This window comes from Lathamus discolor, unplaced genomic scaffold (genome assembly GCF_037157495.1).
Source record: "Lathamus discolor isolate bLatDis1 unplaced genomic scaffold, bLatDis1.hap1 Scaffold_78, whole genome shotgun sequence".
Taxonomy (NCBI): domain Eukaryota; kingdom Metazoa; phylum Chordata; class Aves; order Psittaciformes; family Psittacidae; genus Lathamus; species Lathamus discolor.
The window spans coordinates 318,817-388,159 of record NW_027069390.1 but is presented as its reverse complement, the minus strand read 5'-3'; the positions used below and the strand labels follow the sequence as shown (position 1 = coordinate 388,159).

The following is a 69,343-nucleotide window of genomic DNA, read 5'->3' as shown; positions in this document are numbered from 1 at the left end:
ATATATTAAATGATGGTCGCGGTCAGGTCACTACGCCGAACCGGTGTCAACACCCAATCCACTGTAATCTGGCAAATAGTGGGTGAGTTGATCATTCCTTGAGGTAGCACTTTCCATTGAAAACGTAAGTTAGGATGCTGGCTATTTGGAAATACAACAGAAAAAGCAAACCGGTCTTTGTCTTCCTCATGCAGAGGTATTGAAAAGACACAGTCCTTAATACCAAGGACAGCACAAGGTTGTCCTGGTATCATAGAGTTCATAGGCAACAACATTTGAACAGGACCCATTGGCTCAATTCTCTTATTTACTTCACGCAAATCATGGAGAAGACGAAATCCCTTACCATTTCGCTTGGGTGTAACAAAAACCGGAGTGTTCCATAGGCTCGTGGAAGGTTTATTATGACCTTGTTGTATTTCGCGGTCAACTAGCTCAAGAACAGCATCAATTCGAGGCTTAGATATGGGCCACTGCTCAACCCACACTGGATCAGACGATTTCCATGACAATTTAATTGGTGGAAACGGGTGTGTGGCAGTGGCCCTTACTATAAATTTGTCACCTTAGCTTTTAATAGGGCTAAAGCGTCCCTCCCCAGCAGGGGTGGGACTCATGACATAACATATGGAAAAAGGGTAATTGTTTTCTCCGGTCCTTTTTCAGTATGAAGCGTAATTGCTACCAGTTGGACACTCTTCCGAGCTCGAGATAATCCCCCCACTCCACCCACCCTAGGGGCATCTTTCAATTTCCAACACGGGGGCCAATTCGTCTCAAGGTTAACGGTAACATCTGCTCCAGTATCGATCAAAAAAGGAACAATAATGGTAATACCATGTAAGTCATTATGGAGGGATCAAATCCCCCACACCACTGGCGGGTTATCACAATTCACGGCCAGGGCCACCCTGGGGTACCGCCCCCAGGGGTTGGTCCTTGCTGACCCTGAGACAGGGACAGATTCGACTGAATCATCGGTTGGACCATAAAACTTGTCGCTTCTCGAGGGGGTAGTGAGTTTAAGAGTGCCTCGCCCCATCTGGGGTTGGCATAGTTGGGCCGCCTCATTTCCCAAAAGGGAGAGGAATGTGTGCGGCCCAAGTGTCCTCTTCCCCCCCCCCCCCCCGTTTCCCTGGATTTTAGATCTGCATTCCCGCAGGTCCAACACGGTCCTCTGGGTTGGTTCCGAGGCAGGGGAGGCATTACTAGTGACTTTTCCAACTGAGGACAGCTTGATGCAATGTAGCCCACCTGGCCACACTTAAAACATGTCATCATATTAACTATGGCAGTGCTGACAGCCACCTGAATCGGGGCAAGTTGCTCTTCTTTTGTGACATGCTTAATCATATCCGCAATACTTGATCCCACTGGCAATGATCGTAAAATTTCTTTGGTTGTCGAATTACATTGCTGACCTAAGCATTCTGCAACAACCACACCTTTCGCTTCCACAGGCAGGGACGAAGACTCGATTGTCGCCTGGACGCCATCTACAAATTGTGTAAAACACTCACTTTCATTTTGTTTTATTGTAGACCATGACAATGGCTTGACAATGACTCTAGAAGCTTCACGAGTAGCTTTTCCAGCTGCACGGGTAGTTGTCATTACTTCATAAGGCCGCAGGCCCGGGGCCTGCACCTGAAGGGTCATCATTGCTGGATATGTACCCATTAATCGCTGCAGGCTAGAGCCCTGTAGCGGATGATCCACCCAAGTTACTTGAGCTAATTGCCCTATACAATTATATTCCCATTCTTTTTTAAAAACAATCATCCCTGCCCCGTCAAAAATCATTCGACAATTTTGTTTTATATCGAACGGGAGCATATCATCTCCCCCAAAAACACCATCTATGAAGGCGGAAACCATGGCAGAATTAAGTCTGCTCAGCAGAGAGCAGGCACCGGAGATGATGGATTCAAATGTATTTTGAGGTAGGAAATTGAGGAGAGACAGTACTGTGTGTGTCACCCTTGCAAAGCTCACTGTGTGTTCACCATGCCCAGGAACAACATTCAAACCTGGCTCTTTTCCTGTGGGATCAGAGTTCAAACGTTCGTACTTTGCTGTGCTCAGGCGAGAGCAGGAACCAGCAATGATGAATTCTAATGCACTTTGAGGTAGGAAACTGAGGAGGGAAAGCACTGAGTGTGTCACGGTTGCAAAGCTCACTGTGTGCTGAAGACATACAGAACATCATTCACTCCTGAATCTTCAGCTCTGGGAGTAGAGTCCAAACTTTTGTAATCTACTCTGCTGTGCTCAGCAGAGAGCAGACACCGGAGATGTCGGATTCAAATGCACTTTGAGGTAGGAAAGTGAGGTGAGACAGCAGTGAGTGTGCCACCCTTGCAAAGCTCAATGCGTGCTGAAGATGACCAGCATCAACTTTCAAATCCGGCTCTTTTCCTGTGGGAGCAGAGTTCAAATGTTCGTGCTTTACTCTGCTGTTCTCAGCCAGCACCAGGCACCGGATATGGTGGATTCAAATGCACTTTGAGGTAGGAAAGTGAGGAGCGACAGCAATGTATGCGTCACCCTTGCAAAGCTCACTGTGTGCTGAAGATGCCCAGCAACAACTTTCAAATCTGGCTCTTTGCCTGTGGGATCAGAGTTCAGACGTTCGTGCTTTACTCTGCTGTGCTCAGCCGAGAGCAGGCACCGGAGATGCTGCATTCAAATGTACTTTGAGGTAGGATAGTGAGGAGAGACAGCAATGTATGTGTCACCCTTGCAAAGTTCACTGGGTGTTGAAGTGGGCAAGAGATATCTTTCACTCCTGGCTCTTTTCCTGTGGAAGCAGAACAGAAACGTTCGTGCTTTATTCTGCTGCGCTCAGCAGAGACCAGGCACCGGAGATGTTGTATGCTAATGCACTTTGAGGTAGGAAAGTGAGGAGAGACAGCAATGTGTGTGTCACCCTTGCAAAGCTCACTGGGTGCTGAAGATGCCCAGGAACAACTTTCAAACCTGTCTCTTTTCCTGTGGGAGCAGAGTTCAAACCTTCGTGATCTACTCTGCTGTGCTCAGCCAGCACCAGGCACCGGAGATGTTGGGTTAAAATGTTCTTTGAGGTAGGAAAGTGAGGAGCGACAGCACTGTGTGAGTCACCCTTGCAAAGCTCACTGTGTGCTGAAGATGGCGAGAGAGATCTTTCACTCCTGGCTCTTTTCCTGTGGGAGCAGAGTTCAAATGTTCATGCTTTACTCTGCTGTGCTCAGCCGAGAGCAGGCAGCGGAGATTCTGGATTCAAATGCGCATTGAGGTAAGAAAGTGAGGAGAGACAGCAATGTGTGTGTCACCGTTGCAAATCTCACTCTCTGCTGAGCATGCCCAGCAGCATCTTTTACTCCTGCCTCTTTGGCTCTGGGAGCAGAGTTCAAAAGTTCGTGCTTTACTCTGCTGTGCTTAGCCGGCGCCAGGCACCGTAGATGTTGGATTCAAATGCACTTTGTTGTAGGAAAGTGAGGAGAGATAGCAATGTGAGTGTCACCCTTGCAAAGCTCACTGGGTGCTGTAGATTGCGAGAGATATCTTTCACTCCAGACTCTTTGGCTCTTGGAGCAGAGTTCAGACGTTCGTGATTTACTCTGCTGTGCTCAGCCGAGAGCAGGCACGGGAGAATTTGGATTCAAATGCACTCTGAGGTAGGAAAGTGAGGAGAGACAGCAATGTGTTTGTCACCGTTGCAAATCTCACTCTCTGCTGAGGATGCCCAGCAGCATCTTTCACTCCTGTGGAGAAGTGGCTAACAGTTAAAGGTCACGTTCCCATCAAGGAGCTGAAATAGAACCTTTGTTTAGAGAATGGTGCAGACTTACTAGCACCAGATAATGAGGAACTGAGGGACATCTGGAGGGAAGCGCCATGGTCTGGCCAATTACAGACAAGGACACTAAATAATAAACAAGATAAGCACATAAAAATAAAGAATATAAGAGTACACAGTTTAACTGTAAAAATAATGAGCATACGCAATGCCTTATTTGTGCCAGAACTAATCAAGTGCCTAGTATTTGCATATTCACTGTTATATTAACAGAAGGTAGAAGCCCAATAAACGAATCGTGCTTATTGATCACAATGGTCGTGTTGATTCCTCCCTGCTGCAACAAATTGGCGCCCGAACAGGGACCCTCTTGCTGTTGCTTGACTGAGCGAAGAAGACAGCTGGAATAGGAGGGGAGTGGACCGATTGGAACAGGAACCCAGGTACCTTTAAAGGCTGGGAAGACAGCAGGGATTGGGAAAGCTCCAAAGAATGCAGCCTTCGGAAGGCAAAGAACGCTTCGCTGCTGGCAGCGTCGGTTTCGAGAGCCTGAGCAACATTTTACTTGGCTCGCCGCCCGCATTTCTTCTGCCTCCTGGTGAGCTGCACTGGCGCCAACGTCTTATGAGTTGAGAAAAAGTTGAGTAATAATTCAGTAATAATGGGTAGAGAGAAAGCCTATGATTTATTTATATGCTTCTTAGAGAAGCAGGGAGTGGATAATCATAGAATCATAGAATCATAGAAGAGTTAGTGTTGGAAAGGACCTCAAGATCATCTAGTTCCAACCCCCCTGCCATGGGCAGGGACATCTCACATAACACCATCCCACCCAAGGCTTCATCCAACCTGGCCTTGAACACCGCCAGTGATGGAGCACTCACAACCTGCCTGGGCAACCGATTCCAGTGTTTCACCACCCTAACAGGAAAGACTTTCTTCCTTATATCCAATTTAATCTTCCCCCGTTTAAGTTTTAACCCGTTACCCCTTGACCTGTCACTACAGTCCCTGACGAAGAGTCCATCCCCAGCATCCCTATAGGCCCCCTTCAGATACTGGAAGGCTGCTATGAGGTCCCCACGCAGCCTTCTCAAAGGAATTGGAATAATTAAGGAATAATAAGGAATTGGACTTAACAAAGGGAATAAAGGCTCTGACAGAATACGCGAGAGAGTTAGGTTGTTTCCGAGATCCTAACGATGTATTTGATCTAAACGAAAGGAGGAAGTTTGGGGATGAGCTTTGGAATAGAGTGATTGATGATAAAAAGCAAGGGGGGGGGGAAATGTGCTAAAGCCTGGAGGACAGTTATTAATTGCCTACATAATTATGCAGTACTTCAACTCTTCCGACATATCCTCTCTGCAAGAAGGATATCGTATGATGAAGCTATGCTGAAAAGATTGTTGCTCTGGATTAAGGAGAAGGACTTAATCCTGTGGGTTGGAGAAGCCTTTGAGCTTGATACTTTGGAAAAATCGCTAAGGTAGAAGTCTTTGTTTTTTGGATGTTTTCAGTTCTTAAGGTGAAGGGAGCAACCTTTAAAGAGACAGATTTAAATTTAATGTTGAAATGGTCGAAGACACATTATCCAGAGGCTGATGAGTCTACTGTATCTGAGGTCTCTTTGTGGAATGGTGCACGAGTTAAGTTGTGGGATGCAGCCACAAAAGGCAGTGACACTGTGAAACATTCGTTAGTCATTTGGAGAACTATTTTAGAGACGTTAAAGTAAAAAAGTGAGATCGTAGAACCCAGTGTCCCCCCTCACCCCTGGCCACCCCTGAGCCTCTGTCAGTTGCCGCCGCAGCTGCAAAGCCTGAGGACAGAGATGAAGACAGTCTTTTTGACCTGGGCCCTATTGACCCCAAGAAGGAGCCTGTGTGAGCTCATCAGGCTGCTGTTGCTGCTCCTGACGTTCTGACCCCTGTTAATTCTGATGCTGACCTGGATGATCCTTTTGACATGGAGCCGGAAAAGAAGCCTAATTTATATCCTCCAGATCCTCATGATAAATGGGCAGCTGTAAAGGGAGAAGCGAGATGGGTATGGGATGCAGATGTATTGTGTGCTTTCCCTATGATGTATGTGCTGGATCAAGACCCGCTGTGGGAAGGTCTCTCGTATGCCCTTATCAGGGGTATCGGGGGGACTGTGGCTGACAGTGGACTTGGGGTCCCATATACAACTCATTTGATACAGTCTGCCTGTGATACTCATGTACTAGAAGTTGGCAAATATGTCTATGATTCTATTGATGCTTGGAAACCTTTGTAGATATTGCTGGCCACTTCTTCTGACGTAGGCTGGCCACCTGTGTCAGAATGAGTGTGCATTTTGATCAGTATAAAAGCCCAAGCCTCATGCGATGTGAGGGAGGCAGAGACTCTGCGGGGACGCTTGCTAGGGCTGAGCCTGCCACCTCACACTGCGATGATGCTTGTTGGAGCTGATAACCTTCACAGAGTCCTTGTGCCACGTTCTGTACGTGGGACTTTGTAGTGCGAGTAATGATTGTCTGGATTTTGTGTTTCAAATATTGTTCCAAAAGATGTGTGAAGTGTGCTTGTGGGATCCCGTATGCATACGTATGTGTGTGTGTGAGATGAGGGCAGATGGTGTTCTATGTATTTTTTTTGTTATTGTGTTCATGTAGAAGTTTTTAACAGGTAGCGGTTTAACATTTCAGGCAAGAAAGGGTTAATGCAAAAGTGAGGCTGCTGGAAGGTATTTATGGTTGCTGCTGAAGCAGGCCGGCAGCTGTAGCTACTGCTGAGCAGGCTGCTGTTTGTAGCCGTGCAAAGCAGGGTGAACAACAGAAAAAAAAAGAAAAAAAAAGGTAAAGTTGCCGAGCATGGGTAGACAAATGTGAATCCAGGTGATAGACTGGAAATCTATTCAGAGAGAGGCTCTGTCAAACAATGATTTTGATTGTTTGCAGGCGTTGCAGGAAAAGATTCTCCCCTTTCCTGTTAAGTACCAGTTTAACCCTCAAGGTCAGGCAGTAAATGCTGAAATATATCCCTTAAATTGGAAATTGCTATCTCAGTTAAGGCAAACGGTTTCTTCTACAGGCATTCAGTCTGAACCCACTAGGCAAATGTTGTCATATATTTGGGGAACAGATTTGCTGTTAACCGAGGATATTGAAAGTATTGTGAAATTAATCCTCACCACTTCGCAGTTGTTGTTATGGAACATGTATCCGTAGGAACCTTGTCAAGAGGCAGTTGCAGTTCAGCGAGGCCAGCGAGATCCCCTGGTTGGGGTGCAATTACAACACCTGATGGGAATTGGGCAGTTCTCCACTAAGGAGGCTCAAATCCAGCTAGATTCAGAATTGTTAAAAGAATCTATGAGACTAGCCTTGCGAGCTCTATCACAGATTAAAGATACTACTGCAGCTCCTGCCTACAAGAAAGTGACACAGAAAAAGGACGAGCCCTTCAGTACCTTTGTGGATAGGGTAGCTGATGCTATAAAGAAGTTAGGTACTCCAGAATAAATGCATGGTATTTTACTGCGTCAGTGTGCAATACGGAACTGTAATGATGCTGTAAGGCAGATACTTGTTCAGTTACTTGCAAATGCCACTGTAGAAGAGATGTTAGAACATATGACATGGGTACCTATGGGGCATCAGGCAAAAAAAAAAAAAGAAGAAAGTCAGTCGCAAGTATTAGCGGCCTTGGCAACTTTGCAAGCCACCGGTATGGTCAAGGATCCTCGATGTTTTAGATGTGGTCAAAATGGGCACATGAGAAAAGATTGCCACCACTCGGTTTGGTGCCCTAATTGTCAAATGGATAACCATTGTGCTGCTACCTGTCGACGCAAACAGAACCGGTTGGGAAACAGGCAGTGGAGCGCTAAGACCCGTCGCACGATGATTCCAAGTATGGGTCCTACAGCCCCCGCGCCTCAACGTGTGTACGCAGCAAATCAAACTCCATTGCCCTGCAACCAGCCACCACCGGCAGCCTCGGAATGGACTTGGCAACCGCAGCAGATACTACCTTATATGATAAGACCGTGTCATTGCTCTCTACCGGAATGTATGGTCCTCTGACTTTAAATAATAAGCCCATAGGAGCCTTGCTACTGGGGAGATCATCATCTGCGTTGAAAGGACTATTCATTTTTCCAGGTGTCATCGATGCTGATTATATGGGTGAATTTACGTTAAATTATTTATGCATCTTTGGTGATGAACAAACTCCAGCGGTTGTTAAGCACTTTGTACAAACAGAAGCGCAGAAGATAAAGCCTTCTTTTAAGGCGTACTATCGAGAACCTGACACAGGTTTGTGGCACGGACCGGCAGATATAATATGTCTGGGCCGTGGTTACGCCTGTGTTTCTGCTCCCGCAGGACCCTTGTGGTTACCATCCAAGTGACTAAGAACGGCTGCTGCAGAAACTCCAGTGATGGCGTCTCCGAGCTAGTGTATGGACCCTGACTCGCAGGCCCGGGAGGAGCGTTGCTTGCGCCGAGCGCTACAGCCACTAATAGAAGAACTTAACTCCTTAATCAACACAGAGATTTCGTTGAGCACGGTCGCCCTCCTAGATCCGGTCCATGGCCACAGGCATATAGTGGTACAACTGAGATTGGTGATACAACAAGTGCTTCGGTAACTCTGTAGTTTTTGTCATCAGCGTGACCCTACAGTAGAATTATATTGTGGTGGTTGCCAGTCTATAAGGCATCTTCTCCAGAGTTGGCTGAAACAAAGACTTTTTGTATAGTCTGTCAAAATAACTTTTATGTAACCCGCTTATAGCGCTTCTGAAATATTTAGCTAATTTTAGAAGTACAGATTTTGAATTACTCGAGTTATTTGAAAATCGAGGTTCACTTCATAGAGTTGCATATACGTTTGCTTTACAAGATTCTTCGCCATTAGAGGGCTCATAATTATAGGGAGCTTGTAGCTTTGTTGTGCTTTGCAATGATGTTCTGCTTGTTTACAATGACTACTGACTCAGTCCTTATTCCTTCATAAAGAAAAAGGGGGAATTGTGGAGAAGTGGCTAACACAGAAAGGTCACGTTCCCATCAACGAGCTGAAATAGAACATTTGTTTAGAGGATGATGCAGACTTACTAGCACCAGATAATGAAGAACTGAGGGACATCTGGAGGGAAGCGCCATGGTCTGGCCAATTATAGACAAGGACACTAAATACTAAACAAGATAAGCATGTAAAAATACAGACGATAAGAGTACACAGTTTAACTGTAAAAATAAGAAGCATACGCAATACCTTACTTGTGCCAGAACCAATGAAGTGCCTAATATTTTCATATTCAGTGTTATATTAACCGAAGGTAGAAGCCCAATAAACGAATCGTGGTTATTGATCAGAATGGTCGTGTTGATTCCTCCCTGCTGCAACACACTCCTGTCTCTTTGGCTCTGGGAGCGGAGTTCAAACGCTCGTGGTTTACTCTGCTGTGCTCAGCCGGCACGATGCACCGGAGATGTGGGATTGAAATGCACCTTGAGGTAGGAAAGTGAGGAGAGACAGCAGTGTCTGTCACCTTTGCAAAGATTACTTTGTGCTGAAGATGGCGAGAGAGATCTTTCACTCCTGGCTCTTTTCCTGTAGGAGCAGAATTCAAATGTTCGTGTTTTGCTCTGCTCTGCTCAGCCGAGAGCAGGCACAGGAATATTTGGATTCAAATGCACTTTGAGGTAGGAAAGTGAGGAGAGACAGCAATGTGTGTGTCACCCTTGCAAAGCTCACTGTGTGCTGAAGATACACACCAACAACTTTCAAACCTTGCTCTTTCCCTGTGGGAGCAGAGTTCAAACATTCGTTCTTTACTCTGCTGCGCTCAGCCGAGACCAGGCACCTGAGATGTTGGATTCAAATGCACTTTGATGTAGGAAAGTGAGGAGAGACAGCAGTGTGTGTCACCCTTGCAAAGATTACTGAAGATGGTGAGAGAGATCTTTCAAGGGCTGAGGCTCTGCAGTCTCTCCTTTCCCCTGCACCACCCTTGGCTTTCAGCCCCACAGCAGAGCCCTTCTGCAGCCGCTTCTCAGCTCCTGTTTTTCGCTGGCAGCTTCCAAAGGCACTTGTGCCTTTGCCGGAGCCAGAGCAATGGCCCAGCCCGTGCTGCGGCTTGTGGGGCGCTCTGATGGCACCATCAAGTGAGTGCAGGGCTCGGCAGCGCTGGCAGGGGCAGAGCTGTGGGGCCTGACCCTGCTCCCGGGGTAGACGTGGGTGAGCTCCAGCGCTTGGGGTTTCGGGGCGGGAACCTTCGCCTTCGAGAAAAGGAAAGGGCGGGGTGGAGCCGGGATGGAGCCGGGATGGAGCGGGGTGAGCGGGACGAGCAGGGCTGTGGCAGGGATTGAGTGGGAAAGGCAGGGGTTGGGCTGGGCTGCAGCCGGGGGGCAGGGGGTCGGGAGCAGGGATGCAGTGGGGGGGTCAGGGCAGTGGGGCGGCGTGGAGCGGGGTGGGCAGGGGGCACAGCAGGGGTGCAGTGGGGTGAGGTGGGCTGGGTTGTGCCAAGGGCGCACGGGAAGCGGGGCCTGACCCAGCAGGGGAAGTGCAGGAAGGGCTGGAGCCCACGCTGCGCATGCTGGGGATGGCGGCGGGCCCATTGTGTCCCAGCAAGGCTGGGCTAAGGAGCCCCCGTCGTCCTGGAGCAGGGCTGTCTGCGGAGGTGAGCAGTGTAAAAGATGTGCGTGGAGGATTAAAGGGTTGGTGACAGAAGGAAACAGTTGCGGTGCAGACTAGTTTCCTGGCCCAGAGGTTCCGTTCCCGAGTTGTGGAGTACATCTTTGTGCGTTGTAAAATGTTGTATCCAAATGCAAGTCGTCATTCTTGAACTGTGTGACACGAAAATGACTATGGAAATGATGGAAAGTCAAGTTTAAGCGATGGCTGTCTTGCTTTAGCCCTTTGCAGGACATCTTGCATCTATTCCGATGGCTGCAATGAAACAAGAGGCTGGCTGCAATGTGCCATTCGGGTGGAGAGGCTTTCCTGCGACTGCCTCGTACCACGAAGCATTGATGTGTGATGCTAAAGCTGTTTCCGTGGAGAACATGGGAGCCAGAGGTAAGTGAGGAAGGTCAAAGTGTTATGAAAGCAGCAGTGCTCATCTCAAGCTTTGTTCACAGTTGTGCAACAGGAGCATAAGTTGGAATTGGGATGGTTGTTAGGATCTTGATCATTTCCAATGTGAAAACCATGCCATGACGAATAACACTTTAAAGAATCTGGTGTTCTCTCTTGTAAGAGAAACAAATGAAGACAGGAATACCATTCAAAGACCTTACGTCTCAATGCATTCTTCTGTTCAGAAACATTTTTGCTTTTCTTCTTTCCAGAGCACAGTGGAGAAAGTGGTGGCTGGCTCTGTCCCAGTTGCTCAGGTGATCGATCCCCTTTGGAATCCCTCTTCCAGGCAAGGATAAGCATGAAGCAGCCACAAATACTCTTATAGAAATGAACGCAGGTCTGAGTAAGAGCATTGAATCCAGGTGAAAAATTCACTTATGTGTTCATGTGGAATATTAAGCCTCGAGACTGCAAAAAGCAGTGTAAGTGTAGTATATTTTATTAATTTCTCATTCACATCCTCTGTGGATCATTGACCTTCACCCCCAGTCCAGGAGATAAACATCTGAGGCTGAGCGAGCTGAGCTTGTTCAGGCTGGAGAAGAGAAGGCTTCTTAAGGGGAGAGCTTAGAGCAGCTCCCAGGGCCTAGAGATGCGATGAGAAACCTGGAGAGGGTCTTTGGACAAGGGCCTGTAGGGACAGGACAAAGGGAATGTCTTTAATCTATGAGAGGGGAGATTGAGACGAGCTCTTAGGCAGAAGTTCTTCCATTTGAGGATGCTGAGGCGCTGGCACAGGGAACCCAGAGAAGCTGTGGCTGCCCCATCCCTAGCAGTGTTGAAAGCCAGTTTGGACACAGGGGCTTGGAGCAAGCTGCTCTAGTGGAAGGTGTCCCTGCCCGTGGCAAGGGTTGGAACTGGATAAGCTTTAAGGTCCTTTCCAACACAAACTAGTCTGGGATTCTGTGATTTTGTTCAATACCTTTAGCACTGAATGTAATTCTTAAATGATGGGCAAAATGAACCAAAAAACCCTTCAGCTGCCATATATGTTAGTAAGGGTAAGACTGGAAAACTGAGTTGTGTTTTCTTCTCCAGTGTCAGGAAACATGACCAAATTCAGGTCCCTCTTTGACCTGCAAAAACAACCACTGCATGTTTAGGATCTGCGCACGCATCTTGTTCCAGTGCTAATTAGTGCAGTTAGGAGCTACTGCTTGTGTCATAGGTGTAGAAGGTCCATCATGCCTCAAACCTTGCACGGTGACAGGTGTGGGCATATATGTAAGAGCTCCAAGTTTTTCCAGTGATGCCTGTAACTGTCTTCTCTCTGGCTTTTTCATTTTCCTGAAAACTAATTTAGTACCTTTCTGGCCTAGTTTAGTTGTCAGTAAAGTCACTCTTCCCAGTTGTTTTCCTATTTTCTCAATGACCTTTGAGCTGTAAGGATCAGTACCAGCAGCTACAACTATCAGCTGCTGTGTCTCAGTTTTGTGACTTTGCTGCTGCAGACTCTAACCAGGAAAATACTGAAAACCTCTTGTTAGCCTTAATGACATGGTGTGATGTGGTTTTTTCTTCAGATGGCACCATGTCTTGAATGCAGACATCTGCTACCAGTAAATACACCCATTGCAGTGGATGCAGTCACCAACAGCTGCACAGATGCATCCCCAAACCAACATCTGCTTAAAGGTAATTGAGAATAAATCTAACAAAAGAGCAGTTTACCTCCTGGCATGCATGTTTCTAAAAAGTGACTTCGTTAAAACTAGTTTGATCCAGCTTGTGTTTCTCTGATTACATTGTGAGAGCTTTAAGGGTTAGTAGAATTCAAACCACGTTGACTAGAAATAAGCATTAAAGGTAAACCACATAAGCTCAGGAAGGCATCTTGAAAATCACAGGAGGTAGCAGTCTGAAAGGCAGGACATGCACTTGTATTCAGTATGGAGGTATTCTGTGATTTTATCATTATGGTCTTACAATTATTGAGCATTATAGGTTTATTAAATAGGTCCTCATTACTCTGCTTCCCTCCGTTGATTGTGCGTGCTTCGCATAGATGGGCTGGCAAGACTGGGGCAGTGGGGAGATGCACAGAATGCTCAAACACAGCATTAGTCAGCGATCCAAAAGAGCTGGTGGGCTTAAGTAGCCAAAATCTACCCTCCAGAATACTCCCTACTTAAGGGCATGGGGAATCACATAGGGGCTGTCCTCCACCCTTCCAATCAGGGGAAGAGGTGTGAGAAGGTGCGAACTGACACTGCATGTCCACAGTTGGAAGATTACAGACACTGCCCCGAACTGGGTGTTTCCTGGCATTCCTGAAGCTGGTGCAAAGGCAGCCCTGAATTATTTGGTGGCAAACATCAAAAGAGCAGACTCGTGATTCTCAGCTGTGGTGAGATCTCGCTTGTGAGTTACAGTGACTGTGCTCGGGTACATTCAGGGCAATGAGAACCATTTTCCTTGCTGATACCTGACTTGCATTTTTGTGTGAGTGCAGTGAGTAAGCAAACTGACGCTAGTCTATAGAAGCATCTGCAGGTATTGATGCTGGATCTGCTGAGGGAGGTGTACCATAGTTGAAAATTAATTGGCACCAATATCCATGGATTTGTGATGGGCAAGCACTATGGCCTAATGTCCTGAGTTCAGCTGTAGCAGTCATTTTTCTCCTTCTTAGTAGCTAGTGAAGCACTGTGTTTTGATGTTTTGGACTGGGAACGTTGTTGATAACGCCCATGTTTTTAGTTGCTGCTCAAATGTTTGGTCTGGCCAAGGACTTTCTGAGCCTCATGCTCTGCCAGGGAAGAGGGGAGGCTGGGAGGAAGCAGAGACAGGACACCTTACCCAAACTAGCCAAAGAGGTATTCCATACCACAGCACGGCATGCCCAGGATGTAACGGGGAGTTACCTGGAAGGGCTTGGACTGCAGGGTTGGAGGAGTTATCGGTGGGTGCTTGGCTGGGGGGAGTGGGGTGAGTTATTGGTTGGCTGCTGTTGAGGTGTTGTATTCTTTCTTCTTGTTATTTCCTTTATCATTGTTATTATTGGTGGTAGCAGTAGTGATTTGTGTTATAACTTAGTTACTAAACTGTTCTTATCTCAACCCGTGGGAGCTGCATTCTTTTCTATTCTCCTCTCTGTCCCTCTGGGAGCAGGGGGAGGGCAAGAAGAGGGGGGAGTGAGAGAGCGACTGTATGATTTATGGGTGACTTTGTTTAAACCACATGTGTGATCATTTTGTGGAGTAGCCTGCCTGTCAGCTGAACACTTGTGTACCCAGCAAGTTCCCTGGGACTCTTACAGACAACAGGTCCTGCTGCATTCCCCAAGGTGGAACTGGACGTATGCAATAAAGGAGCTCCCATGTACAGGGTGGAACCAAAAGCAGCCTTGGAGTAGACAAAACAGGGAAGCCAGGGCCAGCAGACTAGCGCCCAGGAAAGGTAAGGCAGCCTGCCCACCTATCCTCCTCTGCTTTGCAACTACCAGCCTTTCTGTTTTCCATCTGTTTTTCCTTTCAGTTCTACCACCCTCCCTGCTTTCTGTTGGGGCATAACCCCAGTTTGGCTGCTATGACCCCTAAAGCACCCCCAGAACATCCTTAGGAGCCCCGGAGCATCCTGGGGATACCCCTAGAGAATCCCAGAAAAAGCCTGCAGCACCTCCAGAGCACCCGACGGACCCAGTCAGAGCTCATGCATCACAATGACCTTGGAGACATGGGACCACAGGGGTGGCTGATTCTGGAACGCTCCGTGTTCAGGCGTGCATGGCCACAGAACCCCATGGAACCCTTTAGCAGAGGCACTGGGAGAAGATAGCTGTCCCATGGAGCACAAGCTACCGGTGGAAGAGGCAAGAGCAGATCCTCTGGTGGTTCCCATCTTGGTGTCTTGGAGCCACCAAGATGCACGTTGTGGGTGAGTGATGAGATAGAAACCTTCCTCCTCCACAGCCAGAGAGCTTGAAGGTGCTCTTGGTCTGACACCTGGGGAGCTTTGAACGCTTTGAACTCCATGTCTCCCAGAACCACTTTCCAAGCCAAAAAACTGAGTGCAACTCCTCCGTGAAGGTAGCTTTTTGCTTGGAGGGTGTTTGGGGGAGTTAAATTCAGTCTGGGTGCAGACACTGTGGATTCTTTTCTGCAGAGATGCAGCAAATGTGGTGCTGCACATGATGCTGACAAGCATTGCCGTGGGCTCTCTGGCAGGTGAGTGTTTGGCCTGGCTCTTGCCCTGGCTTTTTGGTCACTGCAGTGAGTGCTGAATGCGAGGAGGGATGTGGGAAGAGGCTCTGTGCTGACTGAGGTGACATGGTCACGCTGGGACTTGGGTTTCCCCCCCGGGAACCCTGTGGGCATGGACTGGGGCTTTGCCACTGCTGTCCTTGCAAAGCAGGGCATCCCCTGTCCAAGGAGGTTGTGTTGTTCTCTGCTCCTTTCCAACTTCTGCCTAGGACAGGCCTTAGCTGCAGCCCAGCAGTGCTGCTCTGCCTTCTCTTTTGCTGCAGGGACTCAGTCCAGCGTTTCCTATATTCCAGACTGGGAAATGCTCTGTGTGCTCTGGGAAAGCCTGAGAGTCCCCTTTCAATCCTCCTTTCGAGGTCATCATGATTCTACAAAATCTCGATTTTTAGATCAAACTCTGTCTCTCAGCTGAGAAATGACGCTGCAGGAAGGCAGTGTGTCTCCTAGCTGAAGGATGGAACATCGGTGCTTTTTAAGGCATGAAAGCATGATTACAGTTCTTAGTGAAAAGCAGAAAAGATTTATTAATTATGCTGGCACCTATTGGATAAGCTTTTCTGAATGAGCATCTATACTCCCTGCTGTGAAGGGTGAAACCTAGACAGATAAGAAAAAGGCAGTAATCAGCGTAGTTTGGCCCAGTTCCAGAGCTAGGAACCACAGCCAAAACACAGTAAAACAAAACTGCCAGCTTAGCCTTACAGTAATTCTAGCAATGTAAGAGAGTCTTCAGCAGAGGTGCACTGACACTGAGGAGGTTACTAAATTTTAATTTCTTTCTTTAATCAAATGTATCTAAAGTCATCATCCCCGAATAGCAAAACATATAAATAGCCAACCAGAAGATCATGCACAAAAGACAAAAGGTCACACTCCTCAAAGTCTGAGAGGCTTTATACATGCTCATGCCACATTCCTCAATCTTCAAAGGGGGTCGTTCATATCAAGCGCAAGGGTAAGCACAGGGCACATGGGGAAGGACCGATGGACGCTGCAGCTCTCCTGGCTCTGCCCTGAGCTACAAAGAGCTGAGAACTTCTCCCTGCCTCTATACTCTTCAGGTTTTCGGTCATACAAAGAATTGTTTACACCCCAAATAAAAACCCTCAGCAGTGTTATGCCGGTAAATAAATAACACAGTCAAAATGATTCTGAGGCCATACTGAGCATGTCTTGTGCCGCCCAGACTCATCCGAGTCATGAGCGCCAGTACTGAACTTTACGATCAAGTGGGATTTCATCTGACGTCCCTTCTGACCATCAGAGCTGGGCAAAGCACTGCTTCAGAGCAAAGCTGACGCCAGGGCAGCACATGGACAGAGGTCCTGCTCTTCACAGCACACTCAGCCAGCACAAACCAGAGAAAGGAAATGCATTTCAGCTGGGGGGATTTCTATGAGAAATGCAGTGGATATCCTCGGAGGAGCCTGTCATAATTTTTCCCTGCCCTTTCCTTCTTTGAACAGGCTCCATGCCCACAGGCAGCACTGTCTCCCAGCACGGCAATAAAGAATAGCTGCTTGCCAATTCCAACTTTTTTGGCGAGTTTGTTCCTGGAATTTTCTCCGAATCAACCCCAATGACTCCGCAAATCCACAACTGCCCCACAGTGACCCCATGTGACACCCCAGACCAACAACTGCCCCCTCAAATGACCCCCGTGTGACTCCACAGACCCACAAGTGCCCCCAAAGTGACCCAAATCTACACCCCAAGTGACACCCATAGAGACAGAACTGCCGCCCAAATGACACCGGACACCTACAACTGCCCCCCAGTCACCCCCAGTCCCAGAACTGCCTCCAAAGTGACCTGAACGGAAGCAGAACTGCCCCCAAATGCCCACAAGTGAAACCCCCACACCCATTACTGACCCCCCAAGTGACACCCAAGTGACCCCCAGCCCCACATCTGCCCCCCCAGGTGACCTTCATGTGACCACCCAGACCCACACTTGCCAATGTGTTCTCCACAGAGCGAAAACTGCCCCCCAAGTTACTCTCCAGTTACTCCACAATCACAGATGCCCCACAAATGACCCAAGGCCCACAATCGCCCTCCAAGTGACCCTCAAGTGATCCCCAGATGCAGAACTGCTCCCCAAGTGACCACCAAATGACTCTTCAGTCCCACAACTGCCCCACAAGTGAACCCACACTGACTCCCGAGACCCACAACTGAGTGTCAGGTGGTCCCCAACTGACCCCCAAACCCAGAACTGCCTCCCAAGTGACCCCCAAGTAACTTCCTAGACAAAAAACTGCCCCACAAGTGAAGCTCCAGACCCACAAATGCCCCCCAACTGACCCGCAAGTGACTCTCCGGACCCAGAACTGCCCCCCAAGTGACGCCCAATTGAAGCCCCACACCACAACTGTCCCCTAAGTGAACCCCAAGCGAAGCCCAAGTTAATCCCAGACCCAGAACTGCCTGCCTATTCTACTATGCTAAAGTTATGCTACTGTTCTAACTGACTAACGTGTAGAGAGAAAGGAACGTTTGGCTGATGGGGGAAGGAACATCATGGGACTGATAAGAGCTAAGGAGACAGTAAATAAGAGCAAGGATGCCAGCCTTCAAGACAGCAGAGTGGAGCCCAGCGTGGAGCAGTTGGTATTTCCTTGCTTCTGCTCTGCTCCAGTCTCGCTCCACTGCTGTTAGTTTAAGGTTCCACCACAGTGACCACAGGGACGCGCTGGGGACACGGCGACGTGGTGAACATAATGACATGGTGGGTCATATGGGAAACATGGGGACACAGATATCACAATGACCATGGGGACCCGGGGACCACAGGGGTGGCTGATTGTGGAACACCCCATGTTCAGCTTTGTAAGGCCATGGAATCCCATGGAACCCTTCAGCGGAGGCACTGGGAGACAACAGCTGCCCCACGGAAAGCAAGCTACCGGTGGAGGAGGGAAGAGCAGATCCTCTGGTGGTTCCCGTCTCGGTATCTGGGTGCCTGGCCAGGCAGCGGGGCTGCTGTGACACACTGGGAGTGACATCACCTACCATGGACTATGACATCAGTGCTCCCACCGCTTATATTGCATGCAGCGAGTGCCCACGGCAGTCACTCTGGGGAGATGACAGAGAACTTCCCAGGGCAGCACCTGCAGCATCATGGGGCAGCACCCAAGAGGAGGGAACTTCAGCATTTGCAGCGCCAGCTTCACCCAGGTGCATCAATCCAGCACGATGGTCCAAGGGTTCGTGGGGAGCTTCCAACCTCTGCCTGGGAGTCCCCGTTCCAGTGCTCTGCATTTGAAGAGGGGCACAAGAAGCCGGGAGGAAGCAGACAGGACACCTGACCCAAACTAGCCAAAGGGGTATTCCATCCCACAGCATATCATGTCCAGTACAGAAACTACAGGGAGTCACTCTCAAGGGATATCATTGGGTCAGGCACGGTATGGCTCTGTGGGTACTGCGCATTGGTCATCACTGCTGGTTAGCAGTTTCCTTTCCCCTGTCTAGTTCTATACTCTGTCCCTTTTAAACCACAACAGTTCTACAGGAGAAAAGTTTGCTGTGCAGCTCTTAAGAGTGATTTTCGTGATAGAAGATATTACCTTTTCTGTTGTTGCTCCAGGTTTGGTTTTTCACTTCTTTTCATGACTTAGTTCTTGCTTTTTTGAAGAGCTCTGGCTGGTGGGTGAGTGATTTCTCTCTTTATAATTGCTGTGTGTTTCCGACGCGCGCCTTGCTCCTTCAGGTACTGATTGCCAGGTTTTCCATGTGGGTCCTTCTCTCCGTGTGTGTCCCGTGCACGCCCCGGGTCCGTCGCGTTCCCGTCAGCAGCCTGGCTGGGGTGCGGAGCGTCTGATGCTCCCCAGTTCCCTGTTGCCGTAGTTGTGGTCGCTGCCGTTTCCCTGCCACGGGCAGATTCTCAGTCTACAGCTGAGGGTTTCTTTTCCTCACGGCTATCTTGTCTGGGGCTGGGGCGGGGGGGGGAAGCTTGCCCCGGCGGTCTGCGCTGTCGGGTCTGGTCGTTGGACAGCATGATGAGTTGGTGGGATTTGTGCTCACAGTTAATAGTGCACAGTGTAGGGAGCGCAGGAATCTGTTTTGTTTTCCATGAGGACTGAAATAGAAGGAAGCACTTGATGGAATGGAGCCATACATTTATTGCGGGGTTGCGGGATGAAGGATGCTGCGAGAGTGTGAGGTGGAGGGGAGCACAGCGCGGCTGCTGCTGGTCGTGGAGGTTCGTCTCCCACTGAGACTGCCTGGGGCTCTAGCAGCAGGGTCAGAGGCTGGTTCCCCACGCGGCGACTCCTGCAGTACCCCTGGGTGCCCAGTGGCCATGGGCACGGTGCTGCTGCCCTGACAAAGCCGTGGCGGTCTCTGTGGATTTGCCCATTGTGACCGGGTCCCCACGGTGAGCGTGGGCTATTTAAGGAGCGAGAGCCCTGCAGTAACCAGTGCAGGGGAGACCCCTCCCTCGGGAGGCTGCATCTCCCGTGGCTGCCCTGTTCTGCTGGTTTCTACTTGGTTTCTGACATTGCTCATGTGGATCTTTGACATCATGTAGTGCTTCCCACGCTGCTGGTGCTGCTTCCGCTACCTCTGTCAGGGGAATCTCCTCTGACTGAGACATCGTCTTTATAATGGTACATTTTCACCTTTGGAGGAAGTGAGACCTCGTGTGGGTTTGTGGTATTCATGGAAGGGAGCAGAGTCCCCTCCAGCCCCAGGGCTGCAATCCCAGGAGGAGATGTATCAACTGACCAGGCTGAGTCCTGTCCTTCAGCAGGGGTAAAGGAGATCCCATCTTGTCCTTCCCTGGCTGACCTGTCTGATGATGGGACAAGAAACACGCTGCCCGAAGAAGGGGTTGTGTCACTGTCACTGGAGTTATATAAAAGACAAGTTCTAAGGGACATGGTTAAATTGTTGACGTGCCAGTGTTCCGTTAATGGTGGACTCAATGTTCTTAAGGGTCTTTTCCAACCTAAGCGATGCCATGATTCTACAAAATCTTGTTGTTCAGACCAAACTCTGTCTCATCAGAAAAATGACACTGCAGGAAGGCAGTGTGTCTGCCAGTCGAGGGAGGGAACATCAGTGCTTGCTTCAGGCTGTTTCCCATGGGGTTCCCCTGGAGCCCCAATGAGCCCAAGGATGCTCTGAGGAAGTTGGTGACTGGCTGTGTTTCAGCAGTTATACACTGCCTGCTTTCCTCTGCAAAGGGCTCCCAGTGTAGGTCATGACAGGCCACGTCTGTCTTCGCTGCTTTACATTTGTTTTCTTGTTTCAATTTGAGATGATGTCTGTTTTTTTTCCACTTGTGATGTTGCTGTCTTCAAAGGCATGTCAGTTTTCATCCCCTGCTCCTCCAGTATCTGCCCACCTTGTCTGACACACAGATTTAGTGTCAGTGGGGTTCTGTCACTGTGTTTGAGCTGGGGGTGTTCAGCCTGGAGAAGAGGAGGCTCCAGGGAGGCCTTACTATGCCGATACCTAAACAGGGCGTACAAGAAATCTAGAGATGGGTTTTTTACAAGAGCCTGTAGAGACAGGACAAGGGGGATGGCTTTAACCTGCCAGATGGGAGACTGAGATGAGATCTCAGGAGGAAGCCCTTCTCTGTAAGGGTGCTGAGGTGCTGGCACAGGGTGCCCAGAGAAGCTGTGGCTGCCCCATCCCTGGCAGTGCTCAAGGCCAGGTCGGACACAGGGGCTTGGAGCAAGCTGCTCCAGTGGAAGGTGTCCCTGTCTGTGGCAGGAGTTAGAGCTTGATGAGCTTTAATGTCCCTTCCTCCCCTGTACATAAATATTTAGTGCCTCTACAACCGAAGTGTTACAGGGAGGTCAGGTTTTGGTAAAAGCTACTGGTGTGCTGAATGCACAGTGGGTTAGTGTGATTCTGAAAAGGGATTAGAGGTCAGCTGAATCAGCGAATCCTGGTGTCACATAGTGTGTGCTTCCTTCGTGTCACTGGTGGATTTCTTGGAAGAACCAATCCCAGCTATTTCTGGAGTCCCCAGCTGTGCGGTTCCTAGAACGGCACTGCAGGTACAGCTGAAAATTCCCTGCCTGTTTCGCTTGGTACATAGTTGAGTTGCTTTGGAGATAAACCTGACTCTACAGATCTAACACCAAAAAGAACTGTTCACCTTCATGTGCAGTAGACACACACATCACTTGCTGTGTCATGTGCACTTGCCAGTTACTGAGGAAACTCTCCACGGGCTGGGAAAGGAAAGAGCACAGGAGGGATTTCTTAGTTAATTGTTCTTCCTGGTAAAACCTGGTGGGCTTTAACATCTTGTTCCATATTTTCAATGGTAATTGGAATGTATTTTAGTTCTTAAAAATAATATTTCATTTTCTACTGCCCTTTGTTCTTAGAGAAACAGCAACAACGGTCTCCCTCAATCCATCCTTCTCACAGAGTGGTGTGGTCACCTCTTGTCTCTGTGCCTCCAAACAGAGTAGTGCTGAATTCCAGTTATAAATTGAGGGAAAAGGCTGGCTGGTTTACTCAGTTGTAAAGAGTTTTTAAAATATGTTTAAGTGCCATGATCTATGCGAGGAGGTTTCTGCAATAACGTAACTTGGTCAGCAATGTAGAGCAGAAAGTTTAACAGCAAGCAGAATTGAATAGAAATGAGTGAAATTATGATAGGATGTAAAATTTGACTTGGTTCCAGTTGCTGTTGGTGGCCATCCAGACAGGGTATCCCACAGGGATGTTGTCATTGTCAGCATGTGGACGTGTTAGGGACAGGTTAATGGCTGGAGTCGATGTTCTCAAGGGTCTTTTCAAAAGAAATGTTTCTGTGATTCTAAGTTGATTTTTAGCCTTACCTCTGTCTCTCATCAGAGAAATGACACTGCAGGAAGGTTGTGTGTCTGCCAGCTGAGGGAGGGAACATCAGTGCTTGCTGCAGGCTGTTTCACTTTTGGGTTGTTTTTTCCTCCCCTGTCTCAGGAGACTCATCCCCCTGGGACTGCATCTTTGCTGACTCTCGTCACCCTGTCACTGGCATTTGGGGCCCTGGTTGGTGGGACCCACAAGGCATGTTCGGAAAATTCTCTTCCCCCTAGCTACTAGATCCACCAGTCTGTAAAGTATTAATAGGTCTTTTATTTATATATGTGTCTCTATATATTTAGATGTACACTGTAATGTGATGAGGTCGTAGATTTTTCCTGGAAGCTTCAGCCCAGCCCTAGAACTAGGACTTTTCTTGAGGGCATCTTAAAGCTGTCTGTGAAGGAGAGGGCGTATTGCAGCACAGTAGAAATAATGGCAGAATCCCACCCCTCTCCAGCATGTCTTTGAAACCCTCTCACTGTCCCACACACCATTAATCAGTGTCTCTTGCAGGAGTGGCTCCAGGGACATCTGCATCAATAGACAAGAGCAGGACTGCAGCAGAAGTAGCATGAGCGCCTGGCAGTTTGACTAGGACTAGTAATTGGTAGTAAGGGTGCTAATGCTTGGTCCAAGTGTGTGGTACGTGATTGTTTGAAGGGTGTGAGACCCCTGTGTAAAACCACATTTGGGGTTCCCCAGTGTGTCTGGGACAACCTTTTAATTCTCTGCTTTGCATCCCAGCCTCTGGGCGCAGTGGGCACAGGCCACTTGTGGCAGTTTGTCAAGGCAGATGGGACACTGCCGACTGCCTGAGCCAGCGTCTCTGTAGAACCTGTGCCCCAGTGATCCGCACTGCAGGCTGGGGGTGAGTTCACCTGCGGATAGTGTGCTATCAGAGCAATAGGCTCTCCATAGCTATGCTGTGCTGTGCTGAGCTATCCTATGGCGTACTGTGCTATTCCATTTTAATCTCTGCACTGACCATTAATCAAAATAATGATGAGCCTGTTATTTGCCTGAAATGTCAGATGTTTTTTTCAGATCTATAATCATTTCTAAGGACACAAAATGGTTCCAAGTAGAAACAGGATTTAATTTCATTGATTTCATTTAATATTAAGAAAATATGACTGACATTGAGGGTAGTGAGACAGTGGTAGACTTTTGCCCAGAGAAGCTGTGGCTGCCCCATCTGCGGCAGTGCACAAGGCCAGGTTGGACACAAGGGCTTGGAGCAAACTGCTCTAGTGGAAGGTGTCCCTGCATGTGGCAGGGGCTGGAGCTGGATGAGCAGCCCAGTCTGCGATTCCAGGATTCTCTGCTGTGCGAATGTCGGTCACTCCCCACTTCTTGTAGGTAGCCGTGACGCCCTGTTCCATTGCCCAGGTTGAGCTGTGACCCCTCGCATGCTCCACCTCTGGACCAAAGGCACAGAGGAAGAGCAGCCTGTGAGGGACCTCCCTGAGCCAGCTGGGCAGAGGCCGGTCCTCCCGCAGAGATTGCCGGAGCATCCCTGGGTGCCCAGTGGCCATGGGCATGATGCTGCCGCCATCACAAAGCCGTGGTGGTAGCTGTGGATTTGCCCATTGTGACGGGGCCCCACAATGAGCGTGGCCAACTTAATTAGTGAGAGACCTGCAGTAACCAGTGCAGAGGAGCCCCCTTCCCTCGGGAAGCTGCATCTCCCATGGCTGCCCTGCACATCCCGGTACGTGTTCTTTGAGTTTGCAATGCTGTTTTCCCGTTGGCTTGAAACACATTTTTGGTGTGTGCTGTGAAAGGAGGAGAAGCTGTCAGGAGATGCGCTGGTGCCATCGCAGCTGTAGGAGCAGGAGATGGGTGAGGAGGAGGCACTGGGCTTGTTCATGTGCTTGGAGCTCACCTCTGCGTGCAGAGGTGCTGGGGGCAAAGTAGGAGACTTCTGTGTGCAGGAGCTGCTTGTGCCAGAGGTGCTGAGAAGGTGGCAGGGCAGGAGAACTTGTATCTCCCTGTCAGAGCCTGTGGGAGTGCAAGGGCCACCCCAGCTCCCAGGAAACCCCCTTAGTTTCACCCCCCCCCGGGCAGAGGGATGATCTCATCGCCAGCATCCTCACTGGTAAGGTTTAGGGAGAACCCCCCAGCTGCACCCCCAAAACCTGTCAGGTCCCCCAGTTCTCCCCTCCCCAATGATCTCTGGGGTGGTCTCTGGTGGCTGTAGCCCCTTTTTGAGGGCTCCATTGGTCCTCCATATTACTCTGCCCCCTGCAGAGCTTGGGCACGTTCCCATGAACCTCCAAATACCCCCAAACCTCCAGTTCTCTTCTGAACCCCAAATCCCCCCCTCCCCTTTTTATTGCCATGGGCCAACAGGGACACTGAAGAGTCAGGGTACCCTGGGACAAATGTAACCCCTGGTTTTAGGACACTGGGTGTTCCCCAGATACCTGCACCACCCTGGGGAGCTTTGGGGATCCCACCCAATGGCCAAATCCCCTCTGAGTCCCCAAACTCTTCTCCTCAACACATCTCCACCCTGAGGGAAAGTTGCTCAACCAAGAGCGACTCAGGGTGCCCTGGGACACAGGTACCCCTTGTTTTCGGCACATGGTAGCTCCCCCAATATAATGTTCAGTTCAGCGGTGGCCTGTTCCTAAAGGGAAAGGATGGTATTGGTTATGTGGAGAAAATGTTTCTTAGACTCTACCCCGCAACTGGAAGGTGACATGCACCTTAGGTGCTCTGACACCCAATCTTACTATTATTGACATGTATCCTTCTGGGACCTGGATTAGAAGTTTTGCTAAACAGATTAAGCGAGGGTTTAACCCTATTGCTGAGTGAAACACCGCATTTCATAGTTTTGTAAGACGGCTAATTCCATTTTTGGGAGTAAGTGAATGTCCTGGTTTGAGCAGCAGCAGTCAGTTTTCTCCTTCTTAGGAGCTAGTACAGTGCTGTGTTTTGATCTTTTGGCCTGGGAACAGTGCTGATAACGTGGATGTTTTCAGTTGCTGCTCGAATGTTTGGTCTGGCCAAGGACTTTGTGAGCCTCATGCTCTGCCAGGGAGGAGGGGAGGCTGGGAGGAAGCAGAGACAGGACACCTGACCCAAACTGACCAAAGAGGTATTCCATACCACAGCACGTCATGCCCAGGGATGTAACTTGGAGTGACCCGGAAGGGTTGGGACTGGAGGGTTGGAGAAGGTATCGGTCGGTGCTTGGCTGGGGGGAGTTATTGGTCGGCTGGTGTTGAGGTGTTGTATTCTTTCCTCTTGTTATTTCCTTTAGCACTATTATTATTGGTGGTAGCAGTAGTGATTTGTGTTATACCTTAGTTACTAAACTGTTCTTATCTCAACCCGTGGGAGTTGCATTCTTTTTGATTCTCCTCTCCGTCCCTCCAGGAGCAGGGGGAGGGCAAGAAGGGGGGGAGTGAGTAAAAGAGGTTTGTGGTTGGGTTTAAACCACGACAGTTCTTTTTGGCGCCCAACGTGGGGCACGAAGGGTTGAGATAACGTCGGAGATGATCAGATTAATAGTCGTCACAGTGCTGATTTATTGGCTCTCAAAGTTGTTTCTCTTGCTCTCAGCGCTTCAGAATGTAGTACATTATATAGAGCCGGTATTCCCTGTGTTAGTGTTTATCAAGTGTGGGGCTTGGGCTAAGGTTTTTGTTTCACTGTACTTTATGGCAATGGCTTGTAATACGGTTGGGCTCCAGCAGCAGGGAGAGATGGACGTGGCCGTGGACTTGTACCCGGCCGTCCCGCTGCTCTTCACCGCCCTGGCTCTTGTCCTCGCCTCCGTCTTCGTGAGGCTGCGGGTAGCCGAGGGGGAGCGGCCCCGGGAGCCGGCGGCGGCCGAAGCGGCCCGGGAGAGCGGCGCCGGGGACCAGGCGGCGGCGGGAGCGCGGCCCGAGCCCGGGAGGAAGGCGGCTGCTGAGCAGCGGGAGGAGGCGGCCGAGGAGCCGAGCCCCGCGGAGGAGCCGAGCCCCGCGGAGGAGCCGAGCCCAGCGGAGGAGCCGAGCCTCGTGGCGGCCGAGAGCGTCCCTCGGCAGCCGCCCGCAGAGCCGCAGGAGGATGCAGGAGCCCCGGCAGCATTTCCCAGCACGGCAGAGGAGGAAGAGCTGCACCCAGGGAAAGAGAAGCTGGTGGTGGGAGAGCCGGCAGGCACAGCAGCTGCACCAGCCCCAGGGACAAGTACAGCAGCATCACTGGAGAGTTCTGAAGGGTTTGAATGGCCTGTGGGTACCCTTGGGACCTGCCTGCTGATTGTGATGGGGATCAGCATGCTGGCACATACACAGAGCATGTTCAACCCACGGCCATTTTGTCTGATCTCAGAAGTTAAGCAGAGTCAGGTTTGCTTCTTGTCTGGGGTTAGACAACAATATGGGAGGACCAAGAGATCTTCCCCAAGGCTGAACAGCCGTGAGTGGCAGGGTGTGTGGGACAGTATGAGCGAGTACCTGGTCCACTGGGCCCCTCCAGTGCTTTGGAAGCATTGGAGATGGAAGGCAGCTGTATGGAGTCCCCAGCAACAAGCTGCAGAAACTGCTGAAGGGGACAGTGAATTATTTCGAGCCTGGTCGGCCATGACACTTCAGGCCATCAGGGCAGAGATGCGACATAGAGATGGACTCATGATCGAGGGGTGGACTTAGCAATGGACACTATTGCCCAGGTTATTCATGAGTGTGAACACTGCACACAGACTCTCCTGCTCTAAGAGACTGTAACAAGAGATGGAGCCTGACATCATGGACCAGATGGACTCAGCAGCTTTATAGGTCCATGCACTAAGAAATGATCTTTTTCTCTGTGTATATGTAGATGTATATATATATGTAAGAGTGATGGCATATTGAAGATGTGGGATCTGAGCATGACGTGAATGGTATGGAATAAGGGGTGGATAATGTCCTGGTTTGAGCAGCAGCAGTCAGTTTTCTCCTTCTTAGGAGCTAGTACAGTGCTGTGTTTTGATCTTTTGGCCTGGGAACAGTGCTGATAACGTGGATGTTTTCAGTTGCTGCTCGAATGTTTGGTCTGGCCAAGGACTTTGTGAACCTCATGCTCTGCCAGGGAGGAGGGGAGGCTGGGAGGATGCAGAGACAGGACACCTGACCCAAACTGACCAAAGAGGTATTCCATACCACAGCACGTCATGCCCAGGGATGTAACTTGGAGTGACCCGGAAGGGTTGGGACTGGAGGGTTGGAGAAGGTATCGGTCGGTGCTTGGCTGGGGGGAGTGGGGTGAGTTATTGGTCGGCTGGTGTTGAGGTGTTGTATTCTTTCCTCTTGTTATTTCCTTTAGCACTATTATTATTGGTGGTAGCAGTAGTGATTTGTGTTATACCTTAGTTACTAAACTGTTCTTATCTCAACCCGTGGGAGTTGCATTCTTTTTGATTCTCCTCTCCGTCCCTCCAGGAGCAGGGGGAGGGCAAGAAGGGGGGGAGTGAGTAAAAGAGGTTTGTGGTTGGGTTTAAACCACGACAGTGAATTAAAGAAGGCAATCGTAAATACCTCAGCAACCATAGAGAAAATTGAAAGTAAAAACATAGATGTAATCCAAGTGGAAGAAAAAGAGATAGTGATGTTATGAAACTAAATGGCTCTAGATATGATACTGGCTTCACAAGGAGGGGCTTGTTCCATAATCAATGAAAGTTGCTGTTCCTATATAGATCAAATTAGAACTTATTGTTTCAAAGCATTCATTAGAGTTTCAATGCAGAAATTAGCGTTTAAAAGCAGAACTTAGCGTTCCAATGCAGAACTTAGCGTTTCAATGAAGAACTTAGGGTTTCAAAGGAGAACTTTTTGTTTCAATGCAGACCTTAGCGTTTCAATGTAGAACTTTATAGTTCCAAAGCACAACTTTGATTTTAAAAGCAGAACTAAGTGTTTCAAGGCAGAAATTAGCGTTTCAATGCCAAACTTAGCCTTTCAATGTTGTACTTACTGTTTCAGTGCAGAACTTAGCGTTTCAAATTAGAACTTATTATTTCAATGCAGACATTAGCTTTTCAATGCAGAACTTAGTGTTTCAAAGGAGAACTTGTTTCAACGCAGACCTTAACCTTTCAATGTAGAACTTTAGCGTTTCAATGCACAACTTTGAGTTTCAATGCAGAACTTAGCGTTTCAATGCAGAATGTATCATTTCAAAGCAGAACTTAGTGTTTCAATGTAGAGCTTAGCATTTCAAGTGAGAACTTAGGGTTTCAATGAGAACTTATTGTTTCAATGCAGATATTAGAGTTTCAATGCAGGACTTAGCGTTTCAAAATAGAACTTATTCTTTCAATGCAGACCTTAGCATTTCAATGTAGAAATTTATTATTTCAATGCAAAAGTTTGAGTTTCAAAGCAGAATTAAGCATTTCAATGCAGAACTAAGCCTTGCAATGCAGAACTTACTGTTTCAGTGCATAACTTAGTGTTTCGAATTAGAACTTATTGTTTCAATGCAGACATTAGCGTTTCAATGAAGAACTTAGCATTTCAAAGGAGAACTTACTTATTTTTTCAATGCAGACCTTAGTGTTTCAATGTAGAACTTTAGCATTTGAATGCACAAGTTTTAGTTTCAATGCAGAACTTAGCGATTCAATGCAGAACTTAGCGCTTCAATGCAGAACTTAGCGATTCAATGCAGAACTTAGCGATTCAATGCAGAGCTTAGCTTTTCAATGCAGACATTAGCGTTTCAATGGAGAACATAGCTTTTCAGAGGAGAACTTATTCTTTCAATGCAGAACTTAGCATTTCAATGAAGAACTCTGATCATTCAAAGCAGAAATTTCCGTTTTAATGCAGAATTTACCATTTCAATGCAGAACTTATCGTTTCGGTTTAGAACTTATTGTTTCAATGCAGACATTAGCGTTTCAATGCACAACTTTAGCGTTTCAATGCACAACTTTGAGTTTCAATGCAGATCCTTACCGTTTCTAAGGAGAACGTCGCGTTTCAAAGCAGAACTTATTATTTCAATGCAGAACTTGTTTCAACGCAGACCTTAGTTTTTTAATCTGCAACTTTCACATCTTAATGCATACATTAGCATTTCAATGCAGAACTTACCGTTTCAATGCAGAATGTATCGTTTCAAAGCAGAACTTAGCGCTTAAATGCAGAACTTACCATTTCAACACAGAACTTTTTGTTTCAATGCAGACCTTAGTGTTTCAATGCAGACCTTAGTGTTTCAAGGCATAACTTAGCCTTTCAATGCAGAAATTAACGTTTCAATGCAGAACTTACAGTTTCAATGCAGAAATTAGTGTTTCAATGGAGAACTCAGCGTTTCAAAGGCGAATTTAGTGTTTCAAAGCAGATCTTAGCGTTTCTATGCAGAACTTAACCTTTCAAATAAGAACTTATTGTTTCAATTTAGACATTAACGTTTCAATGCAGACATTAACGTTTCAATGCAGAACTTAGCGTTTCAATGCTGAACTTAGCGTTTCAATGCAGAATGGACGGTTTCAAAGCAGAGCTTAGTGTTTCAAAGCAGAACTAAGCGTTTCAAATTTGAACTTTTTTTTTCAATTCAGACATTAGCGTTTCAATACAGAACTCAGTGTTTCAATGCAGAACTTAGCTTTTCAAAGCAGGAGTTAATGTTTCAAAGCAGAGCTTAGCGTTTCAATGCAGAAATTAGCTTTCAATGCAGAATGTACCGTTTCAAAGTAGAATTTAGCGTTTCAATGCAGAAATTAGCTTTCAATGTGGAACTAAATGTTTTAATGCAGAACTGACCGTTTCAATGCAGAACTTAGCACTCCAAAGCAGAACTTAGCGTTTCAATGGAGAATGTACCATTTCAAAGCAGAACGAAGTGTTTCAAAGGAGAACGAAGTGTTTCAAAGCAGAACTTAGAGTTTCAATGGAGAAATTAGCGTTTCAATGCAGAATGTACTGTTTCAGAGCAGAAATCAGTGTTTCAAAGCAGAACTTAGCCTTTCAAATTAGAACTTATTGTTGCAATGCAGAAATTATAGATTTAATACAGAACTTCGTGTTTCAATGCAGACCTTAGCGTTTCAATGCAGAATGTACCACTTCAATGCAGAAAGTAGCGTTTCAATGCTGAACTTAGCGTTTCAATGCAGAATGGACGGTTTCAAAGCAGAGCTTAGTGTTTCAAAGCAGAACTAAGCGTTTCAAATTTGAACTTTTTTTTTCAATTCAGACATTAGCGTTTCAATACAGAACTCAGTGTTTCAATGCAGAACTTAGCTTTTCAAAGCAGGAGTTAATGTTTCAAAGCAGAGCTTAGCGTTTCAATGCAGAAATTAGCTTTCAATGCAGAATGTACCGTTTCAAAGTAGAATTTAGCGTTTCAATGCAGAAATTAGCTTTCAATGTGGAACTAAATGTTTTAATGCAGAACTGACCGTTTCAATGCAGAACTTAGCACTCCAAAGCAGAACTTAGCGTTTCAATGGAGAATGTACCATTTCAAAGCAGAACGAAGTGTTTCAAAGGAGAACGAAGTGTTTCAAAGCAGAACTTAGAGTTTCAATGGAGAAATTAGCGTTTCAATGCAGAATGTACTGTTTCAGAGCAGAAATCAGTGTTTCAAAGCAGAACTTAGCCTTTCAAATTAGAACTTATTGTTGCAATGCAGAAATTATAGATTTAATACAGAACTTCGTGTTTCAATGCAGACCTTAGCGTTTCAATGCAGAATGTACCACTTCAATGCAGAAAGTAGCGTTTCAATGCTGAACTTAACTTTTCAATGCAGAACTTATCGTTTTAATTGAGAACTTAGTGTTTCAATGCGTACCTTAGCCTTTCAATGCAGATCTTTACCCTTTCAAAGCAGAACGTAGCGTTTCAAAGCAGAAATAAGCGTTTCAATACAGAACCTACCGTTTCAATTCTGAACTTCGCGTTTCAGTGCATACCTTAACTTTCCAAAGCAGATCTTTACCTTTTCAATGCACAACTAAGCGTTTCAAAGCATAACTACACGCTTCAATGCAGAAATTAGCGTTTCAATGCAGACCTTAGTGTTTCAATCTAGAACTTTCACATTTCAATGCACAGCTTTGAGTTTCAATGCAGAACTTACTGTTTCTATGCAGAACCTAGAGTTTCAATGCAGAATGTACCGTTTCAAAGCAGAGCTTAGTGTTTCAAAGCAGAACTTAGCGTTTCAACACAGAACTTAGCTTTTCAAATTAGAACTTATTGTTTCAATCCCGACATTAGCGTTTCAATACAGATCTTGGTTTTTCAATGCAGAATGTGCTGTTTCAATGCAGAACTTATCGTTTCAATGCAGAACTTACTGTTTCAATGGAGAACTTAGTGTTTCAATGCATACCGTACCCTTTCAATGCAGATCTTTACCGTTTCAAAGCAGAACATAGTGTTTCAAAGCAGAACATAGTGTTTCAAAGCAGAAATAAGCTTTTCAATGCTGACCTTACCCTTTCAATGCAGATCTTTACCGTTTCAATGCACAACTAAGCGTTTCAAAGCAGAACTACACGTTTCAATGCAGAACTTAACGTTTCAATGCATACCGTACCCTTTCAATACAGATCTTTACCGTTTCAAAGCAGAATGTAGTGTTTCTAAGCAGAACGAAGTGTTTCATACAGAACTTACCGTTTCAATGCAGAAATTAACGTTTCAATGCAGATCCTAGCATTTCAATGCAGACCTTAGCGTTTCAATGCAGACCTTAGAGTTTCAAACTACAACTTTCACATTTCAATGCAGAGCTTTGAGTTTCAATACAGTACTTACCGTTTCAATGCAGAATGTACCCTTTCAAAGCAGAACTTAGCGTTTCAACGCAGAAATTAGCGTTTCAATGCAGAAATTAGCTTTCAATTCAGAACTTACCGTTTCAATGCAGAACTTAGCTTTTTAAATTAGAACTTACTGTTCAATGCAGAACTTAGCTTTTCAAAGGAGAACTTATTGTTTCAATGCAGACCTTAGTGTTTCAATGTAGATCTTCAACTTTTCAATGCACAAGTTTGAGTTTCAAAGCAGAAGTAAGAGTTTCAATGCAGAACTTAGCGTTTCAACGCAGAAATTACCATTTCAAGACAGAACTTTTTTCAATGCAGAATTCAATCTAGAATTTTCACATATCAATGCACATTTCAATGAAGAATTTAGCCTTTCAATGCAGATTGTACTGATTCGAGGCAGAGCTTAGCGTTTAAATGCAGAACAGAGCGTTTCAAGTTAGAACTTATTGTTTCAATTCTGACATTAGCGTATCAATACTGACCTTCAATACAGTTTTTCAATGCATAATGTCAGCGCCTTTGTCACTTTCCAGAATACATTGCCAGAGCCCAGCAGAGCACTGGAGCCTTCCACTATGCCCGGCGCTGGATTGGCCTTTCCTAGAGACCACCAGCACTCCTTCTGCCTTCCGCAATACCCGGTGGGCTTGTGTGGGCCCTGCCAGAGCCAGGCAGGTCCACTTGTGCTGAGCTCCCAGTGACAGAACCAGCAGCTGCACTGCCCAGGGGCTGCTCCTGCCCTGACACCTTCTCAGCACCTCTGGCACCAGCAGCTCCTGCACGCACAAGGCTGCTGCTTTGCCTCCAGCACCTCTGCATGCAGAGGTGAGCTCCAAGCACATGAACAAGCCCAATGCCGCCTCCTCACCCATCCACTGCTCCTACAGCTGCGATGGCACCAGCCAACACTGGAACAGGATTGCAAAGTCAAAGAACATGTACCTGGATGCGCAGGGCAGCCATGGGAGATGCAGCCTCCCGAGGGAGGGGTCTCCCCTGCACTGGTTACTGCAGGGCTCTCGCTCCTTAATTTGCCCACGCTCACCGTGTGGTCTCCGTAACAATGGGCAAATCCACAGGGACCGCCACGGCTTTGTGATGGCAGCATCATCCTGCCCATGGCCACTGGGCACCCAGGGGTGCTGCAGGAGTCACCGCGTGGGGAACCAGCCTCTGCCCCCTGCTGCCAGAGACTCAGTCAGTCTCAGTGGGAGACAAACCTCCAGGACCCGCAGCAGCCGCGCTGTGCTCCCCTGCACCTCGCACTCTCGCAGCATCCTTCATCCCGCAACCCCACAATAAAGGTATGGCTCCATTCCATCAAGTGCTTCCTTCTATTTCAGTCCGCATGGAAAACAACTTCAGTCATTGCAAGAAGTGCACAACAAGGTTCTTGTTCTGGAGGTGCAGTAAAGTCAGTGAGGGCCCCAGCTGAGGAGTGTGCCTGGCGATGTCTCCCCGTCTTTCTCAGCATGGAGTTATCCATGAATTTGCCAGGAAAATTCTGAGTAATTTTTCTTCAGTCTAAAATGATTTGATGTGAAAATTCTCAAAATGCATCTTAACTCTGTATCCTGACTGTGCTGCTGTGCTCTGTTCCCATTGCTTCAGGTACAGAAAGGCAACTGCCTTTGCTTCAGAATTGCGACTGAAAGTGGAGAAAGCAGTAGGCAAACGAGCACTGCATTTCAGTTTGGAGTTCAGGTCTGCTTGCATCTGAAGTAGCTGTGGCTTGCTAGGTTTTCATTAGAGCTGCATCCCTGGTTTCTCTCCCAGTGGATTTTAGCTTTCTATTGCAACTGTAATCCAAAGTGCACTGGATCAGCTTGGCACCTGTCCTATTTGCCACCAGCTCTTTGTGATCAATATTGCCTTAAAAAGTGTTTTTCTTGTCTCGGATCAGGATTTCTAGTGTGATTTTCAAGCACTTGGTGGGGTTGGGCACTAAGCTGTGAGAGTGCATCTTTCCGAGATGTTACTTCATGGGATTTCTGACCATCACTGTGAGCAGTTTTCACTGAGAAGTGACCTTAGAGAGCTCTGTATTTATCCGCCACTGTACAAAATAGCTGTGTGAATAGGCTCTCCTCTTGTTTGCCTGCTTTCAGCTTGCCCACTGCCTTGAGTGTCCTGTTTCTGGGCAGACCTGGCTCCTGACCTGCCAGCTCCTGACTGCTCAGAGGTTTTATCCTGCCTCCTCCCTGGCTCCCCATGCTGGCTGCCATGGGCTATGCTTGAGGAAAAACACTGCTGTAAGTGAGCTGTCTGGAATGAGGAAGAACACATGAGGGAAGAGAGGCTTAAATGGTAAAGCTGATTCTGGTCATCTTGTTTGTGGAAAAAGGAAGTACAAATACATTGCTGGAAGTGGCCCGTTCCATCTCTCCAGTGTGTTGGCAATGATGCCGAGAGCATCCTTTCTCAACGTGACACAAAGAGCTGCCGCTGGTCCCAGCATCTGCATCAGTAGGCAGCTCTGAAGGGGCCCTGCAGCAGTGTGGGGGCTGCCTCTGGTTCTTTTTTATAATGGACGACCATATCCCTTTCATTATTTTATAGACAGAGAAGCTGTATAATGATTAGTATTTTTTTCTGGTGTATCTGCTGTTATGGTTCTTACATCTGATAGTAAATATCATGCCTAATGAAAAAGAGTCTTTGAAACAGATGGTCCACTTGTCTTGCACAGGCACGCTCTACTTGCGCTGTTGAACATGCATCCCCAGCTCTCCCAGTCGTTACTCTTAATCCAACATAAAGTCCAGGAGTTCTTCCTCTCCAGAATTGGGCAGTCTCCTGTTTCCAGGTTGTCCCAGTGCTCTGTGGAAAGGCTCCTGGCTGTGTGTTTTCTGTGCAGGGGTCCAGCAGACTCCGTGCTTCATCACGGAGTCGTGTCCTGCACTGAGGTGACTCTTAGTTCCTGTTGTAGCTCAAGCACAGGCCCTCGCTAATGGCTGCAGTCGCTGTGAGTGCTGGGTTTCGTACATAGGTTTTTTTTGCAGGGGATTGTCTCTTCTGTGAAACACTTGTGTGGGATTTCTATAGTTAAAAAAAATACACAATTGCTTTGTTTTCCCCCTCTGCTTGCCTGTGATGAGCAGGAAGGAGAAGAACACCTGGCAGGGACAGGTAAAGAAGAGAAAGGGGAAGAAACAGACCCAGAAAAGCAGTATGGAAGATGCCAGTGAAGAGCAGGGAGAAGAGAAGCAGCAGTCTCCAGCAGGTCAGGTAAGAAAGTGCCCCTCCCAGAGCAGAGTCCCAAAATAATGAAGAAGGCGAGAAGTTGGAGTCTCGGGTGAGCATCCTGCTGAGGATTGGATTTTGGTGTCTGAGAAGTCGAAAGGCGAGAAACAGTCTCTAGGTTCAGGCAGGCCTCGGTCAGACACAGCAGTGAAGCAGCTATTTATTTTAACATTTGTGCAAAAATGGGTGTCTTGGCAAGCAGGCACACACAGCAAAGGCCAAACTTAGATTTGTATTTTCTATCCAATCCACAAATTCCCTCGTTTCCTCACTGCTTGGAGACTCCAAGGTTTATAGCCTATCCGACATATATTATTTATGTGCTAACTGTCCCGCCTCTGGTTACATCTCCCCTTACTTGATTTCATAGGCCCCTTCCTCTTATTTCTATATTTCCCTCCTTTTAGGGTTCAGTTTCAGATTTTTTGCTTGAATTCTCCAGTGAGTGAGAAGGATTTGAAGTGTGGGGGAAAGGGCAAAGTGCAGGGATGGAAGTCAAGAAAAAGCCATCTCTTACATTGTGCATGGTGCAGGTGGAAACGACTTGGAGAAGAACTGCTTCAAAGTGGAGAAAAGAAGTTTAAAAGTTCAATATAAACCTCTTCTCATTCAGTACCATGGTTGTGGCTAGTCGGTAGAATACACAAGTTGCCATGTGCAGACCTAATAACTGAAAAATGGGAAAGTTGCCAAGTGAGAGGTCAGGAAACTTTTTAATTCCCAAAGCGAGAGTTTGTTTCTGTTCATAGAGCAAATGGAATCCATTAGATTCAGTCACAACTTGTGTGTCTCTGTCCCACCCCCAGTTAATCCCGTGAATTTCAATACCATTGAAAAGTTGTCGTCACTCAGATTTGTCTACATAGTTGACTCGTCTTTCTCCTTTTGATAGCCATCATGTTTTAAGCCCGTATTTTGGATACAAGCCAGATACACATGCCCTGAAGGTAAAAAGTGAACTGGTTTGCTTTCTTCCTGATTCGTCCATCTCGTAGTTCACTTTAGTTTGGTTTATGTTTTGGTATTTCATTAGGAACTTTAGAAATCAATACTCTTCAGTGGTGATCAACAGAGATTAAATGGTACATTAGAAGTGATACATATTCAGGCTGGTCTGCTTCAACTAGTAACTGTATACACTTAGGTAACATGCCAAAAGATGATGTATATGTTTGCAGCTTGGGTGCACGGCGACCCCAGGAGAGTGATTTATCCAACAGGCAGCTAGTCGTAGTTTAAACCAATCCACAGAGCCCGTCTACTCACCCCCCCCCCGACCCTCCCCATTCCCGGAGGGATGGGGAGGAGAATCAGGAAAATGTAACTCCCACAGGTTGAGATAAGAACAGCCCAGTAACTAAGGTATAACGCAAATCACTACTGCTACCACCAATGATAATATTGATAAGAGAAAATAACAAGAGAATACGATACCACCGCCGAACGAGTTCGACCCCCCGAAGAGAGAGTGTGCCCTTCTGAGTAACTCCCAGTTACCTCCCTGGGCATGACGTGCTGTGGTATGGAATACCTCCCTGGCCAGTCTGGATCAGGTGTCCCATCTCCGCTTCCTTCTTGCCCTGCCTCGTCCCCAGCAGAGCATGAGACTCACAAAGTCCTTGGCCAGAATAAACACTACTTAACAACAACTGAAAATCGGTGTTATCAGCTCTCTGCCCAGGCTGGAAGTCAAAACACAGAGCTTGCACCAGTTACTAAGAAGGAGCAAAACGGCTCCTGGTAAACCCAGGACACAGCTACGGGCAGCTCTGCAGTCAGAAAGATACCCCCAGTGAGTGAGTGCATTTGAATCCAACATCTCTGGTGCCTGCTGTCCAGCAGCAGAGTGAGTAGAGCATGGGTTAGGGTTCAGTGCCTCAGCCACATTCTCATCTCCAAAGTCTGAACCCCAGAGTCTAAGCCATAGATTGTCAGCAACAATCTCGGCACCAGAGTCTCAGCTTCAGAGTATCAGCCAGTAGGGTAAGCATTAGGGTTAGGAGTGCCTTACATCTAATACATCTATTAACCCATGTTGTGTTAGGGTTAGGGTTTGGGTTAGGGCTGCCTTACATCTATTATATCTATTAACCCGTGTTAGGTTAGGGATAGGGCTCCCTTACATCCATTACATCTATAAACCCATGTTGGGTTAGGGTTAGGGATAGCGATAGGTGTTAGAATCAGGATTTTAGTTAGGTTTAGGGTATGGGGTTACTGTTAAGGTTAGGGGTTAGGGATAGTGTTAGGGTTGAGATCGGGTGGTGGAGTCACGCTTGTGGTTCTGGCCAACCCTATGTGGCCAGAGTTAGGGTTAGGCTTAGGTTTAGTGTTAGGGGTTAGGATTAGCGTTAGGGTTACGGTTACAGTTAGGGATTAGGATTAGGGTTAGGTTTAGGGTTACACTTAGGATTAGTGTTAGGGGTTAGGGTTAGGTGTTAGGGTTAGGGCTATGGTTAGGGTTGGTGTTAAGAGTTACGGCTAATATTAGGGTAGAGGTTAGGGTTAGCTGTTATGGTTAGGGTTGACCCCAGGTTGCAGAATCACATTCGTGGTGGTGGCTAATCCAAAGTGGGCAGAAATAGGGGTAGTGTTAGGGTTACGGTTAGGGTTAAGGTGAGTGGGAGGGTTAATGTTAGGTTTAGCGTGTGGGTGAGGGTGTGGGTTATGGTTTGGGGTAGGGTGAGGCTTACGGTTAGCTTTAGCATGAGGGTTTGGGTTAGGTTTCAGGTTTGGGTTAGGTTACTGTGTGGTTTGCTGTTAGGTTTAGATGTATTATTTGGGCTAGGGGTTAGTTTTAGGGTTAGGATTAGGGCTAATGGATGGAGTTAGGGTTAGGATTAGTGGTTAAGGTCAGAGTTATGGCTATGGTTAGGGTTAGATTATTGTTGAGTGTTCGCGTTAGGAGTCAGGGTTAGGGGGTTAGGGTTTAGGGTTAAGGTTTGGGCTAGGGTTTAGGGCTCCATTACATATATTCGGGTTAGAGTTAGGGATTATGGTTCAGAGTCTCAGCCAGTCTCATCCCCAAAGTCTGAATCTGAGAGTCTTAGCAATGGTCTTAGGAACAGTCTCAGCACAAGAGTCTCAGCTGCAGTGCATCAGTCAGTCTCATCTCAGAGTATAAGTCCTGGAGTCTTAGCCACAGTCTGAGCCGCAGAGTCTAAGCTGCAGTCTATTCCCCTAATTCTGTATCCCAGAGTCTTAGCCACAGAATCTCAGCTGCAGGCTCATCCCCAAAGTCTGAATACCAGAGTCTTAGCTAAAGAGTCTCAGCCACAGTCTGAATTCCAGTCTTCTCCACAGTCTCAGTCCCAGAGTGTGAATTGCATAGTTTTAGCCATGGAGTGTCAGCAACAGTCTCAGCCACAGAGCCTGAGTCCAACAGTATCAGCTCCAAAATCTGAGGCCCAGAGTCTCAAGTCACAATCACCCACAGAGTTTCAGCCACAGTTTCAGCCATAGTCTTAGCCACAGAGTCTGACTCCTAGATTCTCAGCCCCTAAGTATCAGTCCCCGAGCCTCAACCCCAAAGTCTGAATCTCCGAGTCCCACCCATCTGAGCCAGAGAAAAAGCTACAGAAAATCAAAGTCAAGGAGCACCCGTGGAGGAAACGGTGAGAAGTTACAGAACAGGCAGGACACTCACCAAACAACCAGGGAGCAGCCACAGAACCAGAGCCAGGTAATACAAAGACCCAGCTGTGGCTTATCAGGGTGCTTTTATCCCAGGTGGTGGTTTGCTACTCACCTGCCCCAGCCCATTGAGGGAGGAGCTGTGGGTGGGGCTTGTGGTATATGAGGCACAGCCTTTCCTCAGGGTGCTCATTTGTGGTTCAGCTTTCATCTGGGTAAGTTCTCTGGTGTTAGCTCTGGTTTTCTGGCCTTAGAGCTTTGTGGTTTGTTTCAGGTGGGTTTTTTGGGGGTGGGTTTGAAATGGTCTTGTTTCAGTAAAGACCTTCAGGTCATGTTAGGGCTTACTAGTGTATGCATTAGTAAGTACCTTTATGTAGAGGTTTTTTTAGGTGTTATATTTATAAGCAGTGGTGGTGAGGCAAGAAGAACCCCACAGCTGCTCTCAGGGGGAGGAGTCAAGGCAAAGGTAATTTTGCTTGATGTCCTGGTTAACTGTGTATCGTTCCCGTTCTCTTTTGCAGATGAAGGAAAGGTATATGGCTAGAGAAGGAATGTACTGGTGAGCCAAAAAGGGTTTGTCTCAAGTGTGGCTTTGGACCTCTGCCATTGTAAAAAGTGAGTTAAAAGAAGGGGTCCGGAGAGGGGCAGGAAGGAGTCGTAAGGTCGGTGGGGGAGTGAGCCTGTTAAAGAGGCGGTGTCTTTGGGTAGGTAAAGGGAGCAGGTTATTATTCAGTTTGAGCTTTTATCGCTTTGTAAGTCTAAAGCACAGCTGGGGGTTGTGCCGCAGAGTCTCAAGTTCAGTAGTCTCTCGGGACATAGCTCCAGGTTGTTTTTACAGCTCTGTTCTTTCAATGTATATTTTCCCAGAGCTGACTCTGTCCAGCCATCTTGACAGTTAAAGTGAGAGGCCATTAACCGGCTGAAGCAGCAGCTCAGTGCAAAATAGTTTTTAGTATTTAAGCATTTTTTTATTTGCATTTTTCTGGCGATTTGCAGGCAGGACAGAGCAGGTGGAAACGTCAAAGGGTGACGTAACTCAGCTGCGGGAGGGCTTAGCATGGAGAAGGCCGACATTTCAAGCACTGTGTCGGCACACATCCGTTTCTATTTATTTTTCAGGTTTTACATCGGAATCGGGAGAGGTGAAGCCGCACAGTTAGAGGGGATGTACGAAGCTAAGAGGATTTTACACCAGGCTGGCGATTGACACCATAGCCCAATACGATGGAGGGGTTCATGGTCTTTCCTGCAGCTGCTGTGCAGTCGCCTTTGGAGTCGGATGAGTACTTGCAGGGAGTCGGGGAGGTAAAGAGAATGACTGCAGGGTCAGTCTGGACTGCAGGACCAGAGCGACAGTCACTCGTCTCTACTCTCTTAGGTCTTGCAAGGGAGGGGATCCCCGGAGCACCTTTTGGAAACTTTTTCGGGACCGTGACATGGGAGCTCCAAACCATGAAGCTCGCTTGAGACCCACGCCACTATGGAACCTGAATAGATAGACTCCTTTTTGGAGCTGGAGGGCAGGAGATGAGGTCAGGATGGCAGGAAAGGGCTTGAAAGGTAGCACGGAGGAGAGGGAAAGGGAGGGTGTTTCATCACAACAATTACAGTTTCAGAGTCGGGTTCACAGCCGGACCGTCACAGCAGTTTCGGCGGTTGGTGTTGGAATCGCACAGTTACGTCAGACTTTGTTCTGGGGCTCTGCGGGAGCCTCACTGTCTCTGTCCAATCGACCCACTGGCGATCGAGACAGACGGAGCATTCCATCTTGGGAGTGGTCTTCCACGAGAGACTTTGTCTTTTTGGTGTCACAGAGTCTATGGTGTTCTCTTTGCATGTGTGTGTATATGTGTTTGCTTAGGAAATGTTGTGACCATGGCATGTAGTTGTGGGAGGTGGCAGGGAGCTGGAGGGCGATGCATTCGGTGTAAGCTTAGTGCTTTACTTGTGTGTGGGGAGTGTGTTGTAGACTGAAAGAGTTCTTTTTGGATTTTTAGGGAAAAAAAAAAAAACAAACCAGCCGGGGGAGGGGTTTTTTCCTCCCCCGGCTGGGTTTTTTTTCTTGGGTCCCGGCCGGTCAGAGAGGCGATGTTCATCGCCTATGTTCAGGCGCAGGCCGGTGCGGGACGGGATTTTCTCAGGCAGGGCATTTTCAGTGTTCTTAGGAACATAGTTCCTGAGGAGTTCTGAAGTCAGGTTGGGGCTGTTGTCATTCATTAGGGACGAAATTCTGAGTGTTGGTGTGGCAGTCTAAACTAAATGCAAGGTCGATGTTAATGGGATTGGTTGTAGAATGGTAGTGTGGGTTTTAGAGTGTTGCTATTAGTATTAGAAAGCTGGTGTCAGTATGAGAATTTTGGTGTCGGTATTAGAATGCGGTCTTAGTCTCAGAAGGCCGGTCTTAGTCTTAGAATGGAGAAATTAGTCTCAAAAGGTGAACTTAGAGTACCAGTGTTAGTCTCAGAATGGTGAACATAGTCTTGAATGCTGGTTTACTCTCAGCATGGTGAACTTAGTCTCTGAATGGTGAAGTTACTTTCCTAATGCTGGTCTTAGTCTCTGAAAGGGGAACTTAGTTTCAGAGTCCTGAACATAGTGTCTGAGTGGAGAACCGTCTCTCAGAAAGATGGTCTTGGTTTCTGAATAGAAAAATTACTTTCTGAATGATGGTCTTAGTGAATAGAGAAGCTAGTGTTTCAAAGGAGAACTCTGACTGGACAACATAGTCTGAATGGAGAACTTAATGTTTCAATGGAGAAGTTGGTTTTTTGAGTGGAGAACTTGCCCTTGGACTGGAGATCTTAGGGCTCCACTGCAGATCTTGAGGCTGCAGGGTGGGGCCTCCTCGGGGCTGCAGTGCTGGGCATCCTTAGAGCTGCAGTGCAGGGCCTACTTAGGGCTGCCTTGCCCGCCTTTCTTAGGGCTGCCTTGCCCGCCTTTCTTAGGGCTGCCTTGCCCGCCTTTCTTAGGGCTCTAGTGCCAGGCCTCTTAGTGCAGCCCTAATTAAGGTGGGCAGTGCAGCCCTAAGTAAGGTGAGCACTGCAGCCCTAAGTAAGGTGGGCACTGCAGCCCTAAGTATGGAAGGAACTGCAGCCCTAAGGAGGCCCATCACTGCAGCGCTAAGTAAGGTGGGCACTGCAGCCCTAAGTATGGTGGGCACTGCAGCCCTAGGAAAATCAAAGCCAAGGAGCACCCGTGGAGGAAACGGTGAGAAGTTTCAGAACAGGCAGAACACTCACCAAACAACCAGGGAGCAGCCACAGAACCAGAGCCAGGTAATACAAAGACCCAGCTGTGGCTTATCAGGGTGCTTTTATCCCAGGTGGTGGTTTGCTACTCACCTGCCCCAGCCCATTGAGGGAGGAGCTGTGGGTGGGGCTTGTGGTATATGAGGCACAGCCTTTCCTCAGGGTGCTCATTTGTGGTTCAGCTTTCATCTGGGTAAGTTCTCTGGTGTTAGCTCTGGTTTTCTGGCCTTAGAGCTTTGTGGTTTGTTTCAGGTGGGTTTTTTGGGGTTGGGTTTGAAATGGTCTTGTTTCAGTAAAGACCTTCAGGTCATGTTAGGGCTTACTAGTGTATGCATTAGTAAGTACCTTTATGTAGAGGTTTTTTTAGGTGTTATATTTATAAGCAGTGGTGGTGAGGCAAGAAGAACCCCACAGCTGCTCTCAGGGGGAGGAGTCAAGGCAAAGGTAATTTTGCTTGATGTCCTGGTTAACTGTATATCGTTCCCGTTCTCTTTTGCAGATGAAGGAAAGGTATATGGCTAGAGAAGGAATGTACTGGTGAGCCAAAAAGGGTTTGTCTCAAGTGTGGCTTTGGACCTCTGCCATTGTAAAAAGTGAGTTAAAAGAAGGGGTCCGGAGAGGGGCAGGAAGGAGTCGTAAGGTCGGTGGGGGAGTGAGCCTGTTAAAGAGGCGGTGTCTTTGGGTAGGTAAAGGGAGCAGGTTATTATTCAGTTTGAGCTTTTATCGCTTTGTAAGTCTAAAGCACAGCTGGGGGTTGTGCCGCAGAGTCTCAAGTTCAGTAGTCTCTCGGGACATAGCTCCAGGTTGTTTTTACAGCTCTGTTCTTTCAATGTATATTTTCCCAGAGCTGACTCTGTCCAGCCATCTTGACAGTTAAAGTGAGAGGCCATTAACCGGCTGAAGCAGCAGCTCAGTGCAAAATAGTTTTTAGTATTTAAGCATTTTTTTATTTGCATTTTTCTGGCGATTTGCAGGCAGGACAGAGCAGGTGGAAACGTCAAAGGGTGACGTAACTCAGCTGCGGGAGGGCTTAGCATGGAGAAGGCCGACATTTCAAGCACTGTGTCGGCACACATCCGTTTCTATTTATTTTTCAGGTTTTACATCGGAATCGGGAGAGGTGAAGCCGCACAGTTAGAGGGGATGTACGAAGCTAAGAGGATTTTACACCAGGCTGGCGATTGACACCATAGCCCAATACGATGGAGGGGTTCATGGTCTTTCCTGCAGCTGCTGTGCAGTCGCCTTTGGAGTCGGATGAGTACTTGCAGGGAGTCGGGGAGGTAAAGAGAATGACTGCAGGGTCAGTCTGGACTGCAGGACCAGAGCGACAGTCACTCGTCTCTACTCTCTTAGGTCTTGCAAGGGAGGGGATCCCCGGAGCACCTTTTGGAAACTTTTTCGGGACCGTGACATGGGAGCTCCAAACCATGAAGCTCGCTTGAGACCCACGCCACTATGGAACCTGAATAGATAGACTCCTTTTTGGAGCTGGAGGGCAGGAGATGAGGTCAGGATGGCAGGAAAGGGCTTGAAAGGTAGCACGGAGGAGAGGGAAAGGGAGGGTGTTTCATCACAACAATTACAGTTTCAGAGTCGGGTTCACAGCCGGACCGTCACAGCAGTTTCGGCGGTTGGTGTTGGAATCGCACAGTTACGTCAGACTTTGTTCTGGGGCTCTGCGGGAGCCTCACTGTCTCTGTCCAATCGACCCACTGGCGATCGAGACAGACGGAGCATTCCATCTTGGGAGTGGTCTTCCACGAGAGACTTTGTCTTTTTGGTGTCACAGAGTCTATGGTGTTCTCTTTGCATGTGTGTGTATATGTGTTTGCTTAGGAAATGTTGTGACCATGGCATGTAGTTGTGGGAGGTGGCAGGGAGCTGGAGGGCGATGCATTCGGTGTAAGCTTAGTGCTTTACTTGTGTGTGGGGAGTGTGTTGTAGACTGAAAGAGTTCTTTTTGGATTTTTAGGGAAAAAAAAAAAAACAAACCAGCCGGGGGAGGGGTTTTTTCCTCCCCCGGCTGGGTTTTTTTTCTTGGGTCCCGGCCGGTCAGAGAGGCGATGTTCATCGCCTATGTTCAGGCGCAGGCCGGTGCGGGACGGGATTTTCTCAGGCAGGGCATTTTCAGTGTTCTTAGGAACATAGTTCCTGAGGAGTTCTGAAGTCAGGTTGGGGCTGTTGTCATTCATTAGGGACGAAATTCTGAGTGTTGGTGTGGCAGTCTAAACTAAATGCAAGGTCGATGTTAATGGGATTGGTTGTAGAATGGTAGTGTGGGTTTTAGAGTGTTGCTATTAGTATTAGAAAGCTGGTGTCAGTATGAGAATTTTGGTGTCGGTATTAGAATGCGGTCTTAGTCTCAGAAGGCCGGTCTTAGTCTTAGAATGGAGAAATTAGTCTCAAAAGGTGAACTTAGAGTACCAGTGTTAGTCTCAGAATGGTGAACATAGTCTTGAATGCTGGTTTACTCTCAGCATGGTGAACTTAGTCTCTGAATGGTGAAGTTACTTTCCTAATGCTGGTCTTAGTCTCTGAAAGGGGAACTTAGTTTCAGAGTCCTGAACATAGTGTCTGAGTGGAGAACCGTCTCTCAGAAAGATGGTCTTGGTTTCTGAATAGAAAAATTACTTTCTGAATGATGGTCTTAGTGAATAGAGAAGCTAGTGTTTCAAAGGAGAACTCTGACTGGACAACATAGTCTGAATGGAGAACTTAATGTTTCAATGGAGAAGTTGGTTTTTTGAGTGGAGAACTTGCCCTTGGACTGGAGATCTTAGGGCTCCACTGCAGATCTTGGGGCTGCAGGGTGGGGCCTCCTCGGGGCTGCAGTGCTGGGCATCCTTAGAGCTGCAGTGCAGGGCCTACTTAGGGCTGCCTTGCCCGCCTTTCTTAGGGCTGCCTTGCCCGCCTTTCTTAGGGCTGCCTTGCCCGCCTTTCTTAGGGCTGCCTTGCCCGCCTTTCTTAGGGCTGCCTTGCCCGCCTTTCTTAGGGCTCTAGTGCCAGGCCTCTTAGTGCAGCCCTAATTAAGGTGGGCAGTGCAGCCCTAAGTAAGGTGGGCACTGCAGCCCTAAGTATGGAAGGAACTGCAGCCCTAAGGAGGCCCATCACTGCAGCGCTAAGTAAGGTGGGCACTGCAGCCCTAAGTATGGTGGGCACTGCAGCCCTAGGAAAATCAAAGCCAAGGAGCACCCGTGGAGGAAACGGTGAGAAGTTTCAGAACAGGCAGAACACTCACCAAACAACCAGGGAGCAGCCACAGAACCAGAGCCAGGTAATACAAAGACCCAGCTGTGGCTTATCAGGGTGCTTTTATCCCAGGTGGTGGTTTGCTACTCACCTGCCCCAGCCCATTGAGGGAGGAGCTGTGGGTGGGGCTTGTGGTATATGAGGCACAGCCTTTCCTCAGGGTGCTCATTTGTGGTTCAGCTTTCATCTGGGTAAGTTCTCTGGTGTTAGCTCTGGTTTTCTGGCCTTAGAGCTTTGTGGTTTGTTTCAGGTGGGTTTTTTGGGGTTGGGTTTGAAATGGTCTTGTTTCAGTAAAGACCTTCAGGTCATGTTAGGGCTTACTAGTGTATGCATTAGTAAGTACCTTTATGTAGAGGTTTTTTTAGGTGTTATATTTATAAGCAGTGGTGGTGAGGCAAGAAGAACCCCACAGCTGCTCTCAGGGGGAGGAGTCAAGGCAAAGGTAATTTTGCTTGATGTCCTGGTTAACTGTATATCGTTCCCGTTCTCTTTTGCAGATGAAGGAAAGGTATATGGCTAGAGAAGGAATGTACTGGTGAGCCAAAAAGGGTTTGTCTCAAGTGTGGCTTTGGACCTCTGCCATTGTAAAAAGTGAGTTAAAAGAAGGGGTCCGGAGAGGGGCAGGAAGGAGTCGTAAGGTCGGTGGGGGAGTGAGCCTGTTAAAGAGGCGGTGTCTTTGGGTAGGTAAAGGGAGCAGGTTATTATTCAGTTTGAGCTTTTATCGCTTTGTAAGTCTAAAGCACAGCTGGGGGTTGTGCCGCAGAGTCTCAAGTTCAGTAGTCTCTCGGGACATAGCTCCAGGTTGTTTTTACAGCTCTGTTCTTTCAATGTATATTTTCCCAGAGCTGACTCTGTCCAGCCATCTTGACAGTTAAAGTGAGAGGCCATTAACCGGCTGAAGCAGCAGCTCAGTGCAAAATAGTTTTTAGTATTTAAGCATTTTTTTATTTGCATTTTTCTGGCGATTTGCAGGCAGGACAGAGCAGGTGGAAACGTCAAAGGGTGACGTAACTCAGCTGCGGGAGGGCTTAGCATGGAGAAGGCCGACATTTCAAGCACTGTGTCGGCACACATCCGTTTCTATTTATTTTTCAGGTTTTACATCGGAATCGGGAGAGGTGAAGCCGCACAGTTAGAGGGGATGTACGAAGCTAAGAGGATTTTACACCAGGCTGGCGATTGACACCATAGCCCAATACGATGGAGGGGTTCATGGTCTTTCCTGCAGCTGCTGTGCAGTCGCCTTTGGAGTCGGATGAGTACTTGCAGGGAGTCGGGGAGGTAAAGAGAATGACTGCAGGGTCAGTCTGGACTGCAGGACCAGAGCGACAGTCACTCGTCTCTACTCTCTTAGGTCTTGCAAGGGAGGGGATCCCCGGAGCACCTTTTGGAAACTTTTTCGGGACCGTGACATGGGAGCTCCAAACCATGAAGCTCGCTTGAGACCCACGCCACTATGGAACCTGAATAGATAGACTCCTTTTTGGAGCTGGAGGGCAGGAGATGAGGTCAGGATGGCAGGAAAGGGCTTGAAAGGTAGCACGGAGGAGAGGGAAAGGGAGGGTGTTTCATCACAACAATTACAGTTTCAGAGTCGGGTTCACAGCCGGACCGTCACAGCAGTTTCGGCGGTTGGTGTTGGAATCGCACAGTTACGTCAGACTTTGTTCTGGGGCTCTGCGGGAGCCTCACTGTCTCTGTCCAATCGACCCACTGGCGATCGAGACAGACGGAGCATTCCATCTTGGGAGTGGTCTTCCACGAGAGACTTTGTCTTTTTGGTGTCACAGAGTCTATGGTGTTCTCTTTGCATGTGTGTGTATATGTGTTTGCTTAGGAAATGTTGTGACCATGGCATGTAGTTGTGGGAGGTGGCAGGGAGCTGGAGGGCGATGCATTCGGTGTAAGCTTAGTGCTTTACTTGTGTGTGGGGAGTGTGTTGTAGACTGAAAGAGTTCTTTTTGGATTTTTAGGGAAAAAAAAAAAAACAAACCAGCCGGGGGAGGGGTTTTTTCCTCCCCCGGCTGGGTTTTTTTTCTTGGGTCCCGGCCGGTCAGAGAGGCGATGTTCATCGCCTATGTTCAGGCGCAGGCCGGTGCGGGACGGGATTTTCTCAGGCAGGGCATTTTCAGTGTTCTTAGGAACATAGTTCCTGAGGAGTTCTGAAGTCAGGTTGGGGCTGTTGTCATTCATTAGGGACGAAATTCTGAGTGTTGGTGTGGCAGTCTAAACTAAATGCAAGGTCGATGTTAATGGGATTGGTTGTAGAATGGTAGTGTGGGTTTTAGAGTGTTGCTATTAGTATTAGAAAGCTGGTGTCAGTATGAGAATTTTGGTGTCGGTATTAGAATGCGGTCTTAGTCTCAGAAGGCCGGTCTTAGTCTTAGAATGGAGAAATTAGTCTCAAAAGGTGAACTTAGAGTACCAGTGTTAGTCTCAGAATGGTGAACATAGTCTTGAATGCTGGTTTACTCTCAGCATGGTGAACTTAGTCTCTGAATGGTGAAGTTACTTTCCTAATGCTGGTCTTAGTCTCTGAAAGGGGAACTTAGTTTCAGAGTCCTGAACATAGTGTCTGAGTGGAGAACCGTCTCTCAGAAAGATGGTCTTGGTTTCTGAATAGAAAAATTACTTTCTGAATGATGGTCTTAGTGAATAGAGAAGCTAGTGTTTCAAAGGAGAACTCTGACTGGACAACATAGTCTGAATGGAGAACTTAATGTTTCAATGGAGAAGTTGGTTTTTTGAGTGGAGAACTTGCCCTTGGACTGGAGATCTTAGGGCTCCACTGCAGATCTTGGGGCTGCAGGGTGGGGCCTCCTCGGGGCTGCAGTGCTGGGCATCCTTAGAGCTGCAGTGCAGGGCCTACTTAGGGCTGCCTTGCCCGCCTTTCTTAGGGCTCTAGTGCCAGGCCTCTTAGTGCAGCCCTAAGTAAGGTGGGCACTGCAGCCCTAAGTAAGGTGGGCACTGCAGCCCTAAGGAAGTTGGGCACTGCAGCCCTAAGGAAGCCCGGCAATGCAGCTCTAATTAAGGTGAGCACTGCAGCCCTAAGTAAGGTGGGCACTGCAGCCCTAAGTAGGTAGGGCACTGCAGCCCTCAGAAAGTTGGGCGCTGCAGCCTTAAGAAAGTTGGGCACTGCAGCCCTAAGTATGGTAGGCACTGCAGCCCAAGGGAGCCCCATCACCACAGCCCTAAGAAAGGTGGACACTGCAGCCTTAAGAAAGGTGGACACTGCAGCCTTAAGAAAGGTGGACACTGCAGCCTTAAGAAAGGTGGGCACTGCAGCCTTAAGAAAGGTGGACACTGCAGCCTTAAGAAAGGTGGGCACTGCAGCCTTAAGAAAGGTGGGCACCGCAGCCCTAAGGAAGCCCGGCACTGAAGCCCTAAGGAAGCCCAGCACTGAAGCCCTAAAGAAGTTGGCCACTGAAGCCCTTAGTAAAGTTTGGCAATACAGCCGTAAGTAAGGTGGGCACTGCAGCTCTAAGTAGGTTGGACACTGGAGCCTTACGTAAGGTAGGCACTGTAGCTCTAAGGATGCCGGGCACTGCAGCCCTAAGGAGGCCCGGCGCTGCAGCCCGAAGTAAGGCAGGCACTGCAGCCGTAAGTAGGATGGGCACTGCAGCCCTAAGGAGGCCTGGCACTGCAGCAGTGAGGAGGACCGGCACTGCAGCCCTAAGGAAGGTGGGCACTGCAGCCCTAAGGAAGGTGGGCACTGCAGCCCTAAGGAAGGTGGGCACTGCAGCCCTAAGGAAGCCCGGCACTGCAGGCCTAAGAAAGGTGGGCACTGCAGCATTAATTAAGGTGGGCACTGTAGCCCTAAGTAAGGTGGGCACGGCAGCCCTAAGTAAGGTGGGCACGGCAGTCCTGAAGAGGCCTGGCACTGTAGCCCTAAGGAGGCCCAACACTGCATCCCTAAGCAAGGTAGGCACTGCACCCTAAAGTAAGGCAGGCACTGCAACCCTAAGTAAGTTGGGCGCTGCAGCACTAAATAAGTTGGGCACTGCAGCCCTAAGAAAGGTGGGCACTGCAGCCCTAAGTAGGTTGGGCCCAGCAGCCCTAAGTAAGGTGGACATTGTAGCACTAAGGATGCTGGGCACTGCAGTGCCCAACTTACTTAGGGCTGCAGTGCCCACCTTACTTACGGCTGTATTGCCAAACTTTACTAAGGGCTTCAGTGGCCAACTTCTTTAGGGCTTCAGTGCTGGGCTTCCTTAGGGCTTCAGTGCCGGGCTTCCTTAGGGCTGCGGTGCCCACCTTTCTTAAGGCTGCAGTGCCCACCTTTCTTAAGGCTGCAGTGCCCACCTTTCTTAAGGCTGCAGTGTCCACCTTTCTTAAGGCTGCAGTGCCCACCTTTCTTAAGGCTGCAGTGTCCACCTTTCTTAAGGCTGCAGTGTCCACCTTTCTTAAGGCTGCAGTGTCCACCTTTCTTAGGGCTGTGGTGATGGGGCTCCCTTGGGCTGCAGTGCCTACCATACTTAGGGCTGCAGTGCCCAACTTTCTTAAGGCTGCAGCGCCCAACTTTCTGAGGGCTGCAGTGCCCTACCTACTTAGGGCTGCAGTGCCCACCTTACTTAGGGCTGCAGTGCTCACCTTAATTAGAGCTGCATTGCCGGGCTTCCTTAGGGCTGCAGTGCCCACCTTACTTAGGGCTGCAGTGCTCACCTTACTTAGGGCTGCACTGCCCACCTTAATTAGGGCTGCACTAAGAGGCCTGGCACTAGAGCCCTAAGAAAGGCGGGCAAGGCAGCCCTAAGAAAGGCGGGCAAGGCAGCCCTAAGAAAGGCGGGCAAGGCAGCCCTAAGTAGGCCCTGCACTGCAGCTCTAAGGATGCCCAGCACTGCAGCCCCGAGGAGGCCCCACCCTGCAGCCTCAAGATCTGCAGTGGAGCCCTAAGATCTCCAGTCCAAGGGCAAGTTCTCCACTCAAAAAACCAACTTATCCATTGAAACATTAAGTTCTCCATTCAGACTATGTTGTCCAGTCAGAGTTCTCCTTTGAAACACTAGCTTCTCTATTCACTAAGACCATCATTCAGAAAGTAATTTTTCTATTCAGAAACCAAGACCATCTTTCTGAGAGACGGTTCTCCACTCAGACACTATGTTCAGGACTCTGAAACTAAGTTCCCCTTTCAGAGACTAAGACCAGCATTAGGAAAGTAACTTCACCATTCAGAGACTAAGTTCACCATGCTGAGAGTAAACCAGCATTCAAGACTATGTTCACCATTCTGAGACTAACACTGGTACTCTAAGTTCACCTTTTGAGACTAATTTCTCCATTCTAAGACTAAGACCGGCCTTCTGAGACTAAGACCGCATTCTAATACCGACACCAAAATTCTCATACTGACACCAGCTTTCTAATACTAATAGCAACACTCTAAAACCCACACTACCATTCTACAACCAATCCCATTAACATCGACCTTGCATTTAGTTTAGACTGCCACACCAACACTCAGAATTTCGTCCCTAATGAATGACAACAGCCCCAACCTGACTTCAGAACTCCTCAGGAACTATGTTCCTAAGAACACTGAAAATGCCCTGCCTGAGAAAATCCCGTCCCGCACCGGCCTGCGCCTGAACATAGGCGATGAACATCGCCTCTCTGACCGGCCGGGACCCAAGAAAAAAAACCCAGCCGGGGGAGGAAAAAACCCCTCCCCCGGCTGGTTTGTTTTTTTTTTTTTCCCTAAAAATCCAAAAAGAACTCTTTCAGTCTACAACACACTCCCCACACACAAGTAAAGCACTAAGCTTACACCGAATGCATCGCCCTCCAGCTCCCTGCCACCTCCCACAACTACATGCCATGGTCACAACATTTCCTAAGCAAACACATATACACACACATGCAAAGAGAACACCATAGACTCTGTGACACCAAAAAGACAAAGTCTCTCGTGGAAGACCACTCCCAAGATGGAATGCTCCGTCTGTCTCGATCGCCAGTGGGTCGATTGGACAGAGACAGTGAGGCTCCCGCAGAGCCCCAGAACAAAGTCTGACGTAACTGTGCGATTCCAACACCAACCGCCGAAACTGCTGTGACGGTCCGGCTGTGAACCCGACTCTGAAACTGTAATTGTTGTGATGAAACACCCTCCCTTTCCCTCTCCTCCGTGCTACCTTTCAAGCCCTTTCCTGCCATCCTGACCTCATCTCCTGCCCTCCAGCTCCAAAAAGGAGTCTATCTATTCAGGTTCCATAGTGGCGTGGGTCTCAAGCGAGCTTCATGGTTTGGAGCTCCCATGTCACGGTCCCGAAAAAGTTTCCAAAAGGTGCTCCGGGGATCCCCTCCCTTGCAAGACCTAAGAGAGTAGAGACGAGTGACTGTCGCTCTGGTCCTGCAGTCCAGACTGACCCTGCAGTCATTCTCTTTACCTCCCCGACTCCCTGCAAGTACTCATCCGACTCCAAAGGCGACTGCACAGCAGCTGCAGGAAAGACCATGAACCCCTCCATCGTATTGGGCTATGGTGTCAATCGCCAGCCTGGTGTAAAATCCTCTTAGCTTCGTACATCCCCTCTAACTGTGCGGCTTCACCTCTCCCGATTCCGATGTAAAACCTGAAAAATAAATAGAAACGGATGTGTGCCGACACAGTGCTTGAAATGTCGGCCTTCTCCATGCTAAGCCCTCCCGCAGCTGAGTTACGTCACCCTTTGACGTTTCCACCTGCTCTGTCCTGCCTGCAAATCGCCAGAAAAATGCAAATAAAAAAATGCTTAAATACTAAAAACTATTTTGCACTGAGCTGCTGCTTCAGCCGGTTAATGGCCTCTCACTTTAACTGTCAAGATGGCTGGACAGAGTCAGCTCTGGGAAAATATACATTGAAAGAACAGAGCTGTAAAAACAACCTGGAGCTATGTCCCGAGAGACTACTGAACTTGAGACTCTGCGGCACGACCCCCAGCTGTGCTTTAGACTTACAAAGCGATAAAAGCTCAAACTGAATAATAACCTGCTCCCTTTACCTACCCAAAGACACCGCCTCTTTAACAGGCTCACTCCACCACCGACCTTACGACTCCTTCCTGCCCCTCTCCGGACCCCTTCTTTTAACTCACTTTTTACAATGGCAGAGGTCCAAAGCCACACTTGAGACAAACCCTTTTTGGCTCACCAGTACATTCCTTCTCTAGCCATATACCTTTCCTTCATCTGCAAAAGAGAACGGGAACGATATACAGTTAACCAGGACATCAAGCAAAATTACCTTTGCCTTGACTCCTCCCCCTGAGAGCAGCTGTGGGGTTCTTCTTGCCTCACCACCACTGCTTATAAATATAACACCTAAAAAAACCTCTACATAAAGGTACTTACTAATGCATACACTAGTAAGCCCTAACATGACCTGAAGGTCTTTACTGAAACAAGACCATTTCAAACCCAACCCCAAAAAACCCACCTGAAACAAACCACAAAGCTCTAAGGCCAGAAAACCAGAGCTAACACCAGAGAACTTACCCAGATGAAAGCTGAACCACAAATGAGCACCCTGAGGAAAGGCTGTGCCTCATATACCACAAGCCCCACCCACAGCTCCTCCCTCAATGGGCTGGGGCAGGTGAGTAGCAAACCACCACCTGGGATAAAAGCACCCTGATAAGCCACAGCTGGGTCTTTGTATTACCTGGCTCTGGTTCTGTGGCTGCTCCCTGGTTGTTTGGTGAGTGTTCTGCCTGTTCTGAAACTTCTCACCGTTTCCTCCACGGGTGCTCCTTGGCTTTGATTTTCCTAGGGCTGCAGTGCCCACCATACTTAGGGCTGCAGTGCCCACCTTACTTAGCGCTGCAGTGATGGGCCTCCTTAGGGCTGCAGTTCCTTCCATACTTAGGGCTGCAGTGCCCAGCTTACTTAGGGCTGCACTGCCCACCTTAATTAGGGCTGCACTAAGAGGCCTGGCACTAGAGCCCTAAGAAAGGCGGGCAAGACAGCCCTAAGAAAGGCGGGCAAGACAGCCCTAAGAAAGGCGGGCAAGACAGCCCTAAGAAAGGCGGGCAAGGCAGCCCTAAGTAGGCCCTGCACTGCAGCTCTAAGGATGCCCAGCACTGCAGCCCCGAGGAGGCCCCACCCTGCAGCCTCAAGATCTGCAGTGGAGCCCTAAGATCTCCAGTCCAAGGGCAAGTTCTCCACTCAAAAAACCAACTTATCCATTGAAACATTAAGTTCTCCATTCAGACTATGTTGTCCAGTCAGAGTTCTCCTTTGAAACACTAGCTTCTCTATTCACTAAGACCATCATTCAGAAAGTAATTTTTCTATTCAGAAACCAAGACCATCTTTCTGAGAGACGGTTCTCCACTCAGACACTATGTTCAGGACTCTGAAACTAAGTTCCCCTTTCAGAGACTAAGACCAGCATTAGGAAAGTAACTTCACCATTCAGAGACTAAGTTCACCATGCTGAGAGTAAACCAGCATTCAAGACTATGTTCACCATTCTGAGACTAACACTGGTACTCTAAGTTCACCTTTTGAGACTAATTTCTCCATTCTAAGACTAAGACCGGCCTTCTGAGACTAAGACCGCATTCTAATACCGACACCAAAATTCTCATACTGACACCAGCTTTCTAATACTAATAGCAACACTCTAAAACCCACACTACCATTCTACAACCAATCCCATTAACATCGACCTTGCATTTAGTTTAGACTGCCACACCAACACTCAGAATTTCGTCCCTAATGAATGACAACAGCCCCAACCTGACTTCAGAACTCCTCAGGAACTATGTTCCTAAGAACACTGAAAATGCCCTGCCTGAGAAAATCCCGTCCCGCACCGGCCTGCGCCTGAACATAGGCGATGAACATCGCCTCTCTGACCGGCCGGGACCCAAGAAAAAAAACCCAGCCGGGGGAGGAAAAAACCCCTCCCCCGGCTGGTTTGTTTTTTTTTTTTTCCCTAAAAATCCAAAAAGAACTCTTTCAGTCTACAACACACTCCCCACACACAAGTAAAGCACTAAGCTTACACCGAATGCATCGCCCTCCAGCTCCCTGCCACCTCCCACAACTACATGCCATGGTCACAACATTTCCTAAGCAAACACATATACACACACATGCAAAGAGAACACCATAGACTCTGTGACACCAAAAAGACAAAGTCTCTCGTGGAAGACCACTCCCAAGATGGAATGCTCCGTCTGTCTCGATCGCCAGTGGGTCGATTGGACAGAGACAGTGAGGCTCCCGCAGAGCCCCAGAACAAAGTCTGACGTAACTGTGCGATTCCAACACCAACCGCCGAAACTGCTGTGACGGTCCGGCTGTGAACCCGACTCTGAAACTGTAATTGTTGTGATGAAACACCCTCCCTTTCCCTCTCCTCCGTGCTACCTTTCAAGCCCTTTCCTGCCATCCTGACCTCATCTCCTGCCCTCCAGCTCCAAAAAGGAGTCTATCTATTCAGGTTCCATAGTGGCGTGGGTCTCAAGCGAGCTTCATGGTTTGGAGCTCCCATGTCACGGTCCCGAAAAAGTTTCCAAAAGGTGCTCCGGGGATCCCCTCCCTTGCAAGACCTAAGAGAGTAGAGACGAGTGACTGTCGCTCTGGTCCTGCAGTCCAGACTGACCCTGCAGTCATTCTCTTTACCTCCCCGACTCCCTGCAAGTACTCATCCGACTCCAAAGGCGACTGCACAGCAGCTGCAGGAAAGACCATGAACCCCTCCATCGTATTGGGCTATGGTGTCAATCGCCAGCCTGGTGTAAAATCCTCTTAGCTTCGTACATCCCCTCTAACTGTGCGGCTTCACCTCTCCCGATTCCGATGTAAAACCTGAAAAATAAATAGAAACGGATGTGTGCCGACACAGTGCTTGAAATGTCGGCCTTCTCCATGCTAAGCCCTCCCGCAGCTGAGTTACGTCACCCTTTGACGTTTCCACCTGCTCTGTCCTGCCTGCAAATCGCCAGAAAAATGCAAATAAAAAAATGCTTAAATACTAAAAACTATTTTGCACTGAGCTGCTGCTTCAGCCGGTTAATGGCCTCTCACTTTAACTGTCAAGATGGCTGGACAGAGTCAGCTCTGGGAAAATATACATTGAAAGAACAGAGCTGTAAAAACAACCTGGAGCTATGTCCCGAGAGACTACTGAACTTGAGACTCTGCGGCACGACCCCCAGCTGTGCTTTAGACTTACAAAGCGATAAAAGCTCAAACTGAATAATAACCTGCTCCCTTTACCTACCCAAAGACACCGCCTCTTTAACAGGCTCACTCCACCACCGACCTTACGACTCCTTCCTGCCCCTCTCCGGACCCCTTCTTTTAACTCACTTTTTACAATGGCAGAGGTCCAAAGCCACACTTGAGACAAACCCTTTTTGGCTCACCAGTACATTCCTTCTCTAGCCATATACCTTTCCTTCATCTGCAAAAGAGAACGGGAACGATACACAGTTAACCAGGACATCAAGCAAAATTACCTTTGCCTTGACTCCTCCCCCTGAGAGCAGCTGTGGGGTTCTTCTTGCCTCACCACCACTGCTTATAAATATAACACCTAAAAAAACCTCTACATAAAGGTACTTACTAATGCATACACTAGTAAGCCCTAACATGACCTGAAGGTCTTTACTGAAACAAGACCATTTCAAACCCACCCCCAAAAAACCCACCTGAAACAAACCACAAAGCTCTAAGGCCAGAAAACCAGAGCTAACACCAGAGAACTTACCCAGATGAAAACTGAACCACAAATGAGCACCCTGAGGAAAGGCTGTGCCTCATATACCACAAGCCCCACCCACAGCTCCTCCCTCAATGGGCTGGGGCAGGTGAGTAGCAAACCACCACCTGGGATAAAAGCACCCTGATAAGCCACAGCTGGGTCTTTGTATTACCTGGCTCTGGTTCTGTGGCTGCTCCCTGGTTGTTTGGTGAGTGTCCTGCCTGTTCTGTAACTTCTCACCGTTTCCTCCACGGGTGCTCCTTGGCTTTGATTTTCCTAGGGCTGCAGTGCCCACCATACTTAGGGCTGCAGTGCCCACCTTACTTAGCGCTGCAGTGATGGGCCTCCTTAGGGCTGCAGTTCCTTCCATACTTAGGGCTGCAGTGCCCACCTTACTTAGGGCTGCAGTGCTCACCTTACTTAGGGCTGCACTGCCCACCTTAATTAGGGCTGCACTAAGAGGCCTGGCACTAGAGCCCTAAGAAAGGCGGGCAAGGCAGCCCTAAGAAAGGCGGGCAAGGCAGCCCTAAGAAAGGCGGGCAAGGCAGCCCTAAGTAGGCCCTGCACTGCAGCTCTAAGGATGCCCAGCACTGCAGCCCCGAGGAGGCCCCACCCTGCAGCCCCAAGATCTGCAGTGGAGCCCTAAGATCTCCAGTCCAAGGGCAAGTTCTCCACTCAAAAAACCAACTTCTCCATTGAAACATTAAGTTCTCCATTCAGACTATGTTGTCCAGTCAGAGTTCTCCTTTGAAACACTAGCTTCTCTATTCACTAAGACCATCATTCAGAAAGTAATTTTTCTATTCAGAAACCAAGACCATCTTTCTGAGAGACGGTTCTCCACTCAGACACTATGTTCAGGACTCTGAAACTAAGTTCCCCTTTCAGAGACTAAGACCAGCATTAGGAAAGTAACTTCACCATTCAGAGACTAAGTTCACCATGCTGAGAGTAAACCAGCATTCAAGACTATGTTCACCATTCTGAGACTAACACTGGTACTCTAAGTTCACCTTTTGAGACTAATTTCTCCATTCTAAGACTAAGACCGGCCTTCTGAGACTAAGACCGCATTCTAATACCGACACCAAAATTCTCATACTGACACCAGCTTTCTAATACTAATAGCAACACTCTAAAACCCACACTACCATTCTACAACTAATCCCATTAACATTGACCTTGCATTTAGTTTAGACTGCCACACCAACACTCAGAATTTCGTCCCTAATGAATGACAACAGCCCCAACCTGACTTCAGAACTCCTCAGGAACTATGTTCCTAAGAACACTGAAAATGCCCTGCCTGAGAAAATCCCGTCCCGCACCGGCCTGCGCCTGAACATAGGCGATGAACATCGCCTCTCTGACCGGCCGGGACCCAAGAAAAAAAACCCAGCCGGGGGAGGAAAAAACCCCTCCCCCGGCTGGTTTGTTTTTTTTTTTTCCCTAAAAATCCAAAAAGAACTCTTTCAGTCTACAACACACTCCCCACACACAAGTAAAGCACTAAGCTTACACCGAATGCATCGCCCTCCAGCTCCCTGCCACCTCCCACAACTACATGCCATGGTCACAACATTTCCTAAGCAAACACATATACACACACATGCAAAGAGAACACCATAGACTCTGTGACACCAAAAAGACAAAGTCTCTCGTGGAAGACCACTCCCAAGATGGAATGCTCCGTCTGTCTCGATCGCCAGTGGGTCGATTGGACAGAGACAGTGAGGCTCCCGCAGAGCCCCAGAACAAAGTCTGACGTAACTGTGCGATTCCAACACCAACCGCCGAAACTGCTGTGACGGTCCGGCTGTGAACCCGACTCTGAAACTGTAATTGTTGTGATGAAACACCCTCCCTTTCCCTCTCCTCCGTGCTACCTTTCAAGCCCTTTCCTGCCATCCTGACCTCATCTCCTGCCCTCCAGCTCCAAAAAGGAGTCTATCTATTCAGGTTCCATAGTGGCGTGGGTCTCAAGCGAGCTTCATGGTTTGGAGCTCCCATGTCACGGTCCCGAAAAAGTTTCCAAAAGGTGCTCCGGGGATCCCCTCCCTTGCAAGACCTAAGAGAGTAGAGACGAGTGACTGTCGCTCTGGTCCTGCAGTCCAGACTGACCCTGCAGTCATTCTCTTTACCTCCCCGACTCCCTGCAAGTACTCATCCGACTCCAAAGGCGACTGCACAGCAGCTGCAGGAAAGACCATGAACCCCTCCATCGTATTGGGCTATGGTGTCAATCGCCAGCCTGGTGTAAAATCCTCTTAGCTTCGTACATCCCCTCTAACTGTGCGGCTTCACCTCTCCCGATTCCGATGTAAAACCTGAAAAATAAATAGAAACGGATGTGTGCCGACACAGTGCTTGAAATGTCGGCCTTCTCCATGCTAAGCCCTCCCGCAGCTGAGTTACGTCACCCTTTGACGTTTCCACCTGCTCTGTCCTGCCTGCAAATCGCCAGAAAAATGCAAATAAAAAAATGCTTAAATACTAAAAACTATTTTGCACTGAGCTGCTGCTTCAGCCGGTTAATGGCCTCTCACTTTAACTGTCAAGATGGCTGGACAGAGTCAGCTCTGGGAAAATATACATTGAAAGAACAGAGCTGTAAAAACAACCTGGAGCTATGTCCCGAGAGACTACTGAACTTGAGACTCTGCGGCACAACCCCCAGCTGTGCTTTAGACTTACAAAGCGATAAAAGCTCAAACTGAATAATAACCTGCTCCCTTTACCTACCCAAAGACACCGCCTCTTTAACAGGCTCACTCCACCACCGACCTTACGACTCCTTCCTGCCCCTCTCCGGACCCCTTCTTTTAACTCACTTTTTACAATGGCAGAGGTCCAAAGCCACACTTGAGACAAACCCTTTTTGGCTCACCAGTACATTCCTTCTCTAGCCATATACCTTTCCTTCATCTGCAAAAGAGAACGGGAACGATACACAGTTAACCAGGACATCAAGCAAAATTACCTTTGCCTTGACTCCTCCCCCTGAGAGCAGCTGTGGGGTTCTTCTTGCCTCACCACCACTGCTTATAAATATAACACCTAAAAAAACCTCTACATAAAGGTACTTACTAATGCATACACTAGTAAGCCCTAACATGACCTGAAGGTCTTTACTGAAACAAGACCATTTCAAACCCACCCCCAAAAAACCCACCTGAAACAAACCACAAAGCTCTAAGGCCAGAAAACCAGAGCTAACACCAGAGAACTTACCCAGATGAAAGCTGAACCACAAATGAGCACCCTGAGGAAAGGCTGTGCCTCATATACCACAAGCCCCACCCACAGCTCCTCCCTCAATGGGCTGGGGCAGGTGAGTAGCAAACCACCACCTGGGATAAAAGCACCCTGATAAGCCACAGCTGGGTCTTTGTATTACCTGGCTCTGGTTCTGTGGCTGCTCCCTGGTTGTTTGGTGAGTGTCCTGCCTGTTCTGTAACTTCTCACCGTTTCCTCCACGGGTGCTCCTTGGCTTTGATTTTCCTAGGGCTGCAGTGCCCACCATACTTAGGGCTGCAGTGCCCACCTTACTTAGCGCTGCAGTGATGGGCCTCCTTAGGGCTGCAGTTCCTTCCATACTTAGGGCTGCAGTGCCCACCTTACTTAGGGCTGCAGTGCTCACCTTACTTAGGGCTGCACTGCCCACCTTAATTAGGGCTGCAGTACCCAACTTCCTTATGGCTGCAGTGCCCAAATCATTTAGGGCTGCAATGCCCAACTTACTTGGGGCTGCAGTGCCCACCTTACTTAGGGCTGCAGTGCCGGGCCTCCTTAGCGCTGCAGTGCCGGGCTTCCTAAGGGCTGCAGTGCTGGCCTCCTTAAAGCTGCAGTGCCCAACTTACTTAGGGCTGCAGTTCTCACCTTACTTACGGATGCACTGCCCACCTTACTTTGGGCCGCAGAACCGAGCCTCCTTAGGGCTGCAGTGCCCATCTTACTAAGGGCTGCAGTGCCAAACTTCGCTATGGCTGCAGTGCCGGTCCTCCTTAGCACTGCAGTGCCTGGCCTCTTTAGGCCTTGAGTGCCCAACCTACTTAGGGCTGCAGTCGCCAACTTACTTAGGGCTGCAGTGCCAAACTTTACTTAGGGCTGCAGTGCCCAACTTACCTAAGGCTGCAGTGCCCACCTTACTTAGGGCTGCAGTGCCCACCTTACTTAGGGCTGCAGTGCCCACCTTTCTTAAGGCTGCAGTGTTTACCTTTCTTAGGGCTCCTCCTTCTTAGGCACTGCTGTGCCGGGCCTCCTTAGGGCTGCATTGTCCAGCCTACTTCGGGCTGCCGTGCCCACCTTACTTAGGGCTGCAGTGCCCACCTTACTTAGGGCTGCAGTGCCCACCATACTTAGGGCTGCGGTGCCCACCATACTTAGGGCTGCAGTGCCCACCTTACTTAGCGCTGCAGTGATGGGCCTCTGTAGGGCTGCTATTCCTTTCATACTTAGGGCTGCAGTGCCCACCTTACGTAGGGCTGCAGTGCTCACCTTACTTAGGGCTGCACTGCCCACCTTAGTGCTACAGTGCCCAACATACTTAGTGCTGCAGTACAGGCCTCCTTAGGCCTGCAGTGCCGGCCCTTCTTAGGGTTCCTGTCCCGGGGCCTCCTTAGAGCTGCAGTACCCAACTTCCTTATGGCTGCAGTGCCCAAATCATTTAGGGCTGCAATGCCCAACTTACTTAGGGCTGCAGTGCCCACCATACTTAGGGCTGCAGTGCCCACCATACTTAGGGCTGCTGTGCCCACCTTACTTAGCGCTGCAGTGATGGGCCTCCTTAGGGCTGCAGTTCCTTCCATACTTAGGGCTGCAGTGCCCACCTTACTTAGGGCTGCAGTGCCCAACTTTCTTAGGGTTCCAGTGCCGGGCCTCCTTAGGGCTGCAGTGCCTACCATACTTAGGGATGCACTGCCCAACATTTGTAATGCTGCAGTGCCCGCCTAGCTTTGGGCTGCAGTGCCTAGACTTCTTAGGGCTTCAGTGCCACCTTACTTAATGTTGCAGTGCCCACCTAGCTTTGGGCTGCAGTGCCAGGACTTCTTAGGGCTGCAGTGCCAACCTTACTTAGGGCTGCAGTGCCCACCTTACGAAGGACTGCAGTGCACAACTTCTTTAGGGCTGCAGTGCTGGTCGTCCTTAGTGCTGCAGTGCCGGGCTTCCTTGGGGCTGCAGTGCCGGTTCTCCTTAGGGCTGCAGTGTCCACCTTATTTGGGGCTGCACTGTCCACCTCACTTCGGGCTACAGTGCCTGGCCTCCTTAGGGCTGCACTGCCCACGTTGGTGCTACAGTGCCCAACATACTTAGTGCTGCAGTACAGGCCTCCTTAGGCCTGCAGTGCCGGGCCTTCTTAGGGTTCCTGTCCCGGGGCCTCCTTAGAGCTGCAGTACCCAACTTCCTTATGGCTGCAGTGCCCAAATCATTTAGGGCTGCAGTGCCCAACTCACTTAGGGCTGCAGTGCCCACCATACTTAGGGCTGCAGTGCCCACCATACTTAGGGCTGCAGTGCCCACCATCCTTAGGGCTGCGGTTCCCACCATACTTAGGGCTGCAGTGCCCTCCTTATTTAGGGCTACAGTGCCCAACTTCTTTAGGGCTGCAGTGCCAGGCCTCCTTAGGGCTGCAGTGCCGAGCCTCCTTAAGGCTGCAGTGCCCCCCTTACTTAGGGCTGCAGTGCCCCCCTTACTTAGGGCTGCAGTGCACAACTTACTTAGGGCTGCAGTGCCCACCTTACTTAGGACTGCAGTGCCCACCTTTCTTAAAGCTGCAGTGTCCACCTTTCTTAGGGCTCCACCTTCTTAGTCACTGCAGTGCCGGGCCTCCTTAGGGCTGCATTGTCCAGCCTACTTAGGGCTGCGGTGCCCACCTTACTTAGGGCTGCAGTGCCCACCTTACTTCGGGCTGCAGTGCCCAACCTACTTTGGGCTGCAGTGCCCTCCTTATTTAGGGCTGCAGTGCCCAACTTCTTTAGGGCTGCAGTGCCAGGCCTCCTTAGGGCTGCAGTGCCGGGCCTCCTTAAGGCTGCAGTGCCCCCCTTACTTAGGGCTGCAGTGCCCACCATACTTAGGGCTGCGGTGCCCACCATACTTAGGGCTGCAGTGCCCACCTTACTTAGCGCTGCAGTGATGTGCCTCCGTAGGGCTGCTGTTGCTTCCATACTTAGGGCTGCAGTGCCCACCTTACTTAGGTCTGCAGTGCCCACCATACTTAGGGCTGCAGTGCCCACCTTTCTTAGGGCTGCAGTGCCCACCTTACTTAGGGCTGCAGTGCTCACCTTACTTAGGGCTGCACTGCCCACCTTAATTAGGGCTGCAGTACCCAACTTCCTTATGGTTGCAGTGCCCAAATCATTGAGGGCTGCAGTGCCCACCTTACTTAGGGCTTCAGTGCCGGGCCTCCTTAGCGCTGCAGTGCCGGGCCTCCTTAGCGCTGCAGTGCCGGGCTTCCTTAGGGCTGCAGTGCTGGGCCTCCTTAGGGCTTCAGTGTCCAACTTAGTTAGGGTTGCAGTGCCTACCTTGCTTAGGGCTGCAGTGCTCACCTTACTTAGGGCTGCAGTGCCCACCATACTTAGGGCTGCAGTGCCCACCATACTTAGGGCTGCGGTGCCCACCATACTTAGGGCTGCAGTGCCCACCTTACTTAGCGCTGCAGTGATGGGCCTCCGTAGGGCTGCTGTTGCTTCCATACTTAGGGCTGCAGTGCCCACCATACTTAGGGCTGCAGTGCCCACCATACTTAGGGCTGCAGTGCCCACCTTACTTAGGGCTGCAGTGCTCACCTTACTTAGGGCTGCACTGCCCACCTTAATTAGGGCTGCAGTACCCAACTTCCTTATGGCTGCAGTGCCCAAATCATTGAGGGCTGCAATGCCCAACTTACTTAGGGCTGCAGTGCCCGCCTTACTTAGGGGTGCAGTGCTGGGCCTCCTTAGCGCTGCAGTGCCGGGCTTCCTTAGGGCTGCAGTGCTGGGCCTCCTTAGGGTGCCAGTGCCCAACTTTACTTAGGGCTGCAGTGCCCACCATACGTGGGGCTGCAGTGTCCACCTGACTTAGGGCTGCAGTGCCGGGCTTCCTTAGGGCTGCAGTGCCTGGCCTCCTTAAAGCTGCAGTGCCCAACTTACTTAGGGCTGCAGTGCTCACCTTACTTAGGGATGCACTGCCCACCTTACTTTGGGCCGCAGAACCGAGCCTCATTAGGGCTGCAGTGCCCACCTTACTAAGGGCTGCAGTGCCCAACTTCGCTATGGCTGCAGTGCCGGTCCTCCTTAGCACTGCAGTGCCTGGCCTCTTTAGGGCTTGAGTGCCCAACCTACTTAGGGCTGCAGTCCCCAACTTACTTAGGGCTGCAGTGCCAAACTTTACTTAGGGCTGCAGTGCCCAACTTCTTTAGGGCTGCAGTGCTGGGCCTCCTTAGGGCTGCACTGGCAGGTCTCCTTAGGGCTGCATTACTGGGCTTCCTTAGGGCTGCAGTGCCCACCTTACTTAGGGCTGCAGTGCTCACCTTACTTAGGGCTGCAGTGCTCACCTTACTTAGGGCTGCAGTGCCCACCTTACTTAGTGCTACAGTGCCCAACATACTTAGTGCTGCAGTACGGGCCTCCTTAGGCCTGCAGTGCCGGACCTTCTTAGGGTTCCTGTCCCGGGGCCTCCTTAGAGCTGCAGTGTTCACCTTACTTAGGGCTGCAGTGCCCAACTTACTTAGGGCTGCAGTGCAGGGCCTCCTTAGGGCTGCAGTGCCCACCTTACTTAGGGCTGCAGTGCCCAACTTTCTTAGGGCTCCAGTGCCGGGCCTCCTTAGGGCTGCAGTGCCTACCATACTTAGGGATGCACTGCCCAACATTCGTAATGCTGCACTGCCCGCCTAGCTTTGGGCTGCAGTGCCTAGATTACTTAGGGCTTCAGTGCCACTTTACTTAATGTTGCAGTGCCCACCTAGCTTTGGGCTGCAGTGCCAGGACTTCTTAGGGCTGCAGTGCCAACCTTACTTAGGGCTGCAGTGCCCACCTTACGAAGGACTGCTGTGCACAACTTCTTTAGGGCTGCAGTGCTGGTCGTCCTTAGTGCTGCAGTGCCGGGCTTCCTTAGGGCTGCAGTGCCGGTTCTCCTTAGGGCTGCAGTGTCCACCTTATTTGGGGCTGCACTGTCCACCTTATTTGGGGCTGCACTGTCCACCTCACTTCGGGCTACAGTGCCTGGCCTCCTTAGGGCTGCACTGCCCACGTTAGTGCTACAGTGCCCAACATACTTAGTGCTGCAGTACAGGCCTCCTTAGGCCTGCAGTGCCGGGCCTTCTTAGGGTTCCTGTCCCGGGGCCTCCTTAGAGCTGCAGTACCCAACTTCCTTATGGCTGCAGTGCCCAAATCATTTAGGGCTGCAGTGCCCACCATACTTAGGGCTGCAGTGCCCACCATCCTTAGGGCTGCGGTTCCCACCATACTTAGGGCTGCAGTGCCCTCCTTATTTAGGGCTGCAGTGCCCAACTTCTTTAGGGCTGCAGTGCCAGGCCTCCTTAGGGCTGCAGTGCCGGGCCTCCTTAAGGCTGCAGTGCCCCCCTTACTTAGGGCTGCAGTGCCCAACTTACCTAAGGCTGCAGTGCCCACCTTACTTAGGGCTGCAGTGCCCACCTTACTTAGGGCTGCAGTGCCCACCTTTCTTAAGGCTGCAGTGTCCACCTTTCTTAGGGCTCCACCTTCTTAGGCACTGCAGTGCCGGGCCTCCTTAGGGCTGCATTGTCCAGCCTACTTCGGGCTGCCGTGCCCACCTTACTTAGGGCTGCAGTGCCCACCATACTTAGGGCTGCAGTGCCCACCATACTTAGGGCTGCGGTGCCCGCCATACTTAGGGCTGCAGTGCCCACCTTACTTAGCGCTGCAATGATGGGCCTCTGTAGGGCTGCTATTCCTTTCATACTTAGGGCTGCAGTGCCCACCTTACGTAGGGCTGCAGTGCTCACCTTACTTAGTTCTGCACTGCCCACGTTAGTGCTACAGTGCCCAACATACTTAGTGCTGCAGTACAGGCCTCCTTAGGCCTGCAGTGCCGGGCCTTCTTAGGGTTCCTGTCCCGGGGCCTCCTTAGAGCTGCAGTACCCAACTTCCTTATGGCTGCAGTGCCCAAATCATTTAGGGCTGCAATGCCCAACTTACTTAGGGCTGCAGTGCCCACCATACTTAGGGCTGCAGTGCCCACCCTACTTAGGTCTGCAGTGCCCACCATACTTAGGGCTGCTGTGCCCACCTTACTTAGCGCTGCAGTGATGGGCCTCCTTAGGGCTGCAGTTCCTTCCATACTTAGGGCTGCAGTGCCCACCTTACTTAGGGCTGCAGTGCCCAACTTTCTTAGGGCTCCAGTGCCGGGCCTCCTTAGGGCTGCAGTGCCTACCATACATAGGGATGCACTGCCCAACATTTGTAATGCTGCAGTGCCCGCCTAGCTTTGGGCTGCAGTGCCTAGACTTCTTAGGGCTTCAGTGCCACCTTACTTAATGTTGCAGTGCCCACCTAGCTTTGGGCTGCAGTGCCAGGACTTCTTAGGGCTGCAGTGCCAACCTTACTTAGGGCTGCAGTGCCCACCTTACGAAGGACTGCAGTGCACAACTTCTTTAGGGCTGCAGTGCTGGTCGTCCTTAGTGCTGCAGTGCCGGGCTTCCTTAGGGCTGCAGTGCCGGTTCTCCTTAGGGCTGCAGTGTCCACCTTATTTGGGGCTGCACTGTCCACCTCACTTCGGGCTACAGTGCCTGGCCTCCTTAGGGCTGCACTGCCCACGTTAGTGCTACAGTGCCCAACATACTTAGTGCTGCAGTACAGGCCTCCTTAGGCCTGCAGTGCCGGGCCTTCTTAGGGTTCCTGTCCCGGGGCCTCCTTAGAGCTGCAGTACCCAACTTCCGTATGGCTGCAGTGCCCAAATCATTTAGGGCTGCAGTGCCCAACTCACATAGGGCTGCAGTGCCCACCATACTTAGGGCTGCAGTGCCCACCATCCTTAGGGCTGCGGTTCCCACCATACTTAGGGCTGCAGTGCCCTCCTTATTTAGGGCTACAGTGCCCAACTTCTTTAGGGCTGCAGTGCCAGGCCTCCTTAGGGCTGCAGTGCCGAGCCTCCTTAAGGCTGCAGTGCCCCCCTTACTTAGGGCTGCAGTGCCCCCCTTACTTAGGGCTGCAGTGCCCACCTTACTTAGGACTGCAGTGCCCACCTTTCTTAAAGCTGCAGTGTCCACCTTTCTTAGGGCTCCACCTTCTTAGTCACTGCAGTGCCGGGCCTCCTTAGGGCTGCATTGTCCAGCCTACTTAGGGCTGCAGTGCCCACCTTACTTCGGGCTGCAGTGCCCAACCTACTTTGGGCTGCAGTGCCCTCCTTATTTAGGGCTGCAGTGCCCAACTTCTTTAGGGCTGCAGTGCCAGGCCTCCTTAGGGCTGCAGTGCCGGGCCTCCTTAAGGCTGCAGTGCCCCCCTTACTTAGGGCTGCAGTGCCCACCATACTTAGGGCTGCGGTGCCCACCATACTTAGGGCTGCAGTGCCCACCTTACTTAGCGCTGCAGTGATGGGCCTCCGTAGGGCTGCTGTTGCTTCCATACTTAGGGCTGCAGTGCCCACCTTACTTAGGTCTGCAGTGCCCACCATACTTAGGGCTGCAGTGCCCACCTTTCTTAGGGCTGCAGTGCCCACCTTACTTAGGGCTGCAGTGCTCACCTTACTTAGGGCTGCACTGCCCACCTTAATTAGGGCTGCAGTACCCAACTTCCTTATGGCTGCAGTGCCCAAATCATTGAGGGCTGCAATGCCCAACTTACTTAGGGCTGCAGTGCCGGGCTTCCTTAGGGCTGAAGTGCCGGGCCTCCCTAGGGCTGCGCTGCCTACCATACTTAGGGCTGCAGTGCCCACCTTTCTTAGGGCTGCAGTGCCCACCTTTCTTAGTGCTGAAGTGCCCGCCTTGCTTAGGGCTGCAGTACACAACTTACTTATGGCTGCAGAGCCCAAATTTCTTAGGGCTGTAGTAGCCAACTTACTTATGGCTGCAGTGCCCACCTTGATTAGGGCTGCAGTGCCCAACTTTACGTTTGGCTGCATTGCTCACCTCATTTGGGGCTGCAGTGTACATCTCACCTCGGTCTGCAGTGCCTGGCCTCTTTAGGGCTGCAGTGCGTACCATACTTAGGGCTGCAGTGCCGGGCTTCCTTAGGGCTGCAGTGCCGAGCCTCCTTATGGATCCAGTGCCCAACTTTACTTAGGGCTGCAGTGCCCACAATACTTGGGGCTGCACTGTCCACCTGACTTAGTGCTGCAGTGCCGGGCCTCCTTGGGGCTGCAGTGCTGGGCTTCCTTAGGGCTGCAGTGCCCAGGATCCTTAGGGCTACAGTGCCCAACTTACATAAAGCTCCAGTGCCCAACCTACTTAATGCTGCAGTGCCAAACTTTACTTAGGGCTTCAGTGCCCAACTTCTTTAGGGCTGCAGTGCCAGGCCTCCTTAGGGCTGCACTGGCAGGTCTCCTTCGGGCTGCATTACTGGGCTTCCTTAGGGCTGCAGTGCCCACCTTACTTAGGGCTGCAGTGCCCACCATACTTAGGGCTGCAGTGCCTACCATACATAGGGCTGCAGTGCCCACCATACTTAGGGCTGCAGTGCCCACCATACTTAGCTCTGCAGTGACGGGCCTCCGTTGAGCTGCAGTTCCTTCCATACTTAGGGCTGCAGTGCCCACCTTACTTAGCGCTGCAGTGCTCACCTTACTTAGGGCTGCAGTGCTCACCTTACTTAGGGCTGCACTGCCCACCTTACTTAGTGCTACAGTGCCCAACATACTTAGTGCTGCAGTACAGGCCTCCTTAGGCCTGAAGTGCCGGGCCTTCTTAGGGTTCCTGTCCCGGGGCCTCCTTAGAGCTGCAGTGCCCACCTTACTTAGGGCTGCAGTGCCCACCTTACTTAGGGCTGCAGTGCCCAACTTTCTTAGGGCTCCAGTGCCGGGCCTCCTTAGGGCTGCAGTGCTTACCATACTTAGGGATGCACTGCCCAACATTCGTAATGCTGCAGTGCCCGCCTAGCTTTGGGCTGCAGTGCCTAGACTTCTTAGGGCTTCAGTGCCACCTTACTTAATGTTGCAGTGCCCACCTAGCTTTGGGCTGCAGTGCCAGGACTTCTTAGGGCTGCAGTGCCAACCTTACTTAGGGCTGCAGTGCCAACCTTACTTAGGGCTGCAGTGCCCACCTTACGAAAGACTGCAGTGCACAACTTCTTTAGGGTTGCAGTGCTGGTCGTCCTTAGTGCTGCAGTGCCGGGCTTCCTTAGGGCTGCAGTGCCGGTTCTCCTTAGGGCTGCAGTGTCCACCATATTTGGGGCTGCACTGTCCACCTCACTTCGGGCTGCAGTGCCTGGCTTCCTTAGGGCTGCAGTGCCCACATTTCTTAGGGCTGCAGTGCCCACCTTACTTATGGCTGCAGTGCTCACCTTAATTAGGGCTGCACTGCCCACCTTAATTAGGGCTGCAGTACCCAACTTCCTTATGGCTGCAGTGCCCAAATCATTTAGGGCTGCAATGCCCAACTTACTTAGGGCTGCAGTGCACAACTTACTTAGGGCTGCAGTGCCCACCATACTTAGGGCTGCAGTGCCCACCATACTTAGGGCTGCAGTGCCCACCTTACTTAGCGCTGCAGTGATGGGCCTCCGTAGGGCTGCATTTCCTTCCATACTTAGGGCTGCAGTGCCCACCTTACTTAGGGCTGCAGTGCTCACCTTACTTAGGGCTGCACTGCCCACCTTAATTAGGGCTGCAGTACCCAACTTCCTTATGGCTGCAGTGCCCAAATCATTTAGGGCTACAATGCCCACCTTACTTAGGGCTGCAGTGCCCACCTTACTTAGGGCTGCAGTGCCCACCTTACTTAGGGCTGCAGTGCCCACCTTACTTAGGGCTGCAGTGCTCACCTTACTTAGGGCTGCACTGCCCACCTTAATTAGGGCTGCAGTACCCAACTTCCTTAGGCCTGCAGTGCCCAAATCATTTAGGGCTGCAATGCCCAACTTACTTAGGGCTGCAGTGCCCACCTTACTTAGGGCTGCAGTGCCGGGCCTCCTTAGTGCTGCAGTGCCGGGCTTCCTTAGGGCTGCAGTGCTGGGCCTCCTTAGGGAGCCAGTGCCCAGCTTTACTTAGGGCTGCAGTGCCCACCATACGTGGGGCTGCAGTGTCCACCTGACTTAGGGCTGCAGTGCCGGGCTTCCTTAGGGCTGCAGTGCCTGGCCTCCTTAAAGCTGCAGTGCCCAACTTACTTAGGGCTGCAGTTCTCGCCTTACTTAGGGATGCACTGCCCACCTTACTTTGGGCCGCAGAACCGAGCCTCCTTAGGGCTGCAGTGCCCACCTTACTAAGGGCTGCAGTGCCCAACTTCCTTATGGCTGCAGTGCCGGTCCTCCTTAGCACTGCAGTGCCTGGCCTCTTTAGGGCTTGAGTGCCCAACTTACTTAGGGTTGCAGTGCCTACCTTGCTTAGGGCTGCAGTGCTCACCTTACTTAGGGCTGCAGTGCCCACCTTACTAAGGGCTGCAGTGCCC

General features: G+C 49.6%; 7 long non-coding RNA genes across 12 annotated transcripts; 3 read left to right on the top strand and 4 right to left on the bottom strand.

The window, feature by feature from the left end:
• Positions 1-33,329: 33,329 nt before the first annotated feature.
• Positions 33,330-38,680, bottom strand: LOC136006894 (uncharacterized). Its single transcript, XR_010609311.1, has 3 exons — positions 38,606-38,680; positions 35,477-35,629; positions 33,330-34,755 (listed from the first exon to the last, which is right to left on the bottom strand). It is a non-coding gene; the product is annotated as an uncharacterized LOC136006894 (long non-coding RNA).
• LOC136006892 (uncharacterized) lies at positions 38,622-41,244 on the top strand. 2 transcript variants are annotated; one of them, XR_010609308.1, is made up of 4 exons: positions 38,622-38,641; positions 39,114-39,207; positions 39,712-39,897; positions 39,971-41,244. It is a non-coding gene; the product is annotated as an uncharacterized LOC136006892 (long non-coding RNA). The 2 variants fall into 2 exon arrangements; XR_010609307.1 differs by lacking the exon at positions 38,622-38,641 and adding an exon at positions 38,757-38,807.
• A 517-nt stretch (positions 41,245-41,761) lies between these two features.
• LOC136006891 (uncharacterized) lies at positions 41,762-44,470 on the top strand. Of its 2 annotated transcripts, none has more exons than XR_010609306.1 (4): positions 41,762-41,867; positions 42,340-42,433; positions 42,938-43,123; positions 43,197-44,470. It is a non-coding gene; the product is annotated as an uncharacterized LOC136006891 (long non-coding RNA). The 2 variants fall into 2 exon arrangements; XR_010609305.1 differs by lacking the exon at positions 41,762-41,867 and adding an exon at positions 41,983-42,033.
• A 541-nt stretch (positions 44,471-45,011) lies between these two features.
• LOC136006893 (uncharacterized) lies at positions 45,012-47,720 on the top strand. Of its 2 annotated transcripts, none has more exons than XR_010609310.1 (4): positions 45,012-45,117; positions 45,590-45,683; positions 46,188-46,373; positions 46,447-47,720. It is a non-coding gene; the product is annotated as an uncharacterized LOC136006893 (long non-coding RNA). The 2 variants fall into 2 exon arrangements; XR_010609309.1 differs by lacking the exon at positions 45,012-45,117 and adding an exon at positions 45,233-45,283.
• Positions 47,721-50,134: 2,414 nt separating this feature from the next.
• On the bottom strand, positions 50,135-52,841 carry LOC136006897 (uncharacterized). Of its 2 annotated transcripts, none has more exons than XR_010609316.1 (4): positions 52,738-52,841; positions 52,172-52,265; positions 51,482-51,667; positions 50,135-51,408 (listed from the first exon to the last, which is right to left on the bottom strand). It is a non-coding gene; the product is annotated as an uncharacterized LOC136006897 (long non-coding RNA). The 2 variants fall into 2 exon arrangements; XR_010609315.1 differs by lacking the exon at positions 52,738-52,841 and adding an exon at positions 52,572-52,622.
• A 519-nt stretch (positions 52,842-53,360) lies between these two features.
• LOC136006896 (uncharacterized) lies at positions 53,361-56,060 on the bottom strand. The gene is made up of 4 exons (XR_010609314.1): positions 55,964-56,060; positions 55,398-55,491; positions 54,708-54,893; positions 53,361-54,634 (listed from the first exon to the last, which is right to left on the bottom strand). It is a non-coding gene; the product is annotated as an uncharacterized LOC136006896 (long non-coding RNA).
• Positions 56,061-57,411: 1,351 nt separating this feature from the next.
• LOC136006895 (uncharacterized) lies at positions 57,412-59,297 on the bottom strand. Of its 2 annotated transcripts, none has more exons than XR_010609313.1 (4): positions 59,189-59,297; positions 58,623-58,716; positions 57,933-58,118; positions 57,412-57,859 (listed from the first exon to the last, which is right to left on the bottom strand). It is a non-coding gene; the product is annotated as an uncharacterized LOC136006895 (long non-coding RNA). The 2 variants fall into 2 exon arrangements; XR_010609312.1 differs by lacking the exon at positions 59,189-59,297 and adding an exon at positions 59,023-59,073.
• Between the last annotated feature and the right edge of the window lie 10,046 nt (positions 59,298-69,343).